We start from the raw sequence: 72,089 nt of genomic DNA, 5'->3' as shown, positions 1-72,089 counted from the left end.
TGAAACATACCAACCAAACCCCTAATAAATATCATATTCAATAAGAATGTATCAAACTAAAACAACCATGTTGGTAAGTGTGCGTAGATATTCGTATGGTGTTGGTGTTACATTAGTACACGCGTTAAATAGTTAAGTAGCCAATAATAAAAGAAAAACATATTAGGGTTAAAGCAGGTTTTTTTTATATATAATTCAGAATAAGTGTGACAATTTATTTTGTTATATAATTCGTAACTTCTATAAATATCAATCAACATAATAGTCAATTAAAGAAAATCATCATTTGGCACAACAATTTAACTATCATCCACGAATAATCAAGATTTAAATAATCAAGACTGTCTATGATTTATTTATTCCTTTAAGAGTGATGAATATTTATACCATCAATAAAGTTATCAGAGTTATGAAAAATCACTCAAAAAGACACGTCCCAACTCCTGTGAATGTTTCTCCAAAAAAGAACTAAATACAAGTAATATAATTTTGAATCAAGTCAAAAATGGGTCATAAATCAAAGGTTTACTTTGATAACATTGGACAACAAAAAGGCTCAGAGGATGCACATCCTTTTTTTTAAAGATCCTACTCCTAGAGGACTTATCGATCAAAGTTTTTTAATTCCATCCCACTCAATATGTTTTGTAGATTCATCCCTCTATATTTATTTAATACATTCGTATTTTAATTTAGCTATTGCACCTTGGGGCGATATTTCTTTAGCCATTTGTATTACTAAGAAACTTGACAAATTTGGACACACCATGCTTGGCATTCTCTAGAAAAATTGGTTCACTTTGTATTCAAACCAAAAAAAATGACATTCTTCATTTAATAAATATATAATTGGATAGTTTTTGAGGATTTAGGGAGAGGGATAAAATCATTCTATTTTGGAGTGAAGAAATATGATGAAAATTATTGTCATACAATGTGGCAAATTATAGTATAGATAAATACATATTTATATATTATAAAAGTGAAGCTGTCATTTCTTACTTATTTCATGACAGAGTTTGTCTTTTTATATAAATGTCTCGTCCTCTGATCTTGTTATATCTCTACTTCATTAGAGTGAATTAACTCAACAACTTTTAAATTTCAATTTCATAGTCTCCCGTGCAAGGTTAACATTGATTAAGTATGTATGTGTTCTTTAGTATTCATTCCTGGAGGTTGCTATATATCTAGCATTATATATATGTATATAAGCTACCTATATATTTATATAGGAACATAAAAGTTATAATCAGTGCATTCCCAAATAAAAAAATATATATTTGCATAAAGCCTCATATAGATTATTTCAAAAAGATAGTAATTTATTACATACTTTATTGTAAAGTGCAATACAATGTTTTCATTTTGCGTATCTGTTGCATTTGATTTTGAAGTACATACATATGAAAGCAAAACGTCTTGTCATGAGAAGCATTAATCATTTTCAATGGACTTTCATAATAAATGACTTTGAATTAAACTTCGAAAATCTTGATGATTATTAGAGTATTAGAATTGAATGCCAGGCATGTGGTCTATTAATGTAAGTAAATAAACATCTTTGAAATTGTTACATATCATTTTATATTCGGACTTTTCTTCCAATGCATCAAGGATACCGACATCAACATTAGGGTGGCCTGTTTTGCAACTTTTTTCAAACTTTGAATATGGCTAGTTCAGAAAAGCTGTCATATAGTAAGAAAATCATCTATGCAAAATGCTATTTTCCTGCGATGTCCCCTTTAAGTAATATCACCAGTTCAAAGTTTGAAAGGCGACAAAAGTTATTTATTTACTCAATAAAGCTTAAAAAACCGCATAAATCATTATTTTACATCAATAAATTATAAAAACAATTATTGTAACCTATAAAACAAAATTATGTACAAATTTATTTAAAGCTACCCTATAGAAAATAAAGAATTAAACATTTTTTTATATATACATTTTTTACTGAAAATGTAAAAAAAGATACGGACTATACGAGTATGATAAAACTTTTCTGGTCCATAGGACACCTTTAGAAAAAAATTAAAGACTTACAGTATAAAAAATGTTTATCAAAATTGGTTATTCCAAACTGACTAAAGTATTGTTTTTTTTTTTTTTTTTTTTTTTTTTTTTTTTTTTTTTGGAATTCATGTATATAGGTATAAAATTTTGCCTCTTTTCATAAGTTTATAGAGATGTGCGACCTAAAAATGACCTCATTAGACAATGCAATTTTGCATTAGTAATTTTAGTACTATATGACACCTTTTCCGCTTTAGCCGTAATTGAAATTCGAAAAAAGTTAAAAATCAAACCGCTCTAGTAAATAAATATATATAGTCAGTTAAGGTTATTGACTGAGGATTAAATACAATTACTCATATGTATTAAATGTATGTATTTTAAATTGATTGATGTAACTTTCTTCTGTTTGTTTGATTAAACGTATGACAAAAGTCAATCCAAAAATCTAATTTTAGGTTTGATAATCAACTATGGCAAAGTTTATAATTTGATTCGTCTATTACAAATTTTCTAATATCTTGAATTGTGAATACTTTTTTTTTGTTGAGAATTTGGATTAATCTTTAAATAAATAAAAATCAATTACCTATTAAGATTAAGTGTTTACAAGAGATGAAAACAACTTATTTTTTATTTGCAAGAGAATTTTACATTTTATATAATTTTAATTACGTCAGTCGAGAAAATTAAATTGGAGATCCCTAGCTTGAAAGGTAAGGACACTCAGGTTTAATAAGTATTTCTCCTTTACTTTTTTGGGCACGGCTTTATGGCAAAACAAAAGAAGATATAGTCTTTGTTTGTTGGTTTATTTGTTAGTTACCAAGATTATAGAAAAAGTGACCAATCGATTTGGATCAAACTTGATACAATGATTATATAGGGTCACAATAAGCGTCTATAAATTTTGAGAGGTTTAACGTAACACAGTAGGTAAAAATGTATAATCAAATATAACTTTGGAACAAATTGAGATATTAAGCGGAGGTCTTAGCTCTGTCCATTCAGGCTGATTTTTTGTTTTCAAAAGAACATCATGATGATTTAGTTTAGTAGATTTCATTTTAAAATAGCTTGATCCAATAAATATCTACTAGATCTCTAGAGTTATTAATGTCTGCTTTTGACATATATATTCCCAAGTGAATAGGTTGATTTTTGGCAAGTGACCTCCCAGGAATGCTCTTCTTTCCATATAATACTATTTTTGCGCAAAGTGTAAGGGTGTGGCGACCTCTTTATGTACCGGGTAGTGTCCTCTATACAGATTAAGAATAATCAATCATATGAGCATATAAAATGAACAGGTTAGTAATAAAGGCCATTATAGTATTATTTTAGAGTAGAAAAATATATCTTTCAATTGGTTAACCCGAACATTAGAATATCGATAATGGAAATGGACATAAACCACCACCAATTGTCAGTTCACTATCAGTTAAACTTCCCACAATTCATACCCAGCGACCTTCGTTATGGTTTGCCCAAGCTGAAGGCCAGTTTTGGGTCAAAGATATAATCTAAGAGGAAATAAAGTATGACTACGTATGCTTGTTACTGAACGATATTAAAGCTTCTCGAGAGGCACCTATGATAGAAAATCCTTCCAAGTCCCAATATGAAAGTCTTCTAGACATATATAGCCTTCAGATAGTGAGAATTTGAAGGTTTTTCTGAATATTGGGGAATTGGTCGACAATATTAAGCGGATTTTACAGATCCATACAAACTAGCACATGCTGCGTATTGCTTGTATATACAGTGGAAAATACAAAAATGAAGTCATCCTTAAGAGTGAGTTCTATAGTATTTTTTTTTTGCTATTTCAAGGTTGTAGAACAAGTGGCTGGAGATACAAGTATCTAAACAGTCGAAAAACTCCCAAGAAAGTCAAAAATAGCGTGAATTGGCTTTCAAATATTCACTCCCAACCTGCTTGAAATTTACAAAAAAAAAAAGGAAAAACTTTCTTGTGGATACAGGCCTGGAATTAAGTGTAATTTCTTTACATACATCAATAGAATAAAAACCATCCTTCTTTCTGACAGCTGCTAATGGTTCATCCATTCCAGCGTACGCTAGTGTTCAGCTAAAACTTCCTATCATCTACCGGTGGTTTTTATCAAAATAAGAGTACCTCAACAGCTGGGTAGGGCATATTTTATCTCTGCTTTTTACCTCCTTCTGACCTCCTCCATCGTAGACTCGTCGATGCCTCCAATTTCACATCACTTTATTCACTTTATTTGTAATATATCGAATACATCAAAACCCAATCATCTTGGTTCAGTATCTATTGATTCTGATAATTATGGCACACTTTCGTCAGAGTATATTGATATTACGAAACCAGAGTTTTCAACAAAGCAGCCAAAATACGGCATTGTTCACAACATTAATACAAAAATGACAACATCTTTACGTTAAGGATCGTTGGTTTTCCCCAGAAAAACTTAAAATTACAAGGGAATTATTTCTTCATATGGAAAAACTATGCATCTTTCGACGTCTAAATAGTACTTGGACATCTCCATTTCACATGGGGCAAAAAATTAATGGCCAGTGTACACTCTATGCCATTTTTTAAAAACTCAATTACGTCACATTTCCTAGTCGAGATCCTCTTCCGAGCATAGGGGAATTTACAGTTCACTTAGTGGGCTGTTCAATCTTTTGTGAAGTTGATCTAGTCTAAGTTTATGATCAAATTCTGGTAGTACACCCTATGTGTCCATATCTGTATTAATAAATCACAGTTTGTCTGAATGTATGAATATATTAAAACGTGTCACTCTATATAGATATTACTCTATGATGTATATTATAAACTAACATACACTGATAAAAAAAATAATGTAGAGGTGCTAATGAAATATTTTATAAAATAGAGTCGTAAAATAAATTAGTTTGGAAATGGCTCAAAGACGTCTTGAACCATGAAAAAAGTAGCCCATGGTCCATGGTCAGTCCATTAGTAAAAAAAATTATAACAATCAAACAAAATAATTAAATCCTTTTTATGGAGTCTCTTTTAAAACAGAAATCAACGGATCCCTTCAGGATTTACTCTCCATTAAATAACTTGTAAGGCTCTATATAATTATACTATATAATTCTTTATCCCCCTCCCTGATATTTTAAGACAATAAAAACTTCATTTTTTTTGATAAATATAAATATTATATGCTATCACCTTGGCTGTGGTAAACTCCAGTGTCAGGTTCATGAAACTTTTTTTTCTTCTATTTCTCGACGACCTTCTAAGTATTCCCTGTGATATCGTCGTTGTCACACTGTTTGTTCAATCACTTTGGGATTCCCATTTGATTACCTTATTCTCATCCCCAGATTCCCTTAATGGGTCGTCAATTTTCTTCAGGAAACGCCTGTTCCTGAATTTATTGTTATATAGTAAGTTTATTGATTATTTAATTAATGACGGGTAATATTGGACTATTAATCTCTTTTAGCATTTAATCATCTTGAAATATGTTTTTGTTACAGAGGATTTTTATTCAACAGGTAGCTCATATTAAAAAAGGTCTTAATTCAGTTATACTATGTGCATTGCTCCTACCTTATCCTCACGCTCTTACTTAAACCCCCTTTCTACCTATATTTAAGTATACACAGCTATTCTGCACTCGGAACAAACTGACTTGAGTACACCTCAACTTATACTCAGGGATAAATTAACCTAGAAAATTATTTCAAGGCTATGTAGTGTGTATAAATTAAATATTATATAAAAAAATAATTTGAGTCGTGTCTTAAAAAAATTACTTGATAAACACCGAATATTCTTCTTCCTTGATTCAAACAGTTTGTAATTGTGCACGTTTCCTTCAATTTTGGCAAAATATTTCAGGAATCTTTGCCTTAGAATGTGTTTTCTTTTGATGAAGTTTAATGGAATTGGACAGTTATTGCCAGAGGAATTTCGCAACTACTATTTCTAGAAATGTCTATTAATGAGTATGCAAGTATAATATTTTTTCCTAAAATAATGAATTGAGACTTGATAGACAGACTATTATAAAAATAGTCTGTTAGTTAATTTTTTATGACGTAATTCCTTTAAGAGTTGTAAGTAATACCTTGCAATTTATGGTAGAATAAAAAAATTCAATTTTTTTTAAGACACTTGAAAAAAAGAAAATAAAGTTGATTAAGTAGAACCGAATCTGCTTTTTGAATTCTTCTAATTATTTTATCAATAATATTAATTTAATTATACCAAGGTATGAATCAGTTATACTATCATTGAATATTGAGAAAACTTTTATCCCAATTATTTTGTTTAAGTCCATCATGTGATATGGGTAGTCTAGATATGCAAACATAAGTCTTTAGCTTAATTAAATCAGTGATCTTTTAGATCCTTGACTCAAGGCTTTAAAATATTACTGAGGGCTGTGTTTCTGCGTCTTAACAGCATGGATTCACCCATAAATTCAAAATAACTCCTACCTATGAACGATTATACTTAAAAGACTCATAGATAGGGACTGTGTCAACACAAAAACAATTTTAAAATCCTCAAGAAATTGAAATGTATGCAAACTTCTATAATTACTCGGTATCCCCAATGATGTTAACTATACTTTAAAAACTTTCTTTGATGTATCATATTTTATTTTGTCCTTATATGGTCATTCATAAATAATATTTAACATTATTTGTCTGTAACTATCACAAGTAATTTTTGCACAAAAATTAGATGAAATTTTCAGTGAATTAAAAGGATTAATCAGAAAGGGAAGATATTTATTTTGAAAAATAAAAATTATTATGTGTTTTATAAAATATATAACAAACCTCTTAACTTCTGTAGACTTATGTTGAAATATCTGAATGTCATTGAAATTCCCAAACTTATTGAGCCGGGAATCCTTTTCTAAACACCCAAACTGCTTGTAACCATATTACAATATTTATCTTGCAAAGATCTAGGATCTCAACACAAATAAATAAATAATTAAATGTTTTCCATACTAGATAATTATAAGTTGTTTTACTGAAAACAATAGTTAAAATCTAACAATTTAAAAATACAATTGTTTTAGTATAGTAGGACTATTATTGGTCTGGATTACAAACTATTGTTAGTAATATAAAAGGGGGACATCTTTAAAAAATTTGATTTCCCGAGTATTATCCAATTTTTTACTATTATTTTTATATCTTTCTGGAGAGATAAGTAAAAATCACAAGGCAACAGAGGCTTATTCAATACATCATCTTCAGTTCCGTTAGCCATATAAACTCTATCATAAACTCATCGTCAATAAAAAATTATGATCTAGTTGTTACTTTATTTTTTCACATAAGTGTTTCATGCTAAGAAAAAATAGTATCCACTTATTTTAATATATAATTGATTTCTTCGATATAATGTTGTTGTTTTTTATCATAAAACTATACCTAATATTAAAATAATTAAAGAAGACTAAAGAAAATTTAAAAATACGGATATATATTTTGGTTTTTTAGAACTAGAACAAAAATATTTTTATTGTGACAGAAGGAGTAAGTATATATTGAAGTGATCAAAATTAAATTATAGAAATGCAAGGAAAATAAATAAGCCAGAATAAAAGATCTAAAACCAAGTAGCAAAACGACCTGTTAGTTTGATTAAATACATGGTTGATGTGATATATAATTTATCATACATATTGCTTTTTATGATAGTACAAATAACGTCGTTGTATCTTTTCTATCATTTTCTCTCAGGATGCATGGAAATTTTTATTCTCTTTTCGGAATTTATGTTGTGAATTTATCAAGGTTGCATAGTTAGTGATATAAAAATATTCAAGAATAGTGAATCCCTCTAGTGGACAAAAAAAGGCTATTGTTTGATTAATAATATTATTTGGTAAAATATTGAACATGGAGTGTTCGTTTCCTACTTGGCTTATAGTTTTTACAAAAATATTGTGAAGTTAGATAGCTTTAAATATAATATAATACGGACAACTGACGTTATTGGACCTATATATTCTGCAAATTTTTGTAAGTATATTATAAGAAGTAGATAGGTTTTTCTATGGCCTAAACTTAAAACCAATAATGTTTTTTTTTTATAAATGTATTTCCCTTCTAAGGAAAAACTGCTTTAAAATAATAATAATAGCAAACGCATAAAATAACTAATAACATTTTTTGCTATAAAACCCTGACTCAGTGCATTTCCATTACAATATTTAAAAATATCGTGACTTCTCTTAGCATTAAATTATTTTTTTCTTTATAGTTTAAATGACAAAATGTTTGGGTTCCCTCACATCTATTAATTTAATGGGTTTGTGTACTTTTGTAATGCCTCAAGGTTGGAGTCATAACTAATCACATAATGATATAGTGTTGTCACGATACCAATATTTTTGTACTTGCTTTGTTACAAAAAAGAGATCAGTACTTTGGTACATTTTCGATGTAAAGCAAAAATGTCATCAAGGTTAATTCGCAGGCACTTACAAAATTGGAGGACTTTCTTTAATTTAAAAATATATTTTTATTTTTTTATACAATGAGCAATTTTGTTTGGAGTTGTATCTAGAAATTTTAAGGGCTACGCCATTGGGAGGTTGTTATTTTTATGACACAGTAGAGCTACCTAAATTATATAATAGTGACGTAATAGTCAAGCAACTTTACAATGTAATGTAATAAAGTTATATAATAAATACTTTATCACTTACGTTAGTATAAAAAAGCGGTAGGACAATGGTTCCTGCGCCACTGAGTTGTATTCCAATCCCCGTTTAGTACAGTACCGTTTTAAATGAGTTAGTCCCCCGGTACAACTACCTATAGTTTGGTATACTGAGAAACAGTAGAACATCACCTTGATTTAAAAAAATAGAAATTATCAACCATATACCTCTTACTCAACAAAATGTCTTCAGCTGTAATTGATTACAGTATTATGTATAAAGATAATAATTGTAAAAGGTACATACCATCATTGTAGCATTAAGCATCCATCTTGAGTATATGGTATTCAAATCAAAATGGCAAAACATACATAGTTTGGAGGTCAAAGGTATTTTATTTAGAAAATAAAGAAGTTATAAGTTTTTTGGAATGGATGAAAAGATATTAAGGGAATTAGGTTTGAAAAGGATATACGGTGCCTGAATAAAGTTCAATCATTTTATAAACAACCCAATATTTTGCCCAGGAATCCTTCCATCATCTTTACAGGGAACAGATACGTGTAACACACCCAAAAATCACCCTTAAGCATGCTGTGGGATGTAGTTGCATCTAATGGGGAAAAATCACCCATTTTTTGGGCCTCAGTTGGTGTAAAAATCCATAAGGACACATACCTTGCCTTTTAGAGAGTAAAGAACTTCCTTTGGCCCTAGAAGAGTTTCAGGGTACTTCTATCGGCTTCCAATAAGATGTAATCCCTCTACATACTTTCAAAACAGTCCAGGAATGATCTGCAGTATTTTTAGCCAAAAAATGATTAGCCCTCCTTCCTCATCTGATGTGTCTTCTCCCATCCTTGGAGTATGGACGAACCCCCAAAATAAGGATCCTCAGCGTTTGGAGGGACCAAAAAAGAGAAAACTTTAAATAACCTCGAAGGAATTCCAGGTTGAAGACATCGGGGGAAAAGCCCGAAAATTTGCACAAACTCTTCAGTCAGCATCAATAAGTATTCGAAGGTCTTGACTGGAGGACAGGAAATGGAACGAGGAGCAAAAGCATGAAAACAGTAGAAACCATGACACATCATTCGAAAAGAAAACACCTGCACACACTGGAGAAGATTTAACCCCTACGTAGTTAAAGAAGACAATGGTGAAAGAGTCAAAGAAAGCAAAATGTACCCCATTGATGTATTTATATAGCGAGAGATCGATTTGGGATAAGTTCAAAGTATTTGACTTTGGAGAAAATGCACCATTATGAACCCAATTCACAAAAAAAAAACCAAAAAAAAACCCACACAATTTAGAGAAAATGCATGAGATAATTATTTTGGCAAACGTAATATAGCTGAAAGTGTGAATTTCCATTTTTTACATGCTACATTAATATGTTGAAAATATTTCTATTTATTGATATGATTTACTTCTAAAGCCGGTACTTTAAAAATAGAAGACAAGAATAGAAAAAAGATATGACACTATTTTGTTTTTTTGTTGTTGTTTTGGTTACCATGTAATAGGTGATATTTATTTGACTGAACAAATTATGAATATATACTTGTAGATACAATTGGATATGTAGAATTATGATATGACACTAAATAACCATAAAAAAAAAAATGTTAATTTTTTTCTTTTTTCATGAAATAAAATGCTGAGCTCCTTCGTTGTCTTCAGATGACCTCTTTTTTCTAAAAGATTTTTTTAAGAAAAAGTTCAGCACAGGGCCTGGGGAATTTGCCCTGTGCACAAATATAAGTATATGTATATTCTGATTACATGTTAATACTTATCAAAAGGATATAATATTTGTAAGTGCATTCAAACTGGTTTTATATTCATTTTTGTTCAAATGTGTGGTTATTCCAAAAATAAGAAAGAAAAGTAAAATATTTTATGGAAATATTTGAAGAGATTAAATTACATTTCAACTATATATTTTTTATTTTTGTGTTGTTTGAAAATTGTATATGCCTATTTACAATGAAACTACGTAGGTAGGGAGAGGGGTTTTGAATTTCAACCTCATCCTAAAATAATTTTCCCTAAAAAATCAACAAAACTTTTCCTACAAAATTATTTAACTCTATATTTAAAATTAAAAAAAAAAAAAATTTAATGTATTGTAAATACTCAATGGTTGAACATATTAAAATTTCATTTGAAATAGCTAACTTAAAACACGGCCCGAAACTTCATAACAGCACTTGCATAGCTGGCATACTCCATGTCTCCGGGATATTACTCCATGCAATCTCAGTGGCAGCTATTAAGGGGTCCTGAGTGGTCTTTAAAGCAGCAACTGGTGTTCCTCTCTCTCATTCCCTATGCGGGGGATTGCAATCAAGTGAGGTAGAAATACATTTTTTTAGTGTTTATTTAATTTGTCAAACATTATAGTATTGTAATTACTCCATCTAATATAGGAATTGTCTTTGAAGTCAAAATACATTTAAGTCTACTTCCTTCTCTAGGAAAAACAGAGAGGCGAACCTACATACATAGAGTCCAAGAGAATAGTTCTTCCCGAGCGCGTTGTTCATTAAGCTACGTCGTTGAAGACTCACTTTCTTTAAATGATTTTGGAAATATGAACAGTCGTTCCATCTTGTCGGAAGGAGATTGAGGTATCCCAAAATTCTTCTTGGACCCATGGAAGTACTTTCCTCTTTCAGAAGTTCGGGAATGTGTACTTATTGATTTTTACACCATTTTGGATACGGATAAGTGATGATTTCTTCCTAGTTTATTCGAATTATCGAGAAAAAAAAACAGCGAAAAAAGATCAAAACCTTACAACTTAAATCTGTTTTTTGACGTCATTTCGCTTCCCTTTTTGGTTTTATATGCCGATAGTACATAATTTTTAATACTCACGAGTTTAACTGTGAGCAATCCCTGCAAAGCAGGCAATACAAAAAACATCTTAGTAAGGTTATGAAGTAATTGTGGTAACTTTTTGGAATGACTGCATTAAGGTTTTTAAATGGAAATTTTGTCTCTGGGGCAACATTCTTGTCTTTTATGTTATGCAAAGGTAGTGAGTGTACTTAGACATTGTATTGACCAAATCGTTTTCAGTTTTTCTTCCCGATTTTCATGCTCATCCCTTCTTTCTATTGCAACAAACGATCCCAGTATTTTAAATACTTCTACAATTTCAAATTTTTGAAAGTCTAGTCTATTCGAGCAGTTTGTCATAAGTTTTGACTTCTGAAAATTGACTTCTAATCCGGAAATATATTTGAACTTTTAAAGGATATTGTTGGTACAGTTAAGTGATTTCATAATTTGTTTTGCGTCTCCTGAGCATAAAGTAGTCAGGTCGTCTGCAAACGCTTCTAATTTCTTTTCTAAGTTTCCTACTTTAATCCCTTTGATGACAGAACAATTTTCAATTTCTACCATTAGAGGGTTCAATGCAATTATGAAAAGACATGGTGAAATGGGGTCGCGTGGGCGACACCTTTTATTTACTAAGAATCTATTATTACCCTTTTCATAGAATGTGTGGAGGTCACTTAGACAAATGTCTACGATCTCCGAAAAAAGATTACCAAAACCATTATTCCAGAGACATACTCTTATCCATAGATGTGATATTGAATCAAAGGCTTTTTTTAAATCTATGGCCATAAACGCTAAATCTAGGCCACCTTTTTCTGCAGTTTGTATTGAATCTTTTATTGCTCGTGGAATATTCTCCATATATCGACCACCTAGGATCCTTTCCTTGTATAGGTATCAAGATAAATAGTCCGTCAGTAATATTGTTTTCAAATTTCCCTAATTGTAATGCCTCTCTTTAAACTATTTCTAATATAGGAGGCAACAAAGTACAATATTTCTTAAAATATTCCATCGGAAACCCATCTGGTCCCGGGGATTTATTTTTCTTGTTATATGACATTATGTAGTTTTCTATGTCTTTCAGGGATATCAATTTGTCCAGAGAATCTTTAATGACTTTACGAATCTTTGGTTATTTTTTTAAAGAAAGGATCGACTAATTTATATTTCGATAGAACATTATGTTTTTTTGCACATTTCTTACTCCCTACAATCGATAGACTTGTTTATATTTTAAAAATGTTCTACCACAGCAGAAGACATTGCCTTGGAATTTACTATAAGATTTCCATTTGCATTGAACCCAGAATTTACTTGGTTTCTCGCCATTGAATTACTTTCCATTTTCTTAAGTCGCTCAAAAATTACGTTTTCTTTTGATAGAGACTTATTGCCACTCCTTATTAGACATCCTTGGTGTTTAAATATTTTCACCCTAAATTTTGCTTCCTCAATACTACCACCATATCCAGCCACACAATTTTCTATTAATTTCCTTTTCTTACTGAGCCTTACCCCAAGTTTTATAAATATATTCTCGTCTTGAAGAATCCAAAATTAGTTTCAATGCATATGAAAATGTCTTTATTTCTTTATTCCTCAATCTATCTAAAATATCAAGTATGATGTATTTGATTTTGGTGTTAGTCATTTCGTCCCCTTAAAAAAACTATATTCAACTTCTATATACTTTTTGAGTGCATTTGCGGTTTCGACAACTAATCTTCCAATAAGGGAAACAGTGAGGGAGACACAAAAAAATAGTCAAGCCTTGAGCTTTTAACTAAGTTATTTCTCCTTCTAATTTCGAGAGTATGTTTTGGCTTTTCTTTAAACTTTGTGACTGCATCTTTTAAAACTCGAGTACCCAGAATTTTTTTCACGACTTTTGTTGTGTTAGGATTATTTTCATTCATGCTATTATGTGTATCTCTTCTTTGGTCCATTACCATATTAAAATCTCCCATTAAAATCATATCCCCACAATTTCTGTCATCCTACTCGATTAGCTTAGCAAAAATAGAATCATAGAATCCTGGTTTGTCCTTATTAGGTCTATAGATGGATAATTTCTTTACACGAAATTTGTCCCAGTTCACAGTATCAACAAGATAGTTGCCTTCGATATCTTTAAGTACAAATTTCGGCTTTAGCGATTTCTTAACAATAAGAAGTATTCCCCTTTAAGGATAATTACCTTTGTTATAGCCCGTTGGTGCAAGGAAAATGTCATCACTCTTAATAAAGTTCCCACTGTAGTTATACTTGTCTATTCTCGTGTCGAAAAAGGATAAATATATCGAGATCCAACTCCAATAAACTATCCACAACTCTTCCAGCTTAGATTTATCAGGTAAAGAATTTGCATTTGAAGATATAATATTAAGGGTCATACAGCTAATTTAGGAAGAAAGAAAAAATACAACACCCAAACTATCAAATTTACGCTTAACACTTTTGAAAAATATAACGAAAACTGGACATTCATGAAGTAACGAGCAGAGGGAGGAGTAGGGACCCTAAAATAAAATTAAGTGGTATAAGAACATATCAAATAATAAACTTATATGAGTCAACATTATATATTCATATTCATATTATTCTCATATTGAACAAAAAACCGTAATATTTCTAAATTGAATGAATAAAAGTATGAATATACACCAGCCATGACGTATTATAGATGATTGATTTGTTCCTGGGTCTGGCATTTGGTCCTTTTATCTTCTTTATCTATTGAGTACTCAAACGGTCTCTTGGATCTTGGTGATCTTGGAGTTAAAGTAGTGATGACTATGAATCCTGCTCCATTTTTACAATCATTTAACCTTAGAATCTCGTCCTCTTTTAATCTGAGAATTCCAAAAAAAATTCTCGTATTGTCCCATATTTGGGGTGAACCATCTTAGTTTTAATCCTTGGGTATCTTTCCAATCCAAATAAAACTTATTCCAAGAAGGGTTGTGGTTTTTTTATTCGCATCATATAACGTAATTTTCCTTAAAGTATCTTCATTTGTTTTCTTCCTAAGGACTGCCCAAACTCTTGCCATCTGCCACGTCGAGTTTTCCTTTTCTTCTGGGATTTTGGGGATACCATATCCTGGGTCAAACATCAATTCACCCCTAGATATTATATTTTCTCAAGTAAGACATATATATTATTACGAAAAATATTTTAAACAACAGAGCTCGCTGACACACTTCTTTTCTTTTCACATTATCTATCAAGGGATATCGCTGAAATCTGTTTATATTAGAGATTTGAAAAAGGAAATCAACTGTAAGCTATAATGCTTGCTTATGTTGTATATCAATGCAAATTTATTTTTTGTTTTATTTGTATATTTACTTATTTGTGTATGTATGAATACGTGTAATGTGGATGAGTAAAGACCTTGAAAAAAAAAAAAAGGAGAAGAAAAACGTAACTCAATGCACAATTTACTCGGGAGTAATTATGAAAGGTATATAAAATAAGTTCTTGTTTGTGGGAGTGTTGTTTTTAGTAGGGAATCTCAACAGATTTTTTAAAATTCTAAAGCTGGAATCAATATTATTTAATTCTTCAAGATAGAACATCGAAGAATAAAGTAATAACTAATACATTTACTCATAAAAGCCGAAGAGCAGTAATGAAGGTGTGCTCGGGAGGGTTCTAAGACACATTGCCTACAAAATGGGTTTTAGCAAAAAAAAAACCATTTTGTCGAAAGGACACTTTGCTGAATGACCGCTTTGTCAAACAGACGCTTTGCCGAAGGACCACTTTGCCGAATTTTATAATAAATATTCAATATGATTCATGTTCTAATACTATATAATTATGATTCCCATTTATGTTACTCCAAATTTAAAGATAATATGTTCAATTATATGTCACAAATTGTAATCATTGAGTGTTCATTTATTAATAATTTATTGACTCATTTAATTATGAGCATGCTTCAAAAGTGAATATTCATTATTAATAATTATATAAACACAACACAGTAGCATGGAGTTCGAATCTTTTACCGTTGTAGTAATTTAAATAGATTAAATAATAAACCAACACAACAGTCATTCGTTCATAGATACTTTATATAGCTATGGATTCGATCGAATGGAAGAAGTACTAAGAAGTAATAACAGTAATATATTTGTTATCTATTATAATTTCACAAGATGGATAAAGCTTATTGATGGACGAACGAGTATAACAATTAACATCAGTCAGATCAAGGAAGAGTAGAGATTTCAGATTTTTACTTCGTTATGATCCAGGATGTTTCGGAAGAAGAGGAAGTTGGCTGTGGAGAAGCAAACCTCTAATAGGATTAGGGGAGGCCCTCAAAGGTTGGGTCGTAGGAGAGCACGAGGAAATAAGATATGTAAGTGAGGAAAACTATAAAGCTCAGTACAGTTGGAGCAATCTGGAATCTGAATAGAAGGATAAGAACGACGGTTCTTTGTTTCTTTCTGATACAAAGAGTACGAAACAGACTGCATTATGTATTCACTCAACTTGGAACTTAACTTGAATCCTCAGAGTTGTCTATCTAAGACTGTGAATGTATACCTCCATTGAATCTCTAGCCAAATTATGAGAACCATAACAAATGTCCTATAAGTTGTAAATTCTTTCAACAAATTGTTGTGTGTATTTTTTTAGTATGACACAATGACATTTGAATCGGTAACTTCATTTTTAATAATTGTCCATTGTGTGTGTTAATTTCCATCAATTAACTAATTAATTGAATAAGTCGACATATATTCATATTTAATTACTATAGAAACGTCTTTAAAAAAAATATTCGACAGTATCTAATTTGGTCCATTGCAGTACATACGTACTGCAATAGAATGTATGTCAATATAATTATTATATTTGGAACACAAAGTGGTCTAGAATACCTTGCAAGAGGAAAAAAGATGGGATTTTATTGGTCATTCAAACGTAGTCTATAAATATTTCATTAATTGCTTTTATCATATTTTCATTCATGAGACTACGTTTGTTCGTTTTATTGCCGGTTAAATCTAAATATATTTATCTTAAGTTTTTTAACATCTTAAAGAGTCTTCACCCAATATTGAGTACACCAACATTAATGGATCATTTCAAAAAGGCAATAATAAATGCATTCCGTGAAACTTTCCCCGACTTCTTACATCACTGGTTGTCTTTTTTATATGGCCAAAAATTTGTATCGGCACATTGTAGATGTGGACTTAAAAGTGAGATATCTAACCGATTCAAATTTTAATTAAAGAGATAAGTAATTCACATGAATGGAATATCTCCCAGTCATTGATGTTATTTGATAGGCTTATAGAACCCACCGATGACGATAATATACCACCAGAATTTGTTTCTTACTTTAAAACGAATTACATTGGAAGAGTACAAGGTTGTAAAAAAATCCGACGGTGAGTACCACAATAATTTCCTATTGAAATTTGGATCATATACGAAAGGACTCAAGCTATGACGATTGGAACGAATAATAATGTAAAAATATTTCAGAAAGCTTTAAAAAGCTCAGGTAGTCGCATTCATCCCAACATATGGAAAGTAATAGACGCTCTTGAGAAGGAAGAGAGCTTAGCAAGAAGGAAAAAGTTATTTACACGGGAGTTAAATAATCCCGATATCCAAAAAATATTCAAGTATAAGTAGAAAGATCTACAACATTACTCTTAATTATAATCCAGACGAAAAGATGGAATATCTTAAACATAGCTTGGAATTTTCATACGTTTTAAGATTTATTCATCGTTATGCATTATTTATATTAAATATAATATGCAGTAAAGTACTTTTGTGCTTTCATTAAATGTAGAAAAGGTTATAAAAATAAATCATGTAAATATATCCTTTCTTGGAATGAACTAGTTTCAGCAGGTATTGGTTTTTTGAAAATTTAAAGAAATGTTGCTGGATTTCGGACTCAGAATTACTAGGTACTTAAATGTATAACAATTTTGATAATTTCAATATCCCTTCCCCTAGGGATACTCCAGGGGGTCTCCAACAGTTTGAGAGACCCCCTGGACTAAGGAGCAGCAAATATAATTAACCAAGCAAAGAGTAGTGTTTTTATTTCGTCAGGTGTATCCCATAATAGATGTGAATACTTTATAAAGAGATATTTGAAGTGCACGTATTGAGTCATTGATTAATCTTAATTCAGACTCGATTCCCTCTCTTCTTTAAATATATTTTCTCTTTTTTAATTTATTTATTGAGCTGAACAGTTTCATGATTTTTGATACAACGGTTCTTCTAATAAAGGTTCGAACCAACTTTTGAAGCATCCTCATAATTAATTGAATCAATTAATAGGCACTTAATTATTACAATTTGTGACAAATAATTAAACATATGATCTTTAAACTTTGGAATTACATGAATGGGAATCGTAATTACTTAGTATTGGAGCATGAGTCATCATCAAATATATTTATTATAAAATTCGGCAAAGTGGTCCTTCGGCGAAGTATTTGTTAGACCAAGTGTTTTTTTCAGCAAAGTTTCCGCGCACGGCTTGGGAGTTAAAAAAGTAATTCCTTGTTGAACTCGAAGTAGTCTTAAGTATAGACATCAGACTAATTTCTGCCTTAATATATGTCATTGCTATATGCACAGTGGTACTTCTACCTATTCTCTTCCTCCTGCGGCTGCTTGCAGCTGATCTAATAAAATTTAATGACAGCTGAGCTGATCTCCTCCTAAATATTCTTCAAATTTTAAGAGCGATCATGTTCATTTTTGATTTCTTTTTTGTTTAAATACCTGTATTTTACTCATTACTTATTCTCTTGAACTCAATGTATGGCTGTGTTTAATGAATAAATTGTACATTACGTCTATGGACTGCAAAGATAATTCCTAGGTCAGATAGAGTAATTGTAATACTATAATGTGTTTACTTTTACTCAATTGATGCAACTTCTATTAAAAAATATAAGAATATTGTTTAAAAATTAACATTCCTCTTGAACAAACAAGCTGTCAACCGATAGAATTAGTTCTACATATTTCACGTGTACAGATAGAAAGCATAGGTATTTTCAATTCTAATTATAAATAAACTTTTTTGTCTACTTGAGTCTCACACTTTAGTTTTATTATCACTTAAAAGAACTAAAAAGAAAATTGATTTTGAACTTAACTTTCTGACTTGGAGTAACCATGAAATATGTACTTTTGGCTTTGAAAAAGCAACTAACAAAAGGATTATGAAAACATGCAAATCATTGTTGCAAAAAAAGAGAACGAATACAATCATTTTTTTTATAAAACGTAGCAGTTAAGAATAATTAATATTTAGGGCCTTAGTAATTTTGCTTCAAATGTGTTCTACGTTTAGAGCAAGAATGCCCTTGAACTTGTTTATAAAAACGTTTTTAAATATATGTAGCAATAGAATGACATTGAGATTCGTTATTTTCATGCCCTTGATTGTAAAAATAACAACAAAAACAAGACTTTATATAGATTTGTAATTACTCATATAAATTTTGGCATAAATGATGTATTTCTATGGTTGTATTTAGAGAACTCAAGGGGTAAGAGTGGGCACTCAGTAGATAAAAAACACATTATTTCTGTTTTTTGGAAAATTGCGAGTAGTAAATTACTATGTGAATATTGTCATTGGTGAAAATCGCTCTGAAGAAAATTGACAGTCATTTAATATGAAAATCATAACACCTCGTCTCAAAACATGTTTTATGTAATAGTATGGCCACCAAGCAGCTTCAAAACCATCACTGTTGTTTTAAAAAGCATGTAGGCCTCCTTTGAATACTTCAAAATGGTCTATAAATAAGTTCAGGCTACAGCAAAGGCACAAAGCAGGTTAAAAATCCTCACCCCCGCTTCACAAAGCATAGAAGGTTCATTCAAATGCTCCATGATTAACTCTGAGCCAATGGGTTGCAAAAAAAAAAAACAGTTTGGGGTTTAGGTATTCTTATTTTGTTAGTTAATGACGAGAAATTTTTCCCATTACAATTTCCAAACTGCCCATTTTCTGAATGTCAATTTGCCGTGCACTCTTTTTAATATGTATATGTATGTATACAGCCCATTCATGAATTACGCTTAGATATTTAGTATTAGATGATTAACTTAAATAGAGTTATTTCTATGACACTTACATTGAGGAACTTACAAATAAATATTTCCTATGTCAAAAATACAACTTATTACATGTTTTTATTGAATATTCCGGAAAATAGTGCTCTTTCCATGTAAAGTGATGCAAAATAAAACATGTATGTTAAAAATCTGGTAACTTCCATGAACTTCTCGTAATCAAAGAAATATTTTAAAAAGGCTTTGATAAAAGAAACTGAAAACTAACGTGGATATCCTGAATGTTAGGCAGGAGAACAGCTTCTTGACGTTGTATTTGACCTGCTGTAAGCAGCCATGAGGGGATGGAAATTAACAAAAAAACCTACTCCATTTACGACAAAGAAATTTAGGCTGTAACTACACTGATTACAGTAAAGACTTACACTTATAACTCCCAAGGAACAAACGCTGAGTAATTCATTAGCACAGGGACTAGTGATTACCGTCCCTTAGATGTTTTGCCTTCAAATATGAAATACTAAAAATTTACATGGTATATAAACCTCTGGTGATGCATAAGCAATTGTTAACAAAACATGAAAGTTGAAGAACCCACTGTTTTTGTAATTTTTACCTGAAAAGCTTCCTTTTTTATTTACAATAGCTTTCATCATTATTGTTTTATTGCTGAGATTAAAATAATTACTAGTGCATTAAAGGCGAAGAGTAACTCTGAGGCTTTGTTGCGAAGTTATAAGTGTAAATCCTTGTTGTAGTCGGAGTAAAATACAGGGGTTTAGTATTATTTGAAACATGCCTCTCAGTTTCAAAAGATTAAGTAACCCTAACAATTTGAATTTTTTTTGAGAGGAGAGTAGCTTAGATGTCATTGCATTATATTAGGTCAGCTGCACGCAGGAAGAGGAAGGAAATAAACACAGATATCAATTTGTATATAGTAAGGAAATATAGGGTGCTATAATTACTCTCTTGTTGATCTTCAATTCAACTTCAAGTCCAACAAGGATTTATACTAGGGATGGCATGGTACAGAGTTGTACCGTGGTTTGGTTCAGTACTATCCTTACAGCTTAGTCCGTTATTACTCTCAATGTGGTACATATATATTTAATCATATTTTTGTTTTTTTTTGTTTTATATATTATACCTAACATACATTTATAATTAAACCTGAGCAATTGCGTTCGTTATAATTTTTTTTCGAAATCAAATATATTTTTTGCTTACAAAAATATCTATTACGCCTTAAATATTGATACAATACCTACAAATCTGACTAAAAAGAAATAAAACACTACAAAATACATGGAAATATGAATAATGACCGACAAAATGATAAAATGGATCCAAGTAAACGAAAACCCAGAAGCATGCTGGAGGGTGAATTTATTTAAACTTCCTTATGTTTCCATATTAGATTTACAATAATTCTCAACTACAGGTACTTCTGTATCAAGCAAAATAATTTTTTGACAGCTGGTGATATTCTGATAATCAGTCTTGTTTAATACCAAGGTTAATAGAAGTACAAGGTTAGACAATCATGTAATCAGGCTGGCTAGAAATTTCACTCTGATGTATTGTACCGACTGCTGGGCAAGACATGCAGATTTAGACAAAATACGCAACCACTCATAGTCTATGACGTCATTATAACTAGTATTAATTATTTTGTGTGTCGTACCGACTGGGTAAGAAAAACAGCTTTTTTGACAAAGCATTCATACACTATGACGTCAATATAAAAAGCGTGGTGGAAGTCAAACATCAGTCGTAAACGCGTTATTGTATAACCTTGTATTTCTATTAGCCTTATTTATTTCTGGAAAATATGGACGATTTCATCTTTTTGCCAAAAAATTTATAAATTCAGGAATAACAGTATACGTATATTTTACATCGACCTTTGGTTTTTTTTAGAGAAGTTAAGCATATTTAGTAATAATTTATTTGTACATAATATAATTTATGAAGAATAAAATATTGAAAAACTACATTAAATCTATTAAAAAACAATTAACTAATAAACCGTACCGAGCCGTGAAGGTTGTACTACGGTTCATAAAAACTTTTAAATTTATACCGATAGTCCTGATTAAGTATAAGTAAATCTCATAGTATTGCAATTATTCATTTAACCTAGACATCTTGTTTGTGAAATCCATATACTTACATAAAGTATTATATATTTCTTTATCTAGGAATCACCTGGGATGGAATGCACATTGAGTTCAAGGGAATAATATCCCCCGAGCGCGTTGCTCGATATGCGCTATGGCGATTCTATCATATATTATACACCTTTGTGCACCAGAAACTTACTTTATGTTAATAATTTTGATTATTTGTATGTCCGCTCTTTCCTCTAAATAAAATATATAAAGTTCTGTATATATTCATTGTCTTTTTCTAACTACAGTCATTCAATGTAGTCGTTTTTTATTTTGTTATTTTTAATTATGACATTAATGATTGCGTATGTAAAATATTGATTTAGTTAGAATATAACATATACATACATACATATATAAGGTATTAGAGGTATGATGAAGTAGATAAATTGTCTTGTTCATATATCTATGTTTCTTTAAATACTGTCTAATTATGATTAATTATCAATATGTAATATAAATTAACTTATTTTTGAGCTACAAAGGATATAAATAATACCGAGCAACAGCATTTTGACCTGCAGGCTGAAACCCTCATTTATTATTATTTGAGCCGTAGAACATGAATATTACCATTAAACTCTCGGTTTGGCCTTTAAAGCCTTTTGATTAAAATCAAGTTTTTTGGGTATAACGACGATTCAGTGCCATATTTCGACATGAAAATAAAAGTAAATACAAACTTATACAAACATTTTCAGCATTTCAAAAATGAAATTATCCATTAGTTTATTTTGATTACAATTAATAAAAATGTATAGAACCACCAAAAAATTGAGTAAATGAGGATCTTACTTAGAAGTTAATATCTTTTTTGGTTATTCTTCCTGTGCTGTAAATCAAAAGTTAAGTTATAGAAAAGACCTTATGCTTCAATTTTTAAAAAAATGACGTGAAAAAAAGTTGATTTTTATTGATTTTTGATAAATAGGCTAAGTGAATACAGATTAGAGTATAAACAATCTAATAACTTATTTTAATCTCCTTACATCTAAATTATTATTAATTATTTTTGTTAAAATCATACACCAACATTCATTTTTTTTTCTTTGGAATATTACTGTAATCTACATATATTCATGCAACCTGAACAGCTTATTATATTTAAATATCTTCATTAATATTAAAAATAAATTGACCAAAAATCTATCAAAATACACCTGTTTTAAAAGATTTTTTTTTTTAAATTGAAATATAAAGTCTGTATAAACTTTATCGTAGATATAAAGAGCTTGAAGAAAAAAGATATTAGCTTCTATGTAGGATAATTTATTTTACTCGATTTTTTAGTGGTTATGAACATTTTTTATGAACTGTAATCAATAAAGTAAGGAATAATTCATTTTTCAAAAACTGAATGTTTGTATCAATTTATTATTTACTTTTATTTTCATCTAAGTTATTTTATGTCAAAAATATGACACGGAATCGTAGCTTTTCATTTTTTTATTGGGCTTTTATTATAACTCAATACGACAGTATAAAGATTAAAATAAAAATAAAATACATCAAGAGGGATTATGATAAAAATAATCATGAATATACGTTTTGTTTTAAAATTAGTCCCATTGATCAAAGCCCAACCCTTCAATACTAACATCTTAAGTTTTTTACATACTATATAAAAATATACTAACGCCTACCACTTCAAAATATGAATACATAAAATATGAAAATAATTAAATTAAAACAGACAAACAAACAACATTGTTCTAGTCCTCTTCATCAGGTAGGTATCTTTTAAAAATTTTATAAATTGTAGTTATACTCTAAACACTTGATTTTTTTTAAAAGTCTATAAAGGCCAAACCGATATATGTTGACAGTTTTGATGGTCATATTTGTATTCTACGGCTTAAATAACAATAATCAATGTGGGTTTCAGTATGTGGGTTCTCCAAAACCTCCATTTTTTTGCATATAATCTTTGTAATGAAATCATTTTATATATACTGGTAATTTAATATTTAGAATTAATTATAAAGCAAATAATAAAAAATCATCAAACAACATTGTTTTGCATGAGTAAAATAAGAGATAACTACAATTTATTTGAAATCTATTTTTTTGTCAGGATATATTGAATTGATTTCTTTTAATATGACTCAACAGGGATAATGCACACACATTTTTTCAAAGACAAAAATTTTATTGATTTGATTGAAACCGAAGGGAAGAGGTGTTCATTAATTAAATATCGTCTCTGACTCTATAATTCTCAAAAATAGTTTTGTCATAGGACGAGAAAATTAGAGTACACAAGGAGCCGTGGCCCTGCGTAAATCAATCTAAAAAATATAATCAATGCTAAACAATAAGCAGTTGCGAAGCTATAGTCAAAAGAATACAAATTGACTGGTATATTTAGCTTCTATAGAGCTTAGAGAACGGGATGAATGTCAAATAGAACAAGATTGGAAAAAAAAAGTTAAAATTTGAACAGGTCTAATATACATATTGTAAACAAACATTCTATAAATGTTGCAATGGAGTCAAGTAGAGCCATTATAGAAAATTTAATATACACCTGGAGGACATCTTCAGATATAATGAAGCCCTTAAATATAAGCAAGGCCACAGTCTGTTGTGTCAGAAATCGTTTGGCTGATGGGTACAACCATAAGAACAAACCTAAGAGTGAAACCCCCACTAAAGTTAAGCCTGAAAACATCATGGAGGCTTTTAAAGTCAACTCAACGATGAAAGTGTCAGAGTACTCCAAGAAGTCTACTGTGGATAAGACTACCGAAAAAGCTGGATGAAGTCACATAGAATAATTGAGAGGTCACTCCTGCGCCAACGTAAAAAAACAACTCTTGGATGATCTGAATATTGATGTCCTAAAGACCTCCATTAAACAGCATTGGTGGATCATAAAAATGACTACGCTGTCAATATGCTTAAGGAGCTCCGGAGGCGGTTGGAGGCTGTTATTGAGGCTGATGGTAGACAGATTCATAATTCATATTGTACAACATCATCCTAATCAATTATTAGTATTTTAATAACTACTACAAGGCAGGGCTCAGTACTTTTTCTGCATCTGGTATTGGCAATTTATCATAAGTTGTGTTGAAACAGTTTCAATAGCATTTCAATCCGACTGTTGAAGCATTCTCAAAATGAATTAATGATTAATTAATTAACACTGTAACAATTGTAATTCGTATAAAAAAAAAAGATATAACATTATATCTTTTAAAATAGGACCAAACATTAATCATTACCAAATCGTTAACAGGGGCGTCCACAGGATTATATATACGTACATATATATATTTTTTGGGAGGCTAGATTATCGCAAGTTTTCGAAAAAAAAGTAAAAAATTGATTTTTTTGGAAAAAGTTCTACAAATCCTTAGTTTTACAAAGAAAAGAAAATTTAAAAAAAAAATTTAATTATTTAATTTTTTTTTTCTTCAACAAATACATGTCTATTTACTAAAAAATAAATAAATAAAAAATCGTATATTACTTTTTTTTGACAAAAAAATTGAAAAAAAAAAGTTATACATATTCACAGAGAATTAAATTTTCTTACAAGCTTAGTTTAGTTCCAGTCTCGATGTTATTTGCTTAAGACTATTATAATATTTTGTGATATAGAATGAATCAAGGATTCAATCAAAATTATACAAATGAGGAACCATTACAAAATTCTTTGTAACGTATAAGAAAAAAATAATAGATCAAAAAATAGACCAAAGCACCAAACCAAAACGAAAAAACCGGGCAATTAAAAGCGTGAGTCTTCCATATGTCTGGAATTCTGTGGACAATACAATTTTGCATAGGCAATTTTTATACCATATCACAACTTTTTCACTCCAGCCGTAATCGAAATTCGAAAAAAGTTAAAAATTAATCAACTCCAATGTACATCTATAAACTATCTACTCGTATATAGGAATTGATTGTACAACAGTTTAATTAATGTTTTATAATATGAAAATTTATGTTGGAATTCTACTCATAATATAAAAATAACATAGCTATCATTTGTCACTGGTCCATCTTTACAAACCTTATATGTATTTATAACCATCATTCATCATTTTTATTTTGCTCATAGGCACTACTTATTTTTAGAACGACATAATTTATCTTTCCTATTTGATGGACTTTTCGAAATGAAATTTATATTATATCCTTTGCAAAAATAAAAATCCTTCAAATAAAATATGAATATAATACGTATACATACAGTAATAAATTAAACGTCCTTTAAAATTTGAAACACCCCCGATATCAAACTATAGTAAATCCAGATGTAGGAAATTCAAATATAATAAGAAAATGCTTATCACGGCATTTCCTCGCTAACACAAAAATAACTTGTGTAAATTGTTGTCTGCTGTTGATTCCCTCAGCTGACTGGGTACGCCATGGCTATTTCATAATTTATTCTTTTTCATAGTTAAATGGATTAAAAAGTTATAAATCATTTTTAGTATGGAGCACTTTTAAAAAGTAGAAAAAAAAACGGTTATTGTGTGCTCTTTCTTTTTTTTTTTTCTTTTTTAAATATTTATTCGGTCATTGTGATGCTAATTTCTTTTGCTTAAATATGCAATTATTCCCTATCTTTGGTGTAAATTGTTTTAAAAATGCATAATAAATGAATGTAAATATAATTACAATATTTTCTCAGCACTAATGCTATTTTCATTCAAAGATGGCTGATAGTAGCAAGGGTCTTAATTCAAGTATATAATATGTATCGCTCTTGCCTTTTTTTCCCCTTACAGACTACTCAACTCTAACTGTAATATACTTATACTCTGTTTCCCATACTACAGGAATACTATTTCTTGTTGATCCCTCGTCGTATATCCAAGGGTTGTTTGGAAAGTCTGAGCAAAAATAAAAGCTACTTAATTTGTGTTGGGTAAACCTTTTTTATATTTCAACATTGTCTCCTGTAAAGCGTATACTCTTCGTCCATTACTGCTCCGATTCACATTGCTTTTCAATCAATAGAGATAAATACCATAAGTACACCAAAAAATACTTTTTCCGAAATGTAAGCTAAAAATCTTGTATGATCGGTCAAAAATAGGATCTAACCAGACACTCGTTTACCACAAAATGAGGAATTTCAAAATTACTTGATTATAAAATTAAGTATCCAAAACTGTGGGTTCTTTATATATTTCGTATATAAGAAATATCCGGATGTAGGCAACTTTTCATCTGAAAAATAGCAGTTTCTTGTATCCCCATTTGGCTGTACTTGATTTCCTGGCTGAAAAGGGTAGAGCATAGGATAGATAATTAATTTGTCATGTTAGTAGCACTTTCTGATAAACTTTGCGGAAGAAAAATAAAATTTGGTGTAGAATATATAGTTATATTTTACATTAACAACTACCCTGGATAACAGATTGCTTTGATCGACAAGTGTTCATGCTTACGTTGGTTCATGAGACATGTGTACTGACAACTCAGTACATATTATGTTTTAACCATTGAATTTGTTTAATTTTAATTCAAGTATGTTAAATTTAGGTAGACATGTACCATTACTTGTATGTTTCTGATGATGGCGGATGTGGCGTTTGGGGCTTCTTGTCAAAAATTCAAATATTTTTTTATAAATGCCAAATTTGACATATTAATTTTGTAAAAAGTGGCTTTTGACAAAATTGATGTTGTAATTATTTAGATATTATTAGGAAAAACAACTTAGGCAAAACACTTTTTTGAAAAATTTTAGGGTTATAACTTATTGACTCACAAATTTTAATACATGCTTTGTTGAGTCATTTTACACAAAGGTATTTTTAAGGGAGTAAAATATTTAAATACAGCAGTTTCTGAATTTCAAATATCAGAACTTTGTCAACAAAAAAAAATGACGCAAAAAGTTACCCTTTAACTTTTTTGACAATATGCTATAGTTACTGCGGGGGAGGGGATTTAACCCCCCATCCACAACCGTAGTCACTGACCTTGGATGGACCGGAGACAACTGCAACACTATTTGCTTTTGGTTCAATTATTGATAACTCATTTGACATAGACGCGCTAAAATGTTGTACAATATAACTGCATCTCTCTGTTACTTATTAAATATAAACTAAACCATTTGATAAAAGTTTTTTTCACAAGTTAAAACCGAATAAACCCTTCCAAATGTTTCAACCGTTCCTAATAATATTTGACAGGTTGTATATAAATGTAATTCGTGAAAACACTACTCCCTTGTTTAGTTATTATGGATGTTTAATAAAAATTGATATTGGCAAACAGCTCGTATCTACCAATTTTAAATGTTGTGCCATAATTTTTAGAAATATTCTAAAGACAATATTTTAAAGATTTTATATATTTTGATCTGTAAAATTAGATAGGGAATCCTTCCTTTAGAAATAAAAGGTTTTACGAGGATTCTATCGATCAATACTCTTGACAGTACTTAATTCACAAATTACAACGGTTATTAATTAAATTTGCATTGATTTTTCTATACACCATTGCAGAGTTGGAAGAAATTTAAGTAACTGTTTCTGCTCCAAATGGAAAATCCTTAACTTTAAACAAGAACCATAAATTTTTTGTTACTCAACAGAAGAGTAAAGCTTATTGTTAAATGTTCTATATATAAGATTTTTAAGTATTCTATAGATATAATTGTCAAACTTTGAACTTATTTGAGAAATATTTGGAGGTGGTCCTACACTTTTCAAAAAAAAAATGTGTTTCATATTTGATATCAGCTATTTTACAGCTTTTTGTGTAAAATAACAAATTTAGATAAGCCAAATTTATTCTACTTTTAAATTGTAAATCTTTATAACAATTCAGCATTCACGTTTCCAAAAAAAAACAAAAAAAAACGATAAGCATAGTCACATAAAATGTAATCTTCCCCCATTCTTCAACGTATCACAGCAAAAAAATATAAAAAAATGGACTGAAACATACCAAAACTCGCAAGTACACATATTGTTTACTTATATCAACAAAAAGATTGCAAAGGACGATTAATTTGACCTTAAATTGAAGAAAAAATATCTTTATAACTAAATGCTAATAATAACTCAGAAGTATTATGAAATAAGCAAGTTTTACAAAATAATTTTTTATGAGTTTGGTCCGTCGTTTCCCTCAGCCTCAACTATACATGTGCATTCACAGTAGGATATACCATATTTTCAAACTGTAGGATAGATAAAAAAGAAACAAAATAAAGTAAAGCCCTGGATTAACGGGAAGTATCTTTGAACGGAGTTGATATGACCATTTATTTATTTCCTGTTTTTTATTTTTCTTCAAATACATTTATTATCCCAATACTAAAGCCATAGCCATATGGCAAAACAGAGACTACATGACCAATTTCTGTAGTACCTAAAAGTTGACATCTTGGGATGGAAAAATCTTCTTTTTTCCTAGGCAGGTAAATTTTTACAAAAATTTATCCCAATATCTATGCTTTGCTTTTTTTTTTTTAAAGTGAATGGATGAAGGAAAATATATGAATGGATAAACAGAAATATATTAACGAATGAACGAAAAAAATGTGGAATGATCTGGAAGCCTAACTTGAGTTATCAAGTACTACACCGATATTGTGCAATATAATTTTAAAATAAAAGTTGGTCTTTGCCAATTAGGCTTCTATTTTCTCAACTCATATTATAGGGTCATAAATATATTTACATTGAACATAGCCCCATCAATCAATCGATCCCCATATCTACATAAATACATTTATCGAATAAGGCATAGAAAATGTTTGCATTTAAACTCGTAACTTCAGTGCACTTATGTTTTTGATAAAATGATTCCAAAAGAAGAATAGGTAAATGATAGAGTCAAAATCTTTTTTTTTTCTTTTTCCAATTTTTTAGTCCTGATTTGTGGGTTTTTTAAAGGCATGCTTAGATTTTTTTTTTGTCGTTTGAGGACATCAACCTTGAGCCTGGTATACATCTATGATTTGATCAATACAAATTCTAAGAGAAAAATTTAAGTTGGATTTTGTTTTGCACATTAAACTTTGACCTATTGATTGGTCTTGGGAAAGGCATGATATTTTTGTTTACTACTCATATTACATTTTTTGAGACAATAAATAAAAAGTACATCACTTACAAGTTGATTTCCTCCATAGCTACCAGGTATATAGTTGAAATCTGGACACTGAAAGAATGAAGGAATAGTAAAAACACATGAGAGGAATTGATAATTCCTCCCATCAGCTGACAAGCTGTCTGTATCGACAGCCCCTAAAAAACAAAAAATAAAAACACACAATCAATCGAAAAATGGACTCACAACGAGACAAAAATAATTGTCTACTCTACTTGGCGCGGAACACACACCGGCAAAGATCCACAACAAAAGCAAGCAAGCAGGCAGACTATTTACAACTTCAAGAAGACCCTTAATGACAGCCCACACCCTGATAACTACCAGTCAAAGAATGGTTGATGAGCTTAGGATTTGTCGCATCCAATAGACTGGCGATACCACTCATCTGGTTCCAATCAGGCAATCAACGCTACTTACTACTTCGACATCATGAGGACTATGTTAATTCCCAGGATCAGGGGCTTGGATCTTGACAGGATCTAGTGGCATATCGAGGCCATAATTAAAGTTGATGGAGGCTAGATTGAAGATTAGAAATGTAAGCACATATGAAAGTATAAGTAAAATATTTATTTAATCTAGCTCTTACAGTTTCCGAAATAAGCTTTTTAAAATTCCACACCCAAAGTGTCCAGTTTTCAATTATCCACACGGTAATTTATTCATTGAAAGAGTTGAAAGAACGGATTAGCACAAATATTTGATTTTTAAAATGAATAAAGTGTTAGATAGAGTGAATGCTTTAATGAACAAACAAAAATTTGATAAATTTTTATGTTTGTTATTAATGATTTGGCTTTGAGACCTGTCTGAGTATCCAGCATACTGTTTGGAAAGTTTTGGTGTTGTAAGGTCTGGATTCACAAAAGTATTGATATCAACCTCTTCAAAGTCATTTTTATAAAATAAAGATAGGACGAATCTACATATTTAGTGTCCGGTTCGGTTTGGATCTTAGACATAAATATTCAAGTAAATTAACAAGGTTCTCATTACCATGATTAAAAAGGTGATGGGCGACAGCAAGAGCTTTGAGTGGAAGCCTGGAAGGCAATAGGGAAAAAAAAACTCAAAAGTGGTGTAGAGACAAATTGGGAAATTTCTGGACCAAGTCAATGTGGGTTCCATCCATGCCAGACTGCAATCCTCCTGACTGTGGGATCTGAGGTGTCATTGAGAGAAATGAATTTCAATCTCCCATGTGGATGTGGTTGCCTGAAAGGATTCTATGAAGAAAGAATGGGCTGATATGTGGAATACGTGAAGAAGACTTGCAAGGCCATTGGGCATAGGATCAAAACCATAGTGGCGACCAAGTGTGGCCACTTTGAGATTTAATTGTAAGTAATTAAAGAATTAACAACTTAATTCTTCATTTTTTGGTTTTTCCCCCTCCTCATTTTATTTTTATAAATATCTGATCTAATTTGTTTGTTTACACCGAAATTTGTTCTGACATTTTTAAACTTAGAAACATTGAATAAAAAAAAATTGCTTCAGCTATTGTTTGGCTACATGATGGCACCTCGTTATGAAATATAACGGGGATAAAATGGTTATTAAGTACTGTTGCACGTTTTGGATCCCCACTTTGTACTAAAAAGTACTTTTACATTCATTCAACTTATTCATTAAACATTTTATAAGCGCATAAGCCATATTTATATCAGAAAGCACTCCCCTTAAAAAAAGAAGTCAACAGATCATTGGGGACTGAATTGATGCGGGAAGTTATAATATAAATATTATCTTACATGTACAAGGTACAAAATATAATATATTAAAGTAAAAATGTACATGTATATTTTTTTTTTTCAAAAATACTTCGTTTTGGGTTGGAATAAGAATGAAATAATAGGTATTTGATTATTTTGCGTGGTCCATAATTATAATTCCATCAAAAGTATTATAGTGTTGTTAAATAACATGACTCGAGTGGTCTTAATTTTGAATTTAAACTGCAGTTGTATAAATGTTCATACTACCACATTAAATACGTATTTTACTTGTAATAAATAAAATGAAATAAAAGAGGTTCGGAAGGAATCAAACTTACTATATAAAATAATCTCCCTTATTTAAAACAATAATTGTCCAAGATAAGAAGTAAGAATAGAAGACTAGGTTGTACAAAGACGCGGACTAACCCTGTTCCCCAACATTGTAATAAAGAACTAGTAGAACTTTGCATTTAAAAATATGCTCAATGTAAGGACTGTGGAAAGCTATATAAAATCTCGCATTTCATGATTTTACAGACTTCCCTTCAGTACATATATTGAAAAAAATCATATTGCTTAACATAGCAGGAATAAATGATAAATTCGTGACTCCTGTGCTTTCATTCGGGCTTACTTCAAATATTTAGAGCGCTCGTATGAAAACCTAGGCCATAGAGTTAGTTTTCTCGAGTTGTAGAAGTAGGATAGCAGAGAAGCTGACAGAAGGCGACCCTATCCGAAATTAAAAATTTAGATCTATTCTGATTTTGACTGCTAGAAGATAATTTTTCACCATAAAAAAAAAGTATGACTTCTTCTAGTCTAACGTTGAAGTAGACGGGGATCAAATATGCTACAGTCGATCATGTTTGACTGATAATTTTTCGTTTCTTCCCCGCTTATTACGTATCCATTGTCAATTTAAAAAGTTTTATGCATCCAATGTTTAATTGTTGTTCTTTTTGTCTCCATCCTACATTTTTTACTCATATAAAGCTATGTTGTTTTTTTTACTTCTTATTTGAATAATTTTTATTCCTTTGTCTTATACCAGATCCTTTTACTTATTTTATTGATTATTGAAACGTCATAACCCAATAAAGAATATTTTAATTATCTTTAGATTCACCAATTTTGGGCAATAAAAAAATAATTGAGGAACGTCATCAAGGCCAGAGATATATGACTTTTATGACTCACATGTAGGACTAAACTGGAATGGACCCTGACTAAACTGGAAGGGACTTCAGTTTTCAGTCCTTAATAACAACATAAAACTAGTTATTAACCCACTCAGAGAGGAAAAAATCTATTCATATGAAAATCTCAATAAAAACTTTTTATTGTTCATGACTTTTTTTATGGACTTTGGTTTCATAAAGAATCATGGAATACCTTATTAATGGGAGTTGATTTATGTATAAGTATGTACAATATACAAACATAGATTGATAAGGAGATTAATGATCCCTTAGAATATGATTCTGAAAAAGTCAAGGATGAAAATCGTTTTTTAAATCGCATATAAAATGGACAACAAATATAAACATCATAAAATAGAAATTGATTATAGAATTGACGTGGATAGAGCTGTGAATGAAGGGTTAAGACCAAGCAATAAATATAACTCCACATAAAAAGTTACAAATGTGATATGGGGATCTTCAAGTAGGAACAGGATATACAATACATAACCTATAAATTTTCATTGGTTTATCAAGGATAACTAATGATAAATATTACAATATTATTAAAGGAGGATGAAATGAGTTACTGCTATGAAAGGAGAACATTTTACATTTCAATTAGCTTCAGTACCGGGAAAATATTGTAATTTTGTTTAAATGAATATCTAACATATATTTTTAAGTGATGGAATCCAAGACTCACGAACAGATCAGCCAGAAATTTTGCAAGTACTTTACCAATCATGTTCATATGACATATTTAGGACACCCAAGGTCATTACGAGTTTGGTTTTGAACTAAAGGTTAACCTCCTCTCCTTTATCTCTTTGAATATATATCTCTGTTTTTCCCCTCTTCTCTTCTCCATTAGTCTCTTTTACATCCCTTTTTCTCTTTTCATCTACCTTCATTTTTTGTTTTTATTCCGCTCTAGAAACACCTGCAATGCTGGCATCCTTTATATACTAATATATATATATCTAGGTGTGTTCGTTTTAGACGATACATTTTTAAATTTGTGGTAAAAATGATGCAGCACTGTGATTGAATTCATTGACATTTTGATAATTTTTATGAAACAGAGTGAATAAGCATTTCATCCTGATTATCATTATGGCAAACATCAATCCAACGACTCAGATGGAGTGCAGGGGAATTTGATTTATTGAATTTACATCTTTAAAAAAAATGTATATAGGTGGTAAAGGGTAAAAGGAAAATGAAAAAAATGAACACTATTCTCAAAACAGAAGGACCTTATATTGAAAATTTTTATTTATACTTAATGCTTGTATCTAAATTAATTATCAAATCACGCGTATATTGAACTTTCTTCCACTTCTATATTGTACATGCAACTTAATTTGAGCTGTAGAAAATATAATCTGCCTCGATGAAAACAGAAAAGAACCGAAAATTAGCAAAGTAATTATGACAATTTGTTTGACAAAATGTTTTGGATGAGAACAGTTTACTTTTATGACATTTTAGTAGATTGGCTGCAAATAGCTAGAAGATGAAGGAAATCAACACAATCTCCACTCTGGATCTTACAAATAGATGGGCCGAAATTACTGTGATGTCATTCCGAGTCCAACAAGGATTTAGAAAGCAGATGAATGTCTCTGAGTTTTATTCTATTGCAATTATATTGCGCCACTCAAGAGACCAAAAGTCAACTAGGTGGAAGCCTCGTTTTGTTTTGGCCACAAGTAAAGCAATTCTTACGATTTATGAGAAATCCAATGAAAAAAATCGGCCATTATTGGGTAAATAGCAGCTACTTAGGTAGACTAAACTACATTTATACTCACTACCATGGCATTTAAAATGACCTATAACACTAGAATTGATTCTGACAGAGCATTAAAATGAAAAAAATATATGGATCTACTAGTTCAGCTAAAAATATGGGTTGCATTCGACTAATATTGTTAGAGAAGACAATAAATTTAGGGGCCAGTTCCAAGTTACAATTGGCTGTATTTTTTTCTGTACACCCTACAAGGATTGTGGGAGGATATACAAATCAGTTCTTTATGTTTTGTGGAGTGTCACGTGGTATCGAAAACTATTATTTTAATTAAGGCATTAACTTAGTTGTTGGGCTTGGTGGGTATGCCTTCAAATCACATAAAACCACATAATTTGTAAAGGATTCCTCTACAAAGTTGTTCAAGCCCAGAAATGCTTATGCATTAATAAGTTCTAAATATCTTTTAGCAAGTTGACTTACTTCTGGCAATTAACTACGATTTGGGGAAATTAGGAATGTAATTATTGCGACTGTAGCTAGGTGTCCCGTTTTTTCCTAGCGTATTCCTATTAGAAATTCCTTGCGTTTGAACTTCACCACTGATTTGGTTCGATACTTTCCTTCTTGGTAGATTAAATATGATCTTAAGCGAAAGACAATAGTAATAAATAGATTCCGGAAACGTAAAGAATGAGGTGAGCAACGTCATTTGATATTATTTTTATGAGCAATCTTTAAACTTTTTTTAGCTCTGTGATTGTTTTGCATATTTTTTATTATAATTCTTTTTTGTTGTTTTATGTTTCAAAGGAAAACAAATGGGATGGTGGGTTATAATTGAGGGTGATAATTTTGAACTAGAATGTTTATTTATTATTAAAAAAATAATGACAACGCTTCAGAAATTTAAAAAAAACTCTTTTCAGATTCCAACTCAAATGAACCACTCTTGCTTTCTAGCTGAACCGTTTTTTGGGAGTTGACAAACTGGAAATTGTATTCATTTTTTTTAGTCTGTTATCATTATTATCTCATTCCTATGAAGTAGAAATTCCCATTTCTACTTCATACACCTGTATAAGAAATCAAATTGAAAAATTATGTGTCTTATGAGAGTAATAAGATAAGAGCCCTTCTCACACTTAAACCGGCCCTGAGGGTTGGATTTACTTGTCTTATTTATGCATATAGTTGAAAATAGTATGATTTGCCAATATTATAAAATTTAAACAAATGAAAGTTTATGTGGTCACACTGACTATTTGAAGAATATTTAGGAGAAGAGCAGCATTATTGTAAGGCAATTGGTTCAATCTCAATATCTAAAATCTAAAAGTTTTCGATGATAAAAATTCGCTGAATCTTACACAGTCATGGAGTTGAACATCACATCGAAACTAAGGCTCCTTCCTGCATTGCAAAATCCCGCAAGCTGGATTGTGTTTAACTCAATTTTGTTAAAAACAAAATTGATGGACTTCTAGAGAAGGGAATAATTCGCCCATCTTCTTCAAATTTCTCATCAGCTATTCATGTACTACCTAAAGCAAAAGGAGGCTGGCGAATGTGTGGTGATTATCGTCAATTAAATAACATGACGGATCTAGAGCGATATCCTCCTTCAAATTTAGGGATTTCGTGGTCAACTTAAGAGGGATGACATTTTTGAGTAAAATGGACTTGCACAGACCTTACAATCCAAATACCCATGAGTGAAGACTCCATCAGTAAAACAGCTATCATTACGCCATTTGGCTTGTATGAGTACTTGAGAAAGCCGTATGAGTTTAAAAACACTGCCCGGACATTCCAACGACTCATTGATTCTGTTTTGAGGGGAATTAAAAATATCTTCGAGGAATGCACATTGGATTCCATAAATGCAGTTTTGTTGCAGCTTAAAACTTCCGGCTGGGTACTTACTCTTGAAAAAAATTAAATTAATATGGAGTGATGAATGTGAAAGAGCATTTCAAGGTATAAAACATAGTTTATCCTCAAGTACTCAACTTTCATTCCAGGACAACTCGTTACCTTTAGCCCTCACAACAGATACGTCTGATACTGGAATGGTAGCCATTCTGGAACAGAAAGTGAATGGGGCTGGCAACCACTAGCATTTTGGTCTAATTCCTTATCTGAAACGCAAAAGAAATATTCAAATAGGTTCAAATTTTGATAGGGAATTACTTTCTATTAAAGAAAGCATTAAACATTTTCTGTGGGCATTAGATGGACAAAATTTTGGAGTATTCACAGATCATAAACCTGTTTCTGTGATAGACATCCGCGTTCCCTCCTAGACTCCAAGACAATTCCGTACATTTGCATATGTAGCAGAGTTTAATTGTAGGATTGATCATGTTTCAAGAAAATTAAACTACACCGCCGCTATTCTTTCGAGAAATGTCAACAACATCAAATTAAGTCCCAACTTTCTTCCAGATGTCATTGAAGATCAAAGACTCCATGTCCCTAAATTCTTAAATTTTAAAGTTAAACCTTGTCTTAAGTTTGTTTCAGAAACTTTACTTGCAGGATTTGGCAACGAATACTTCTTTCGTGTCGTGGTGTCCTCTCCAGAAATTCGCCGATGAATTATTCATTCAAGCCACAAAGACAATCATCCGGGATTCAAAGAGACTTTAAGAAGGGTATCACTTTTCTATGCTTACACTAAATTACGTTTTGATATCGAAAAATTTACTGAAGAATGCAATTCACAAGTGCTATTTGGACGTGTGGTTGCAGGGCACTTGGAATCGCAAATAGGACGATCACATCATATAATCCTTAATCAAACAGGCTTATTGAACTGCTCCACAGATCCCTAAAAACTGGGCTAGTTGCACGGATACTAGAAGAAAAAGAAAATTGCGCAAAAATAATGCTACTTAGATGAGGCTTTGTCATATATCAAAACCCGTATACAATAGTACCTTCCCTACAAAAAAATATGTGAGGTTATCTTATCTAAGAACGTAGATAAAAAAATTAATGATTATTTTCTATCGTTTTAATTTATTCATTGACTCTTTTGTTAAGAAGGAAAATCATCTCAATCATGATCAAGTATTGCATCTACACTATCGTAGTGATCTCCTACTTTTCAGCATCTGTTAAAGGTAACGCTTACTGTATTAATTAATTTATTTAGTAAATTATTATTAATGGATTATGGAACGACGTAGCTCAAATAAAATCGTGCTTTTGAGAAATTATCTTGAAGTCAATGTGGGTAGGTTCACAGCTCAATCGTAGTTTGTGCTAAAAAAAATTAATTCTCTTTTAGATATTGAAACCCTACGGATATTGCTGCTCCCAACCCCGTATGATTGTTGGTGCATTCTTCTACTTTGGTAGCTCATTTATTAATTTGTTTATATTATGGTTTAATTAATGTATTACGATTTAGGCTATTAGTAGGATTTTTTCGAGAATTATGCCTACCATAGTACCTATAATTGAACATGATATGAATATAATTTTTTTATTGTCAACGATAAGGCCTTGAGGTATTATGGTTAGTATTATAAGATTTGGTTGAATAGTGTTACTTTCAGACATTTAATTTGTGACGCTTTTTTTAACGATTTATTATTTATATTCTTATTCTTAATGCCATGTTAATGGATTCATAGTTCTTCATAGAAACTACTTATTATTATTTAAAGGCAACATTTATTGGTATTCAATCACTTTTAATGATATCCACCTTTCTTGTAAAATTCGGTCGCACGGCCCCCTCCTGCGGATCCCGTTTAGAAATTTTACGGGTAATGGACTTCTTAAGGGACTCAAGAGACGAATTATACTTGTTACAGGTCTCATGCTCGATTCTCTATTAGAGATAGAAATCGCATGGGTTATTGCAGGTTACTATTGGATTTCATCGAGTTGATAATTTTTTGTCATTGATCACGATGGTGGCCTTTTTGTCCTCCGTAAGGAGACAATTGGCAGTCTTGAGCCAATAGAAAAATCCCAGCTCAACACTCATGGCTTTCTTGATGGCCGTCTTGGTCACGATCCTGTCCTTGCAAGCTTGGCAATGGGGTGGTCAGATTTGCATCAATTGACTTTTTGAGCCACTCCACGAACTTGGGGGATAGTTTTTTTCAGCAAACACCTTGTGATGTTTCCTTCGGGTCTTCCTTTCGGCATCAAATTTATCACACGCCCGGTAAACTGTACTTTTCGAGTACTTGAGAAGCTTGATAATATCATGCACAGTGAATCCCGCGGTTAACGGTTATTTTGGCCTGCTCCATTTGTAACTGTTGACTGATTTAAAAAAAAAAAAAAAAAGTTTTTTGTACTAACAACACACATTGCTATTCGGAACTGGAATTTTTATCACACAACCTCTAGAAGCCAAGATATACTGAAATTGTTCCTCATGTATCCTGAACACCCTATACAATATAGATATGTACTAAATTATTTCCTTAGTTTGATCAGAACCCTCTTCAGAACAGATTAATCAAACATTTGTACATTGTTACATCCTTAAATTTTCCTCATAAAGGAATATAATTATATGTTACTATTTGGAACATCAGATATGATTCTTTATTGCTTCCATAAAATATGTACATATAATGCACCATAGCATGACTTTGAAGAAATATTTTAAAGCTCTTTTTGTAAAGATAGGAATGTCCGTTGCAGTTTTCACAATACATTTCAATAAAAAGAGGTAAAGGCTTAACAAAGATACAAAAGCATATACCTAAATATTTAATCATTTAATGAAAGTTACCATGAATATAATTGATCACAACTTTTAAAGTCAATATTTTGACCTATTTAGGGGTTTCTTTAGAATTCTTTTATTGGCCTACATTGTAATTGACCTTGGATTTACTTACTACTTCCTCGTAAAAGGTGAATAGGAAAATGGTATTAGAGCATGATCCTCACACTCATGGCTATTGTCATGTTTTTTTAAATTTATAGGTTTTTATTCAAATTTCTGTAGATCCACTTAAGAATTTTAAGCATATTATTTTGCTTTTTTTTATTATTTTTGCGATCTTATATGATTTTCATCTGATGCAGGCCTCTGACACTTCTCATTGACAGGGTCTTTTAAGGGCTCAACTTTTGAAAGTCGGATTCTGCAGGCCAGAGACTTTACTTGCTACAAAATACAATGATCTAGGGGATTCAAATCTAGTTTTACACAAAAACTGGAACTGAACTAATGATTCACTGTTTCAACATCTCTGGTCTCCGATGTTGTACATTTTGGGATCCTTGAGGGACACAATTAGCCACTTCGATGTACCTTGACACAGTTGACCTTGACAAATTGACATAGATGGCCATCTCTGACATGGAAATGTACGGATGCTCTTTAAAGGCTTGACTACAATTTCAGTATTCTATTTTCTTGGTCGGCCACTCCTGTGATCTCCAAGTGGTACTTGGCACGGTAGACAGTTACCTTTGAGCTATATTTGGAAGCAATATATGTTTTTGCGGACATTCCAGTGACAAACAAGCCTGTAATCTTTTGCCTTTGTTGTTGCTGCGACATGATATTAAACCCTTATATAATGTTTTGGTTATAAAGTAAAGAAAAAGATTAGACTCTACATAAATAATTTTGTAAGGAAAAATGAATCAAATTATTGTAGTAATTGCTGAGGTAGTAAATTTTATAACTTGTTTAAAAACTTTTCCACGGCCCAGTATAACTGACTCTCAAGGATATTCATCATTATTGACTTCATCCTTGATGTCATGAAGTAACATAGAAATATGCATATACTTTACATTTTAATTGCACAAAAACCCTTTTTGTGCAAAAGTTTTTTATTGTCCTCCTCAGGTTATGATGAATTATGTTTGAATGCCATATGTGAGTAGAAGCAAAAATGCCTTTAAATGAAAGGTGATTCCTTCAATAAATGTAATTCTTAGAAGACAAAACCATATAAAACTTGGGATAATTACTTTTAAAGCCTTCGGAATTAGTGTGCCTATGTACAAAAATATACAGTTCTTGATTTCTTTATTTTTGCAGTTTAAATCATTGTTCATGGAAAAAAAAAAAAAGGCAATTATGATTCAGCTCCTCTTCCACCTCATCAAAAAGTATAAATGGTTTTACATATGTATACTTACTCGATAAAGTTATTAAGATTGACCTACAAAATAAGATGAGTAGTTATTATTCATGTGGACAATTGAATACTTCTTCCGTTTTTATTATTATTATTGATGTTGTTTAACGAACCATAAGGGATAACGATAAAAGAAAACTATCATCAGTTAAACGTAATTTGAAAAATAATTAGTATAATGAAGAACGGATATGATTAAGGTATATACGTACGAAGTGACGCTATAATATGTAATCACACGTAGTTGAAAATGATTATATTGAATGAACCTTTAAACTTTTAAATGAAATTTAGTTTTGATGCTGAGACGTCTGCAGGATTATATTTTGAGAGGGGTTATTTTTTTAAATTAAAAAAAAAAAAAATGAAAAATTAATATTTTTAGAAAAAAAATTAGCAAATCCACAACTCTTCACAGAAAATGTAATTTTCGGAAAGAAATTTCTTACACGTAATTTTAATTAATAAAATTTTGAAAAAAATTTATAGCTATTCTCAAAAAATTTCCAATAATAAATTATAAAGGAATAATTAAAATTTTCTTTTATTGGGAGGAGGAATATAGCCCATACCCTACGGAGCATCATGAGCAAATTGATTTACTCAAAGCCCCCTTGGCGATTTTGCACAAAAGATCGTAGATGTGAGTCCCTAAAAAATAGAAAAACATGCAGCATTGATGTCGTCTTACCCTAGCTCAAATAACATTATACAAATGGATGATGTATTTTACAGGAAGACTGTACTCTATCCCACAACTCCAAAGACAGTCCAAAACTGTGTTCCGACAACTTGTTCAAAGAGATTTGACCTCCCTTCTTACCATATCTTAATCATTTCCATTACTTTTTGGGAGAGGGTGTAATTCAGAGTAAGGCCAGCATAAGATAGAATACTTATCACAGGGACATCTTTTAGTACGAAGTAATTTAAGGTGTTTCCAAATTGAACGCCAAAGCTACTCCTCTTTAACTGACTAAGTTATGTCAACGGATTACTAAATTCTACAGCCCATTTTACCTTCAAACTTATTTTTCTATACTAGTTTTACCGTGAGAGTGACGTGCGTCGCAGAACAAGAAACATAACCCTTAACAGTTTCTGAACAAATCTCAAGTATTCAATTTTTTTTTTTCCCCTCAAAATTTAGTACTTTGGGACTAAATAGGGATTTGTAATAATAAATGTGTGAAATATTTTAATTAAAAATCCATTGATCAATTATAAGATTAGTCATTCTAATTACCAACCATTAAATGATGCTATCATTTCATTTTGATTCACAAAACCAATCTGGTCATTATGTACAAATGAGATAATGGGTATTATAATGGTATTTGAACTTTATAAAGTGTCACATATTACTTATATTTTACAACTTTGAATTAAAATAGTCTAAAATCAAAACATTAATAATTCGATCATCCTTGAAATATTCATTTATTGCATTATCATTATTCTAAGTATTTTAAATCCTTCATTTAAAATAATTGAAATTTCATTTTTTGATTGCAACATGTACGTACATAATCCCAACTTCAACACAACATATACAAAAAAAGGTCATTGAATCAGATTAAAAATACCATTTTCAAAAAAGGTCATTAACCCACAACAATCCTTTTATACTAAATTTTTTCTAAAAAAAATAACAAACTACATAAAAAATGCCCTGCATTATGGGACTTTGCTAACATTAAAATAGACTCTGCTAGATACAAAATTCTAAATTATTCTCTGAAAAAAATGAAATTTGATATTTAAAATTATTTAAAAAAAAAAAAAAATCCATACATATATCTTAGTCTTAAGCCCCACTCATTGTAAAATCGACCGTGTGTATACCACCTAAGAAAATATCAAGTTCGCCAAGTATCACTTTTATGATACAGCTGAATGTGTAATAACAAAATTTTAACCTATTTACGACGTTCCTCAACGTACCAGTAAAGGGAGCTCATATACCCCAGTTTGAACACCACGGGTTTATTTAATTAAATAGGAATATTAATAAATGTGAATTCCGGGACAAGTTTTTATTTAGAGCGATGATATCTTCATGGTAAGGTTGTAAACTATTTAGGCCAACCTCGTATATCTCTTTATTCCTTGTACTAAAAAATTCGCAAATTGAAACATAGAAAATTAAGAAAAATAAATTATTGAAGGGAAGTTCTTTAATTCAGGATATATTTATTCCTAATTATGTAGACATAATCCCTTGTCACTGAATAAGATAAGTGTATTGAAAACAATCCTCCATTAAGTATTTTCAAATGTAATATTACGTGGCTACGTTAAGTAAATAATAAATCATTGTAAATCTCTTTATAAAAGTAAGAATGAAAATTGATTTAATTGATTATAATGATACAGGAAATGATTATTTTAATACATACAATCAGCTGAGAAAAAGAATATATCTTATAATGTAAATACTACGTGTAAAGTAAAAATGTATACATTCTGACATTATTAAGAACAACAAGCCGCTTCGAAATAAATCAAAATTGATAATTGTCAAAAAATACAAAAAAGAATATTATAATTTAATATGGCAACCCCTATTGGCGGCACGGGCAATGCATAATCTCTTCTGTAAGTCCATATACCCAGTCGTTATTATAAGCCTTGGAGATCTTTGCACATCGTTCATTGACTGTGTTTTCAGGGCATCAATACTTTTGTACATACAGGCTTTATTATCAATTTGCAGCCGAAGGTATACTCCAGAAGTTTGAGATACAAACAGTAGGGCGGGACATATTAACTTTTTACCGCTTCCAGCTAAGTTGAACGGAGGTTATGTTTTAACACCTATTTATTTTTCTGGTATAGGTATATTGGTACAGTAAGAGGCAATTAAATTTTTGAGAGGTTAAGGTCAAGAAAACGCAAAACTTCAAAGATGCATAATCGATCATAACTTCGAAAAAAGTAAGATATATTACTTAATTTGATTTTAGGTGAAGGCTTCGCTCTCTACCAAGTACCCATTCAAGTTCCTTATTATTTTTATTCCCCAAAAGATACACATTATTATCGGAGAACTCCAGAGTTACTTTTGAGGTGAGCCCTGGAGCACCATCCTGCTTCAAAACCTTCCACCTCTTTTTTTATGGTTTCCTGGACATTTTCATCCTGGAAAAATGGAAGCTGTTTATATGAGACAGATACTATTCAGTAGGAGGCCTTCACAACCTCCTTCACAAAATTGTAATTGAATGAGGGATTTCTCTCAGAGTCGCATGTCTATCCACCTATTCTTCGGGTACCATCTTTCTTTTTATATTATAAACAGTCACCCTGTAAATACGTAAAGTATCATAGTCTGGGAGTTGTGACTGAAATAGTGGTTAATATTGTCTAGTTTAAGAAATATTTTGAAAAAAACAACAACAACCACAAATTAATTGTATGTATTTTGTATATGTGTACAACTACTTTAGTATTTATGCTTATGTTCTAGTGGCGTGATATTTATGAACGATTCATTTAAAATGAACCCCTGTGATACAAGAGTAAAACTAAAGAATTCTTGTAATAAACAATTTATTCAATTTCAAAAAACTATTACAAAACGATTGTCTTTACGCATATCTTAATAATGAGATACATTAACCGAGCTCAACATAACACCAAGGAGTTCCTTACGAACTAATCATAGACGTGTTCGCAATATTAACAGGCAAGGATGTCAAGAATTGATTCTGAGGTTGTCTAGAGAAGGTCATTGAGAATAGAGAAGATTTTATTCGCTAAGTTAATAGTTCAAAAGTAAATAAACTTAGCAAACGTTTTCTTGTGTTTGCCTTTATTTTTGAAAAAGATATGAGAGTTCTTACAACTTATGATCTTCGGGTGTCAATATTGTTTCCACTATGTACATGTTTTTATATCTAATAGTTACATGTAACTTCATCACTTTGTTTAATAGTTATAGCAGGGTTACTAATATACTATTAAATTATTATTGATATTCATGAAAATCGAGTGTATTTTGGACATTTTAAAATAAATTAATACCGAAAATGAACATGGTAACCCTGACAATTTGAAAAATGTTTTGAAGGAGAGTAGCTCAGCTGTCATTACGTTTAATTAGATCAACAACAGTCAGCAGTGACACAAGAGGAGGGAGATAAGGAAAAAAACTAATGCCATTGGCAAGAATTAGCCCACACGAAAGTTTAATCACGTTTTGAATATAATTGAAATTAGTGGAAAAAGGAAATTCACAAATTAGGAGTTAAATAATAAGGACAACAGCTTAGCATAAGAAAAGGCATTCTTAAGTTTACCAACTCAAAAAAACAGTCTTGGTAAAAAAATACACACGATTTGCATCACTAATTAAAAAAGAAAGATTGAACGACTCATGATGAGTCGTTCTTTTATGAACAACAGATAAAGAACCAAGTCATTCAAAAGAGTTTATTTTCACATCCCTACTATGTGGTTACATATATTTGTGCGTTCAAATAATTGATACCTCCTTTTCCTTATGTTTGTTTTATATAACGTAAGGTATTTGCATAATGCGGTTATTTGCGAAATACAAATGCATTTATCTGGGTACATTCTACATATTTCAATTTACCCCTTATTGAGAATGTATCAAAATTTGTGCTTACATAAAGGGGTTACTCATTTGATCACGTTTTTCCTTCTTTCGTGGTAGACATTTTATTGCAGACTCTTTATATTTTTTTTAGAATAAGGGTGTATCCTAATTTACGAGTAATATGTTTTGTTAAAGTTGATTAATATATACACAAAAAGTATTGAAAACCTTTGAGAAATATCGAATAACTAATAATTTAATCAAACAATCATTCACACTTGTAAAATAAGATATATCGTTCATTAAATTTTGTATCTTTTTATTTAAAAAAATGGCCATCTAAAACCTCTCAATGGAGAATAATTTAACGGAAACAAAAATATGAAAAAATCACCGGGTATTAGAATACTGAATTTTGGTATAGGGGCAGTAAGGAACCATCTGTAGGACTATATATATATATTTTTTTTTTTTTTTTTTTTGGGGAGGGGGCTTGGTTTTCTGATTTTTTGAAAAAGTCAAAAATGTTCCTTAACTTTTCCCGTAATCTTAATGAATAATAAATAAATAAAAAAATCACTAGGTATTACAATACAGAAGTTCAACGTACAGACAATGGTGTACACCACCTATCTGATAGGATTTTTAAAACTGTTAAAACAAAACTTTAGATGTGTAATTTCATTATGAAACCAAAATTTAATTTTTTTATTTCGCCTTTTGGAAAAAGGAGGGTATCTCAGCATACTCTGTAGTATGTACTCGATAAAAGTAAATCAAAAGTCATTAGTCATGAATGAAACAAAACTGATTTTAAATATATATAAATAGTGTTTTAATGATCACAGGGGAAAAGAGTATAATTCAAATCAAACACCCAAAAACTAAAGAAACGTAAAGATTATTCAATAGTTAGAATTGGGATTAAACCAATATTCAAAAGGAATCAGTTTGTCCAAATTCATGTGGTATCTATGTATAGCTAAGAATATAACCTAATCCCAGGACAACTGACACGATAATAAGTCTTATAGTTATTCCTGGTATTAATATTTATATTAATACCAGGAATATCTACAACTTCAATTTAGCAGTCGATATAAGTTATAATAATCAAAAGCTAAATAATCTGTATTGTCAAATTAAATGAATAGCATAGATTTAATAAGTGACCATATTTTCGATGTGTTTTGCTTGTTTACCTTCTTTATCCTTCCAAATAAGTTGCTGTTTATGAAGTAATTATATTGTCAATGAACTTGAATAATATTTCTTACTTCCCAATGGTATCCTCAAAACATGAGTACTTCCAACATTTTTTTTTTTCGCTGTTGATTTGTATATTCATGATCCCTACTATTCAATGGTGAAATTTCAATGACGTTAAAAGTTGTAATATAATAATTGGGAAACGCTATTTTGGAGTCTCATAGCTCATATTTAAAATATAATAGACACATTTCCAATAGGTCGTTATGAGGCTTTAAGGATATAAAAAGACATATGATCTGAATTGAATACAACTTGATGCCAAAGAAAAACAGAATTTTATATAATTAATAGGTACTAGAACTGCCTACAAAATGGCTTAATTTAGTTTTGGATCAATTAAAGACAATAAAAATATGATAGTTTTTCAAAAAAATATTATTTTTGTCAATGTTGAATGATGAAATAGCATTTTTTTTCTTCATATTATGGTCTCATATATAGACTATAAATATCTAACTAGGTTAAATATTTATTGTCAAACCTGGTCTAACGGGTTTGACTTGTTTTTCAAAGTTAGAATTGCTACAGCATAGGAAACTTGGTTTGAGAGATCACCTCCAATAAACAATCGTTCTTTTCAGTTTATCTTGCCAGACCACTTGATACAAATTTGACTTTATACATATATCTTTGATAGACAGTAAAGACTTAAGTTATGATATTTGTTGAGCACATTTTGACATCCAAATACCCGGCAATACTCAGATACTCCTTAATCTTATTGAAAAATGGTTGTTCTCCTTATTTAATTTTATTGTTCTAGACCCTCAAGATGACAGAAGTCAAGAATGGTAAGGTCACACGAACACGCTTTATTAATATGTTTCTTTTTTCTCTCTCATTTAATTATTCAATTCATAAGCTAGGTTAGATCTACAGTATGTTCAAAAATTGATGGTGGTATTAAAAATATCAGTATAAAATGGCTCAGAAAACACCCCAAGATGTTTGTTAAAATTCAATATCCGAAATGGTGGTTAGAGAGCACTCATTGGGACAAGGGGCAAGGCTATTGGCATGATAGAGGGTGGATCAAGCCAGAGAGACATTGCTGAAAGGTTACAGATTACTCACAGGAGCATTGAGAATTTGTGTAAGAAAAAGAAGGATGGATAATCCCTTGCAAATCAGATGGGTCGAACAAAGTAGAAAAAAATTAGTAAAGTTCCCAAACTGGTGATTTCAAAATGTTTGACCAAAAAGAGGCAATCCACAAGGAAACTTGCACCAAGATTGACTTCATAGGGCTATCCATTAGCCAAGTCATCTGTTCACAACTATCTGAGGCACTCTTTGAATGTTTTGCCATACAAACCTCGTCTGCAATCCAAACTTTGAGAAAACCAAAGGAAGGCCCGTCTTCAATTGTGTCGTGAGCGGAAACACTGGACTGTAGATGACTGGAAATGTATCCTCTTCAGTGATGAAAGTCCATTTGAGCTATTTCGGGCCCCAAACAGATCGGGGTTTGGCAAAAGATAAGGGAGATGTGGAACCCACTCCAACTGTGAAATTTCCTCTGAAAATAATGTTTTCAATTAAAAAAAAAAAAATATTATATTTTTTCTCCACTACATAATTCGATTGAATGTTGTTTATTTAGACTAGACGGTTATGAAAAAATCATGATGGGAACTGCAAAAATTAATAACTTCAACCTTTAAAAATAAAAGTTTAAAAAAGGTTTCACAAATTTGCTTGACCACTATAGTGATACAGCAATACAAGAACCCAACAATAAGACCAGAAGAACTCAAATTAAATTTATTAAGTAGGGTAAAGCTACTCTGCAAAGTTAATCATGTCCAGCTCTTGTGGAACACATCCTTTCAGAAACGATCCATGATGACGTTGTTTGATCTCTGTGCCATCACATTTATTTTAAGCTGTAAATTATTAAAAAATTCCCTCAGCGCACGATTGACAATAGGTATTTGAGTCATATTTTTACAGTTAATTATAAATACCCACTTATCTTAATTGAATTTTAAATTTGTGTCCTTTCAAAATTTAAAAAAAAATCTAAATTATTAAAAATGAGTTCCACTCTTGGGTATTTATAATAACATCAACTCTTGCTTCCTTCAATCCAAAAGGATATTACATTTAAGGAATTCAAGCATTTCATTATCTGACCATGAAATACAGTTTTAATTTTCAGTGAGTTGATACTATTTCAATTTATTGAGTGTAACATCAATTCTTTTTCAAAAAATGTTTCTAATTGTGTAGGGTTAATAATTTAAAAAAGTAAGATTGATTCTACTCAAAAGTCATCTAGCGAGTAAAAACAAATGTACAAAAAAAAGTCATAGGGGGTACTGTACCTTTTCGATATTATTTATTAAGGTACATAAAAATGTCTGCATTAAAGGGAATTCCTTGTACTCTAGGGTAATTAATTTTGGACTCTTCTTCAAATTAATTTTTTGTACAACTAATTATTAAATTAGTTCTACAAAAATGATGCATATTACTTTTCTGTTAGAAGAATTTAAGAATGCATCATGAATGCATAATTTTAAAGATCATTGGTATGAATATATAAATGTAGTGTATGATTGTCTTATTATATATTTGGGACTCCAAAATGAAATTAATTCTTTTGTTGGATAACTTCAGAGAAAAAAAAGTATCCGTCATAGGCCCTGAACCTTTTTAGCCCATTTTCTTCACATATTTAATACATATATCTTTTTTTTTAAATATATGTAATAATAGTACTTGGCTCAGGTGTGAGTTAGAGAAAGGTTTTACATATATATATATATATCATTGTAAATTGATTGAAAAAATCATAATAGATTAAATATTTAGGAATTTAAATGTAATTAAAATAATTTACCTGCACTAATTTCATTTTAAATGTGGAAGTTTCTCCTATTTAGGGCAGTAATTCATTTTTGTCTCCCAGAACCATATAACAGGGAGCTGATATAAACAAGGTTTGTTTTTGTATTACCATATGAATGCTCCAACCTTCTTCTCGTCCTCTTACAAAGATCCCATCTCTACTTATAGATAGATTCAAGAAAGCTGGTCGAAAATTATCCCCCACTCTTCCTGTGCCAAATATTTCAAGGGGTTAAGTATCCTACAATAAATGTACGGATTTTGTAGTAAAAAACATTGCTCATTGCTGAAATTCATTCAATCTGATGACTCTATTAAAACTAATTTGGATACTTAAAGGGTTCAAGGATTTTCCTTTTGTATTAACGTGAATCCTTTTTTATCTTTTTTATTCAAATAACTATACACTTACGTTAGAATAGTAGTACAAAAAATCCAGAAAAATAGAGATAATGCAAATGGGTCGTGCCTCTGATATTTATCAAGAGTAGTAGATTGGTTGTGTTTAACGCATTATTTACAATTTGATATTATATTCATTTCTTATCGAATTTGAATAATCGTTAAACACAACCAATCTACTCTTGATAAATAAAATCTATAGCGATCCATTCCCACCCATATCTATAGTCACCTCTTTGAATACTCAAAGGACAAAACCACCCTTTTAGGAAAAGACTCCGAAAGGAACGTTTGAAAGATCTGTTTGTTCTATATTTATGTGATTTTCAAGCTTATCATAAAATAATGATAATTTATTTTTTTATCTCCCAAATTATATATATGGAATTTATAATACTGCAAACTATTAGGGTAGACAGTGAAAACTGTTTGTCTTGTATAAATTAAAAATCCTTTTATGCGTGCTGTTTTTTAATTTGATGACTTTACAAATTAAATTTTATTAAGACTGGACATAAAAATCAGCTTAAAGAATTTATGAACATGTGGTTGTAAAAATGAAATTACCTTTAGGTACATATTATTCATGAATAATACAAATGATTTTGCAACAACATGTACAATTTCATGGTTATTGACGATAATAAATCCCATGAAGTCTGCAGTAGGTATTCAATGATAATAATAATTACTAATGTATCCTACGTGGAAGTTGAATTGAATTCGTGTTCACTGTTCATGTGGGAATATGGAATTTACAATACTATATACTAGTAGGGTACTACATAACTATTTGTTGTTACTCAATTTACCAGAGTTTGTTTGACTCAAAAATGTCAAATTTTATATTTTAAATATGTATGTGATTGTTTGAATATATTTAGACTAATTGGTCTTCTTTCCATTAATTACCTTTGCAACAAAGTTATATATTTGCCTCTGTTCATTTCTTTGTTAGTCACCAGGATTATAGCAAAAGTTGCAAATTAATTTTGATAAAGGTTGGTACGAGGAATATATATTGTCAAAAAGCCTACGACAGTTCGCTAAGAACCACAGAACGCTCTTCACGGTTGGTTACACAGCTCAAAGTATCAATTTTGAATCATAAATTAAGAAAATTAATTTAAAAAAATATTATTTGATGTAATATATTATATATAGATAATATAATGAGATAACCTGTGGAATTTTGAATTTTTTGAGGAAAAAAAATTAATTTTTTCAATAAATAGCTATTGATTTTTAATAGTTCTTTTATTTTATTTAAGTCATACAAAAATAATATATTTTATAAGGTAAAATTACAATATTTTGAATGAAAGATCATTTTCATAAAAGTAATTATGGTCAAAGCTCTACTGAATGAAAAGAGTCTCATGATGTCTAGGCCATAATGAGTTTGATCATAAGAAAAACAGAAGCCAGCATTGTACTCAATAGATAGCGTTGATCTTCTTTCATCATAGAAAAACTTGTGTTACATTTGTCCCCTGTACAGATACAGGTATTTATTTTCCCCTTGTACTCTCCATCCGGCATTTCATTTACTGTAAAGTATACCCATAATGACAAAAAGATGTATTTCATTTGGGGTTCCATCACGTACGATGTCTGCTACGAAGGTAAAATGCCGGATGGAGAGATAGGACACCCAATCGTAAGACATGACGTAGAAAACCACGAAACAATCCCCACTGTATGTATTGTAAGATGCATTTAATATATTAAGTTGCTATAGGATTAACATCTAGTTAAGTCTAGGGAAAAAAAGTTCTTAGTATAGAAAGAGAGAGAAAAAAGAATAATAATTAGAAAGTAGTAGAATAGTTTCCAAAATGATTCAAAATTATAATAACGTAATCATTATAATCCTTCAATTATTGACCATGTATGGGGGGGGGGTCTTTTTATTCAGTCCCTAACCATTAAATAAAAAGAATGCTCAGTAATGGAGTGTTAAGACGGTTGCAAAAAGTTGGTATTTTTTAAAAATCAAAGGATTCAAAAAAATAAAAACCGGCATATCAGTTTGAAAAAAAATATATGTCATATTTGTCAAAATTTGAAAAAAGTATTCAATATCTCGACAAAGAACAAGAAAAATCCTAGTACTGACCTTGTCACGAATCCTATATTTGAGTATCTATTTTTAGAATTAGTGTCAAGCTTAATTAAAACTTGATGTATTTTTAGTGTACGTTGTAGTCCTATTAGACTTATGTACACTCAAATAGCTTTGCATTCAATAAAGCATTTTAATTGGATTGAATCTTGCCTCATAATCCAATCAGGAAGAATCGATAATCCTAATTAACTGGAGTCCCTACGTATAGGTTTTCCCAAGGTTGTTTTTGATTTTTTAAGCCATGCTGAAGAACAAAGATGGGCAAAATACTTAATGAGATTGTATAGTATTATTTAGTACATATTGATTTACTTGTATTGATAATTGACTACTAATATGAATTTCCAAGCTTTAAAACGTTAGGGATTTGATTCTAATAAGCATTGTTGTTTTCTTCAGGTAATGAGTCTCAGTCACGGAACATTACCATAATGAGGGCCCTTCAAGTTAGAACTATATTTAGTTCATGAAAACACATTATTTATAAAACTGATTGCTAGAAGAAAAAAAAAGAAGAAGAAGAATAAGTAACCTTCAATCAGGTTGTTAGCACGATAGATATAATGCGTAGACAAATTAGGGGATTTCTTCTTTGCAAACATCACAATGATTAAAGTGATAAACGGGATCAACTCTGTAGATGAGACGTGACGTCGATAATGAAGGATAAAATGACGCTATTCATTCCTTTTATCAAATTAACTTTGAATAATATATTTTAATTACAATGGGCGGTATCTCCAAAATCACTTGCATTTTTTTTGTCAACTGTCGATATGGTTCGTCTTGTCTTCGTATTGTCTCGTCTAGTCTCGTCATTGCCAGTCATTAGTCCTCGTCATGATTTCGTCAGCTTTTGTCTTCCTCATAGTTTAGATTGCGTCATAATATTGTCTTCGACAGATATCGTCATTGTTTCGTCATAGTTATCGTTTATTTTGTCTTTGTCAGAGGTTTGTGTTCGTCAAAGTTTTGCCTTAGTCACAGCTGTATTTTAGTCACTGTTTCGTGTCGTATTTGCCAGGATTTTTGTCAGAATTTCGTCTTTGTCAGAGTTTTCGAAGCATTGAAAACAATTTTCCTAGTCGGATTTATATTTTCTTAAGTTTTAATAGATTTTTTTTTTTTTTCTTATTCTCTCTCTTTCTTTTTATCTTTTTTGCTGGGCCATCTCAAATGGACAAATAACGTTTGAAAAATAGGGGATTAAAGTACAAAAAAATATGTCAATATGGCCCGCAGCTAGTTCAAACCCACAACCAAATCATTGTAATTGTCAAAGGAAACCCTCATTTGGGACTCTATTTACTTCTTCTGCCCATAAGTTGTGAAATATACCAGCGGGGGACTTAGTGGGCTCATAACCCAATGCTAATACACTGTTTTTATTTAACTTCTAAAGTATAATTTTTTTATTTTATAATATGATCCATTTGACTTCCAACTGGGTTTGCAAAGGCGTCCAAAAGGGGTATAGTCCTCCCAAAATTAAGGATTTTATGTATTTCCTTAGAAATTTGGTTTTGTTATTCTGATAAATTATGTAGGAGAGGAAAAAAGTTAATATTTGCAATTTTTCCAAAAAATTTAATTCTCTCTGAATAGCTTTGGATTTTTGAAATTTTTCAAAAAATTTAATATTTGAAATTTAACTTTCAAAATTTGCTTCCTAAAAATAAAATTTTTTGTGAATATTTACGGATTTTTGAAATTTATTCACAAAAAGTAATCTTTTTGTGAATTCTATGGATTTTTGAATTTTTTTAAAAGAAAATTAATTTTTCTGAATAGCTATGGATTTTGAAAAAAATTCAAAAAATTCTGCGTCATACTTATAACTCGAATTATAGTGGAAAATAGGTTGTTTTTATTCAGACGCCCATAGCTTCAAGATGAATAGATTCAAAAAGATTAAAAGTGTATCATTGAATAGCTAAAAGTATGAACTTTAATTTAAAAAAAGAACCTCCCCAAAAACGCTCTATAGCGTTGTCAATTTGAGATAAGACCAAAACAATATTTGAAAGATAAACCTCATTTTTGAATTGATCTAATAATAAAAGGCCAAATTTATTGGAATTCCCCAGCTAAAAGAGGGAGAAGAAAAAGAGAGAGAGAAACAAGGAGAGAGGAAAAAGAAATGGATATATTGTACAATTTGTTTTAACATATGCCTCAACCTGCATAAATAAATATTTCAAGCGTCATGAACACAAGATGACTCGTTGTATATCCTCAGTGAGTGAGGAATTCCAAAATACGTACATTCAAGAAAGTCCTCGGAGAAAATCTTTAATCTTATTCTTTCTCTTTCTTTCTATCTTTTCTAGCTAGGCAATCTCAAATTGACAATGATATAGAGAGTTTTGGGAGGCTCTTTTTTAAAAATTAAGGTTCATACTTTTAGCTATCCAATGAAAAACTTTTAAACTTTTTGAATATATTCGTCTTGAAGCAATGAGCCTCTTTTTAAAAAACACATATTTTCTACTTTTAACAAGGATAACTCGAGTTATAAGTTTGTTGCAGGCATTTTAATAATGTTTTTAGAATTTTGTAACATTCAGCTTTAGAATATATTAACATAACTTATCCCTATCTTCCCATCGGTACAATGAAATGATTCATCAAAGTTTAAGTATCCTTTTCAAGTAAGGATGACTGCGCCTTCTATAATCTAAAGATTGTGGTAAATTATTCAATGCTTTTAGACAACGCTTTTTCGGAATGTTGACCATTACAAATTCTGAGCTCATTTATTTGTTTCAACCTGAGGCGTCTGGTGGACAATATCGTTAATAAAATTATATTCGGCGTGTCATCAAAAAATAAAGAAAGTACTCCTAAACCTAAGTCGATAGGGAATACATTATTAAATGTTAAGAGCTAACAAGAAGTATAACTGTAAGAGATGGTCTTGCTATTTTAATTTTGGCAGTGGCGAGTTATGGTAAGTTCAAATTGACGATTCCTAGGACGATTAAGGGTACTACGTACTGGGCAGCTTAGATATCATTCATTAAACGAACTAAAAAAATTGGAACTTTGCAGAAAATACTCAAACTTTTTAGAAGGAGCAAAAAAAAAAAAAAATAACGAACTAGATGTTAGTTTAAAAGCATATTTGCTATTAAAGTTATATATTTGTATTTTATTTATTTGCAATGCAAATGTTATTAGGTTATATGGATATATGAGCATTTTATATTTTTGAGTTTTAATCTGGTGAGGAAATGTTAAACTATAATGGTTAATTATATTTTTGTAAATGCACCTTCACCAGAAAATTTTAGATAATTCTAATTTTTATAAATTATTTCCTATCTAAATAAAGGTTAAAAAACATAAATATAATCATAATATTTTCCCTCAATCAACCATTTTACGCACGCCATTTTAAATGAAGCAAGTTCCCTTCTTTATAGCTGTAATTCATTCTCCCTCCCTCTCTCCCTTCCCCCACAAAATCATATCGCAGGTAGCCGATATTTAACAAGGATCTTAATTCAGTAGTTATTTTGTGTCAGTTCAGCCTTCTTCTTGCCCTGTTTTTTTTTTTACTCCAGTCCTCGATTGAAATCACATTGCCAAGGACCAATGCTTTTTGAACGAGATAAGTAACGCTAATTTTGTTTATTTTTCCCCTAGAGTTTGTCAATATCCTTACAAAAATGGTAACTCTAAAAACACCCCTGTATTTAGTTGTCAGATGTAGATTCTCTCGTCTCACTTGATAAGTCAGTTATTTTTATACTTTTTTTCTTTTTGATAAATGTATAAAGTAATTAGTCATTCTTAGTTCTTACTTTCAGCTATCAAATGGAATACTTTTAAGCTTTTTGAATCTACAGGGTGTCCACGATAAATTGGAACTACTTTAAACTTCATCCAGATCCATAATGTGGATATTTGGGTTTAAATCATACTAATATAAAAGGTTGCGTGAACAATACACTATAACTTCCACCACAATGGTTTTGACAATAAACAATAGTCATCATGGAACAAGCAAGGAGAGACGCCATCCTCAAATTGGCTCGCGCAGGAGAGGAGCCCTCTGCTATCTACAAGCTTCTTAACTACCCCAAGACCACGGTGTACCGGGTCTTCAATGCCTGGGAGGTTGAGGGGAAGGTCTGCTGCAAGGCCCACAACATGAGAAGTGACCGAATCCGCACTCCCCACTTCCTTGAAGGCCTCCGGAAGTCTATCAAGGCTTCGCCGGGGACTTCCTTGTGCAGGTTGGCCAAGAACCGTGAATTGAGCAATCAGCTGGTCTCCAAGACTGTGAATGAGGACCTCGGGTACAAGTCATACCGAATGGCCATACAACACATCCTCACGGCGTCTATGAAGACCACGAGCTCACCAACGTTAAGCGTCTCCTCAATGACCTGAAGAGCCATGGAGGAAGAATCATCTTCTTCTCCGACAAGAAGAACTGAACTGTCGACAGGAACTACAACGTCCAGAAGGACAGGTGGATTGCCAAGGAGAGAGAAGAGGTCCCTGCAGTCTTCACCACAAAGTTCCCGGCATCCGTGGTGCCCGTGGGTGTCATCTGCAGCACCGGTGAGGCGATGCCTCCTTTCTTCTTCAATCCCAAGGAAAGAGTTAACGCAATAAGGTACTGCGAAGTCATGGAGGAGTTCGTCATCCCCTGGATGAAGGATACAGCCGCTGGGAGGGAGTTCATATTCCAACAAGACTCAGCGCCCCCACACATCGCAATGAGGACCACTAACCTCTTCAACTCCCACGACATCACTTTCTGGGATCGCAACACCTGGCCCTCCAACTCACCCGACCTCAATCCGTGTGATTACTACTGGTAGGGGAAGTTGGAGAGGGAGGTGTGCAAGGTCAGCCACAAGAGCATCGCGGCCCTGAAGGGATCCATTACGAGGGAGTGGAATGCTGTTGATTCCACGGAAGTCATCAGGGGATGCAAATCCTTTAGGGCAGGATGGAGAAGATGGTGGCTGCTGAGGGAGGACATCTTGAATAAATTGATTGTTTAATATCATGTCTAACTTTTTCATATTCACAAATACACTCCAAATTCCAGTTTTAATTAGCAGGTTGAATTTTAAGATAGTTCCAATTTATCATTATTTTAAGACGAATAAGGGTGTATTCGTCTTAAAACAATGAATCTTTGAAGAAAAATCACCTATTTTCCACTTGAAACAAAGATAACTGGAGTTAAAACTATGATGCAGAAATTTAAAAAATGGTTATAGAATTTTTTAATATTCAGCTTTAAAATATATTAAGATAATTTATCATGATGTTCAACACCAAGGGCAAAAAACAACTTTGAACCTTAAAAAATAGCCAAAAATAACAAAATGTGTTTGTCCTTTTTCTGAAGGCCACGAAGCTATGAGAGAAAAAATCAGGCCATATTTGGAATTAGAGGATTAAATTAATTAAATAGAGCATACACTGTTTTTGTACCACTTTTCCTGTTGAACAGTGTTATTAATTATAAATTCAGGTTAAATTTACAAAATTGAACAAATTGATGGATCCAAATAATTATTAATAACAAGAGCTAATGATTAATACACAAAGTTCATCAGAATCTATGTCCTAATTATTTGTAGATGATAAATATGCAGAATGGAACATATTTTAATAAAAAAAGGATATAAGAATTAAATATATCTAAATTATAATTAGAACAACTTGTAGAATCATACTTTTACTCAATGTATATGGCGTATGTTTATCCAAAAAAACAAAAAAAACAACAGAAAAGCTCATTCGTGTATTCAAATTTTAATTAATAATTAATGTTATGAAAATTTAAGCTGTTATTTTTGACTTAACACGTTGCGTGCGAGGGTCAAAAATTTGAACCCTATCCCTTTTTTGAAGGAGTTTACAAGTACCCCAATGGCAATACTCCAATTATTGCAGGTAGTTAGTTCTCTATTCATAGAATTTTGAAAATATAATTTTTTTTTCAGCCTTTAATATTCTTTATTCAATTAAACATTAATCAAGAATATTAAAAACAAAAACTTCAAAAACGAGGAAATCACATCAAATATATCACAATAAAACATCTCAGGTAGAAAGTACAAAGCGAAATTAAGTTAAAATTTTTGCAATTTTTATGCAATTTTTAATTACTCGAGTACAAAGTTAATATAGGAATTATTCCATGTAAATCATTTACTTTTATAGTCACATAAGCTGATATAAAATATACTGCGCCTTGGTGATAATGGCGTCAATTTAACATTTTTATTCGATCCTTAGGAATATAGTTTTAACAAAATTAATAATATAAATAGGGGTGTGCCTGATCTCTTTTAACCAATAATGTAGCCGTCCTTAGAGATAATGATGGCTTCCAGCTGGTGGTGGAAGACCTGGTACCCCCTGAAGATGTAATTGAGGTGATTGGGATCAGGGCTGCTGAGAGGGGGCAAAAAGTGTTAGAAAAGAGTTCAAAAGAAATCAAAAGAGTTTTGAAACAGAGCAGATGGGTTTCTTTCATTTCATCTAAACTGACATCTCCAATCTCACAGGGCTTTTTTAACCCACTTATTTTAGGTATTTGGACAGTCTGGTGGGAAACTCTGGGATATCATACATGGGATGTCATGGACCTAAGGGGATCACTTGGGTTATTTTGCTTAGATCCAGTTTGGCGTTTTTACAAAGCCTTTCTCTCTTTGCAATGTTTCGGACATGCATACGGGTAGAAATTGTCCTAGAGGGGCCCAACTACTTTTGCTAATGGAAATTTGTCCATCAGGTTTAAGTGTAATTTTCTCGACTTCTACGTAAGCTCTAGAGCTCATAATAATTTTGTTTTGTAACTATTTATTTACACTTTAATATATCTAGATACAAATTAATTTCAATCACAAAAAATTGATAAATTTTTGAATTATTAAGTGTTCAGATTTCTTTTGACCACCCGGCATGGAAAGTTATAAAACCTCATGAGCCATTGCTTAAACTAAAGTATTGCTAAAGTAATATTAATTAGATATAAACAAAATTGTATTCATGATTTATTATCGAAAAATTAATAATTACTGTTACAAATCAGAAATTTTAAAATTACATTTGAAAGTTAGTAAATTTTTAATGCTTTTTACTGTAATCCTTGCTTGCGATTTGGTATGGGTGATACTCAATATGCTGAAGATTATTTCTATATCGGAATTTATAATGGCAGTGGTGCTATAAATTGAATCTTCAACACTTGCTAAATCTTGCAATTCATTATATGCTATATTTTCAGATATTTATTTCGCCATTTTGGATCTATCTTGATTTAGGCTTTACCAGCTTAACCATGGTGATGTTAACACGTAAACGTAATGAATTATTGTAAGCTCTTCAAGTATATATTCATAATTAATAATCTCCTTTCTCTAATTTAAGAAATAATATTTCATGATTACTATGAAGTGCTTGAAGCAGTAGTTTGTACGTGTAGTTACTGGAGCTGGAGGAAAGGGAGTTTGATAAAAAGCAGCCAAAGCTACGTTTTCTTAGTATAACATTCTAAAAAGTTTTATTTTTCATTTCTGATATTAATTTATTTGTCATAGGAATTTTTTTACGGCAAGTTCTGCGAAGTTATGGAGCTCATGAGCCACGCAGATAATATGTATCAACTGGTATCGTTTAAGTCTTTGTCAGTTTTTCTAAAATAAAAAGCCACTCCGATGATGAACACCTTCAGTCTCATAGCATCAAAGTTGGTTCCAAGTGTGAGTTCAATACTCTGGACAACAAAAATCAATAATATTGCTGACATTAGCTCTTTAATGTCGATCACGTTGATGAGATATGGGCAATTTTCGGAAAAGTGCTGTGCCCGTAGAGACATCACAAGTTATAATTTAAGTTCAAAATTTAGAAACGAGTTGTGGGATATAAGTAGTGCCTCAAGTTCTTCATTCTTTTCTGCAAGTTTGCCGGGGTATCTAAATCCACTTTGGTAACCACATGAAGAGACAACCTCTAAAATCCATCGTCCCCCTTGTCTGCTACACATTGAACATGTCTAATATCGGTTGTGAACTATGAAAGTTACGTGCCTGATTTCACGCGGTAAATTCCTATTGGACGTAGACTTGAGTGCATATCTCAATAGGTTGTGATCTGTAAGCACATTAGATTTTCACCCCGCAACAAAGTAGCGAAAGTGCTTGAATACAAGATATTTTGCAAGCAATTCTCGACCAAATGTGCTATATCTTGCTTTAGGGGATTTAAGTTTCTTTGAAAAGAATGCAAGTAGTTGCCATTCATTTTGAGTTGTTTGTTGCAGCAGCACTACACCAACTGTAATGTCTGATGCGTCGATGGGAGTGATAGGGCATGGATGTACTAACTAAGTTGCATTTGCAATTGCAATTTTTGCACTATCAAAAGCTGAATAAGATTCAGTGGACCACGCTAGAGATGTGTCCTTTCTTTTCTTGCCTCCCATTCTCTGATCCAGAGGAGCAAAATCGTAGCACAGGTTTTGAGAGAACCATTATAGTATGTTATTATTTCAATAAACGTACGCAGTTTTTGTAGTGACGAAGAACGAGGAAAATCAACCATCGCTTAAACCATGTACATAACATGCTATTGATTACATTGCAATCAATAGCATGTGCGAGAAAGATCAATGACAGTTTCATAAGCTCACATTTGTCTGGGTTAGTTGTGAAGCCAAATTCTTGTAGACTTTGAAAAAGTTTTTTTAAGATCCTTTTCATATTGTTCCTCTGAAGTACATTTTTACATTTACATTTTAGATTATTAAATCTCTGAAATGTTTGAGCGCCGTTGCGAAGTCCAAATGGCATTCTGATAAACTCTAACTAAGTAAATGTTGTAGTAATTGCTGTATTGGGGAATATCTTCTTCTAGTACATGGAGCTGGTGATATGGACGAACCAAGTCAATTTTTGAAAATATAGATAATTCTGGTAAATTTGCAGTAAAATCCTGAATATGTGAAATTGGATATCGGTTTGAAATTGATATTAGATGAATTCAAGACTCGATAATTTCTGCAGGGCCTCCAATCACCATTCGTTTTAGGTACCATATGAAGAGGGGACGAGTAAGGACTAGAAGACAGCCGTATAATTCCAAATTCTAACATATAATTAAGTTATTCTTCATCAGCTTTAAATTTATCCAAAGGAAGTTCCCTTGCTTTGGTATGAGCCGGTGGATCTTTAGTTTCAATATAGTGGTGAAAGTAATGTTTAATATATGTATTAAAGGTTACAGGTCAGAACAAAGAAGGAAATTTCTTGAAAATATTTTGGAGCGATCAGTAGAAAGAGGATAAGCAGTGATGTTGACAGACGAAAGAGGGGTAGGTATCTGGATAGTAGAGAGCTTGGTCAAAGAAAAGATTTTCTTCATAGAGAAAAAAAGAGTGCTCATATTTTTGTTTCTGTTTTTATATTTAAAAAAAAAATAGGAATAAAATAAATAGGGACTGGAACATTACCAAATTTTACAGCAATACCAACCAAGATCAAAGTTTGACCGAAGCAGTTGAAATTATATAGATTACAGACTGGTCTAGGATTTTCACACCAAAACCCAATATTATTGGTTACCGTAATTGAAATTATCTTAGGATGAATTATTTATTTACCTACTTATCCCTATATATAGGTGTAGTAAAAAGTAAACCATTATTTTTACTCTAGATGGTATTAATAATGTGTATTACGCGTAGTATAAGTACGATTGGCTTATGCTAGATGGCATTACAAAATATAGTATTTCTAACTATTTTTTTTTATCACAATTTTGTGAATAATGGCATTAGCAAAAATAAAACAAGACATATTTGTAATGTTAATACTACATTCGTCTCTAACATCCGTTTTGATCGTTATAACTTATCTAACTAATATAGAAAAACCTTAGATTGTAAATTTACCACCATGTAAGCACTTTTTTGATTGCCACAGAGATAAACATTAATTTAATAAATTAAAAAAATCCATTAATATTTATTAATTTTTGACAACACCAGGCTTATATTAGTAAGCATAATAATATGTAAATTGAATAAAAGAGTGCGAAATTCAAAACCCTCCATTAATAAGCCATCATGTATTGTACTTCACAAAAAGAGCAGAATCATTTCAAACACATTTTTAAAATGGGAAATTCTATTTGACAGACCTTCAGGGTGGATCATTATTCATTGTGGTAGTAAATACGTCCATGCATTACCTGCGTCATTAATACATTTAAGTGGTTTAGCCTCGATAAATTATACATTCCTTGAGTCACCTCAACTTCGTTGACTTCTTCTTCTCTTAATTACCAAATTGATGACGTAAATTGAAGATATTTTATGTTATTATAAATATATATATAATATGACTACTGTATACAACGTCAATCTTAGAGCGTGTCCTTGATCGTATTGTAAAGAATTTATTGTGGATAGACCAATAGAGAGCAAAAAGATTTTTATATGGCAATAATAATTCAATAAAATATAACAAGTTTTGAACAGTTTATGAAATCATTTACAGGGTCGGGCAGCAAACGTGGACTCAAAAGGTCACTTTAGAAATTCTTTAATATTTCTTTTATTTTCAATAATTAAAAAGAAAATTGTTTTTACTAGTAAACAAGATTTTAGCATTCTTGGTGACTCAATATTGATACCTTCAGGATTAATCACAGTATTTACACGTCGTTGTAAGCCCTTGGAGGACTTGATGACTAACTCCTCAGGTAAGTTGACCCACGCAGCTACCATGGCGCCCTTCAGTCATTCCACATCTGGGTATGGAGTTTGTTAGTTTCCTTCTCCACAGTGACCCAAATAGTAGAGTCCAGAGGGTTCAAATCTGGCGAGGAAGGGCCCAAATCTGTTTGACTCTCGAGCCTCCTGGCCTACATAACCTCTTTCAGAAGATGATGTGGGATCCTCTGGTATTAGGAAAATCACAAGTCGCCCTTCGGATTGTTCTAGAAACAATGGAAAAGTTGTTGGCGAGGCGATTCATTGATTGGGTGGGGTCTTCTTGTTCTTATTCTCGAAGCTGGTCCCTTTTTAAATTCTCTCTTCCACTTCCTGCTTTCCTGGAGGGGTAATTTCCATCAATATTCATCTTGCTTGAAAACCAGCTCCTGGAACATTTCACAGTCTCCATAATCTATGACACCTCTACTGCTGAATCTAGGTGATTTGGATTTTTGCTCACTCTGATGACGAGATGACAAATGTTTGATAAAGTTTGTTTATGCACAAAGAACGGCTGAACCAGAATCTCAAAAAATTATAAATAAACCTTACTTTATTAATGAGAAAATTGATATTAATTAACAGTCTACGTTTTGCTAACGAACCCTGTATACATAAATACACGCAAGAATAGAATAAATTATATTTTGGAAAATTCATTTTAGGATTTTAATTGTTTCAATGGACCCCCAATCAAGATTGGTTAATTACTCATTAAAAACGATCTTAGCTTATTTTTATAATGTATGCAGCCATTCTACCGAATCATTTATTCGATTTTAATTGTAAAACATTTTAAATCTCATTCATGCGATTTTATGCATTGTATGTCTACCTTCCATACAATGAACTACTTTTTTTTTTCATCAGCAAGAAACATTCATTGCAAATTATACCTAGTAAGATAAAGATTAAAGCAAGGTCGGACATACGTACAATAAGCAAAGAGCTAGCAACTTAAACGGAATATATTGTAAAATGGATCCTCAAACAATTGTTATAGGTATGTGTATGTAGAGGGATTCGTCATCACCAGTATATTATTTTCCTAACACATAACACAGCTACTCATACAATCAACTCCGCTGTAACACGCTGAGAAATATATTTGAATGATATATTTTTATTAAGGTAGTAGTTATATGGGTGTAAAAAAAAGGGGTGGGTGGGGAAGGAAATGGTTCTTGAAAACGAACCTCCTTACGCCAAAAGAAATGGTTGTATTAAAGTCCATGACAATATCCCTTGGTAAATTAGGATACAAGTGGATTAATTATTAATTGAAACCCAAAGAGCATGTTTTGGTCAATGTATCTGGCCTCAGAATTGATGGTAAACTCTAGGTGGTGGAAGAAGCTACTACAGACCCTCTGGATGTACTTGGTGATTATGGAGACCCACGCCTTGTTGACAGAGGTCTTCAGGATGCAGTTGCTGTTATGGTGTCTCATAGAGGATTCGAAGTACACGTGCACCTAGGGAGTGAAGTTCTGGGCTATGCAGTAGCCAAAAGTACTTTGACAAGAAGTGCATGTTGGTCTGGAGCTACACTTGAGTTTTCTTTGTAGTGTGGGCATGTGCTCCATCTTTCATAACACCCAAGGAAAATTGCCAAGGATTGATTTGACCCATGGGAGAACTTTGGTATCTAGAATTTTGATTTACTCGTCACTTCCAACATACACGGGATTCATAGCCTTCAGGTTGGAAGCAACCATGCCTGACATCCTCACTGAATCTGGATGATTGGTGATAGAGAAACTCTGCTACACCCCCAAATGTCACAACTCGATCATTCTGCCTGTTAAAGATAGGCTCAACAGTAAAGTATTTTCTCTGCAGTTCTGTCAAAAGAGGGTGCGGACTACCCCCACAGAGTCTTTCCTCCTGGCGGCTCTTGGAGAGTGTCTGAGGCCTTCTTGACCTTCGACAGCATGGAAACATTGTATATCATCTCTTTGGAGCTCCTGTCTGCTCCAACGTGAACTTCTAAAATAATTCCGCGCAGAGGAGCGCTACAATCTTTAATAAGTCCTTACTAAAACCCATGTTTAAAATAATAGAAGTAATTCCTTATTAATAAAAATAACTTTTCTGTGTGAAAATACCATTTTATGCTGCTTTCGGATGCCAAAAGAAGCATTTTTCAGGCACAGATGTATCGTTTCGTTGGATTTTTTTCCAAAAAATTTTAACCAAAATAAGGCTTGGTTACGTGTTCTGAGGCGGAAAAACTACAAACTGAAAGACTGTTTTATGTTCTGCTCACTTAAATTTCAAATATAAAGATATTTTTTTTATTTAATAAATTGAAAACGGAGACATTTAAGACCTGGTCCAATCCCCAGCAAATTTTCCTTTTCTAAAGAAGCAAAACCCAGAAAAAACTAAATAGTTAATAGAATGAAGTCATATTATAAATCGTTTTTTAGCTCAGATAAAGCCTCAATATCCACTTACAACTTTTTTCGTGTCAGAAAAGTTGGAGATACTTCATTTGAAAATGACACAGAACCGGAACGTTGAAGTCTCCTTGAACACTCCATTGCCAATTCAACAGGTACAGATTTGACATGTATTACTGACACTGAAATTTATTTTGAATAGTCGAACCAGCTTCCGAAATTACGGCTACACACTATTGAATTCAATCCAATGTAAAAGAGGCTCCACACAAACGGACGAACTCCAGCCTAAATCAAGGGAGTGTGTCATATCGACTGTTCATATTTTAGATAGAGTATACTCAAATTATGTTTTTGGTCATGCCTATACATTATACATACATGTTACATATATGAGTGATCGTATATTTAATGATCACTTAATGGCAGCTACGAATTGCGTGTGGCACCGTAGAATACGAGATGCTACTTCAACAAAGATTTGCTCTACCAAGTTTAAGGACATTGAGAAGACGGTTGGAAGTTTTGGACTTAAATCCTGGTACTTTAGAGGACGTAATTACTTCATTGAAGGCATTTTTAAATTTAATGTATTACGTATTTATTTTACATTCTTTTTATACTTGAAGGTGAAAGTTCAAAGTTTTCGTCCCAATAAACACAATTATTTTTCAGCCTTCGATACAATGGCCATAAAGTCTTGCATTGTATTCGATGGGTTATCAATAAAAGGATCCCTGATAACATTGCAGCTTACATTTCTCTCGATTTATAAACTTGATTTCTTGTTGTATTGACGCTTTACTCAAGACTGTATTTAGATTTTGTTCTCCTCTATAAGTGCAAAAAATCCTACACCAAATGTAAAGGAGTTCCAAAATTGTCTGAAAATAGTGACTTTGTCAAAGTTCATCTCTGGGAAAGATACCGAGAGCTATCAACTTGATGATTTCTTGTTCCTCACTGATAGAAAAGTGGAAGTTAACTCCAAACAAAGAATTCATATTTGTTTGCCGGAACTCAAATACCTCGAAAAATTGTCTCTATCTCACTCGGCAGGTTATTGAATTCGCAAGACTATAAAGTCGTCATGCTTCCAATGTTTAAAGTAGTATACTAAGGACTATACTCTTTTTTAAATTTACTTTCTAAAGAAAAGTCTTTTTCGAAAAACTATTTCATTTATTGAAGTAATCTTCAATTTCATTGTTTCAAAAAGCTACAATCCAAAAAAATGTAGATTAATAATCCTATTAATAAAATATCTTCATTAATCACGACAAATCTTTCGATTTAATATATTCGTCCTTGTCACCCTGAACCATTGGGTATAATAGTAGAAAGAATTGTAAGCTACACTTTTATTATAGGAAGAAAAATGTATAATTTGAAGCTGCATCAAATGTCTTAGTAGCAAGTAATGCGAGAAAAAGCTAAAAAAGGAGGCATATGTATTGTTTCTTAATTTGTAACGCCTCTGTTTATTTGTATATTATTTTCTATGAATTGAATTTATATCCTGTTCTTAAGGTTGTATTTGTTTTTTTAGTTTCCGCCGAATAAATACATATTATTTCCAAATGGTTATTAACATAATACATCAAAATTTAGAATTTTAACCAACGACAGATAATATTGTACTAAAAACCTGATAAATGAACTTTTTTTTTTTGTCATATACATAAATAATTATGAAAGCCTTTGAAAGAAATAACTATGAAAATAACAGGTAATAAAATCAATTGTAAGTAGCACCGATTGACATTTAGAAGTTTAGTCATTTGACTGCAACGGTTCCTTTAATCTATGAATACTTACAATATAAACAATCCGTGCGAGAGGAGATACGGTATATGGTATTCTTAGGTTTTTACTTCATTGACATTTATATCATAATACTGAAAAATGCCTCTCTCGATTCCTGAAGATTATATTCTTAAAATATTTTAAAGGAAATTTTTGAAAATATTTTAAATGTTAATGTCAATGAATAAGGAAAAGGTCTTTTTTATAAAGAGTTTTATCGCATCGTTAGTGTTTAGTATAATCAGCCATTTGTTTATTAACAACTATTGAGTTGGAGATCCTAAATCCTCTGGAGAGTGATGATCAAATATGATGACAAGAGATTTACTTTTTTTTCCAGTAGATTGCAGACAAGCGAAATTTTGAAAAAGATTGAAGAACATTATTAATACTCATAATGAAATAAATCATCATTTAAATAGCCACTGTTAAATATTTGAATCCCTTTTGAATCTATAGTTTTCATTTTAATAGAAGTGTTTTTTATATTTTTTTTAAATATCATCATTTACTTCAAAAATTAATTGTTTTGCCTTGTACTTGAAAATTTGACGGAAATATAAAACGACCTAAATGACGTTCTTAATCACGTTCAACCTCAAAAATATTCAGAAAGTTTAGATATTCTGCTGTTAGCTTTAAAATATTATAGTTAGTGAAAATATTATTATTATTATTTTTTGTTTTTAAGATGTAATCTTATTAATATAGAATTGTTGGTTTTCATTTCTGAAAATATTGAGTAACACACTACTAGTATGCACTACAGATACTTTTTTTAGACTTCGATGCTTTGTACACTACGGCATTCTAAAATGAAACAATTATTCACTATATAGATGGATTTCTATGCAAGACACTTATGAATAAACCTTAGATCAATGATAATAGTCATTGAAAATATTACGCTTTTACTAAATGCCTAGATGTTTATAAGTATGTTATTGAAATAAGTATAAATTGAAGTAAATTAATCAATTATTAAATAAATAATAATTCTAAAAAATTAGTACAAAATAAAAATATAAGCTTAAATCAATTAAACACTTAAAAAATACAGATTTATGTAGGTAGATTAGACCATTATTTACAAATTATAAACATGAAAATATTTTAAATGTTAGTATCAATAAATAAGAAACAGTCTTTTTTATAAAGAGTTTTATCGCATTGTTAGCGTTTAGTATAATCAGCAGTTTGTTTATTAATTATTATTGATTTGGAGATTCTAAATCCTCTGAAGAGTGATATTAAAATATGATGACAAGAGATTTACTTTTTTTTCCAATGACAGAAGAGACTCCCAGGTAAGAATGAAATTAAAAGCGAGGATGAAGTGTCTAGAATTACAGAAATAATTAAGCCTTATAAATGTACTCAGTATCATAGAAATGTTTTTGTTTTTTTATGTACATCAATGACACGTAAGGAATCAAATTAATATTAGGAGACAAAAGAGATTTGACTTTGGAAGATTTTTTAATGGAAGAGCTGCAAATGAAGGATGATAAGACTCTTCATTCCTTCCTGTAAATTTATTTCCAGTATTTTTCATTTTGTATAAAATAAGTATCTTGGCTATAATAGTTGAACAAATACTATTTGTTGAAAATTCGAAATATAGAAGTAATTCCCTAGAAATGGTATTAAAATGGCAATTTATTAAAAATTTCGTTCCATAATAAAAAAAATATATTTGCATTAATTCAATCCAGAAGTTATCAGTTGTATTTCGTACATATAAATCTTTTTCAGGATTTTTTAAGATAATTTTTCTTGCAATGTTCAAAAGTTCTACTTTTTTTTAATCTCCTTCTCCAAATATTTACTGAGCAATTCACACCCTTCGCATGAAAAACATATTTTCTTTCTTTTTCCATGTAATTGAAAGGCATCAGCTGCATACTCATTTGAGACTCCTTCTTCCGGATAAAAATGGGGGAATAAGTTACTTTTACAATCCAAATAGCATGCTGTTTCTGATAATAGAAAAGAGGTGGATTACAAATTAATATAGCTATCAACTTAATGTTGAGTCATATCTTGTAATAAATTAGCTCATAATGTTGAAGGAGTATCTTCTAAATAATTAGATGGTGAAGATAAAAATGATGAAGAATTATAAAATAAATTGACAGATTTAGGACAAGAAGAAAAATTAAGCAATTAATCTATGTTGACGAGAATGCATATTTATTCATTCTTTGCTGGATAAGTTCGTTTCGGTTTTTATCGAATTAAAAAAAAGTTGTCTCTTTTCCTGACAAGAAAGTAAAGGAACTGCAATTTCATTAGATATTCCATTTTTCCTACGATAATTTTATTTTTATAATCTTCAGGAATCGAGAGAGGCAATCTAATAGAAAAAAATCCATGTTTTATTTAGTTGACAGAAATATTTTGTGAACTATAAGACGTGTATTTTACGTTTATTTACGTTTTATTTTACTTTTACATGTATGCACAACTCCAGGAGAAGTAGATTTGAAGGTGAATTTGAAATATTGAAGTGTACCAGGTACATATATCGAAACTATTTCCCAATTCCGAATTCCCAACTATTTCAAGAACTATGTACTTGAAAGCTATGGAACAGAACCGTGAGGGGATTGTTGAAATTGCCAAAAAGGTAACATATTGGTATGACCAACCTCAAATAAATATCCTGGATAAGATTAAAATATGAAACATGATTGTGCTTCGAATGGGGATCCATCTCCTTCGGTTCACTCCGTTTTCGGTAAAAGTCAATGCAGAACTGTGAAAGTTCCAGCACAACTTTTTTTTTTGGCACTCGAGACGGCCGTATGTGGCAGAATCTTGTCTGTATGCTCCAATAGTAATGTGGGATTAAGGCCTCAAAAATATTGAATCGATATAGCAATCATTAAATTTTGTTGGTTATTCAGGCTGAGAAGTAATTTAGACTTCTTAGCCTTACGAATAAAAACGAATTTTAATAAACATACTAACGCTACGTTTGAAGAGAGAATAAGGATGGGCCCTCAAGAGTCTTTTCAATCTACGATGGGACTCAATAGTATCTGGAAGCTTACCTATGACAAGATCGTGGTGCCCAGTCATCAAGTATGTTCCTCCAATGTTGAAATATAACGAGCCGATCAATTTCAATCGTAGGGTTAGATCTGGGCTGAGTTTTTTTAAACAAGAGGACTTACATCAATTGGTCAATTGCAAAAACGACCACCCAAAAGATATTACCACAGAATATCCTTCGACTTAGGAAAACCAAAAACAAAGTTAAAAAATTTTCTACTATGTTTTTTGGTCCACCGATCCCATTTTACTTTGCTCTTGAATGTTTATCGCCTTCACGGACTCAGAAAAGGATCCATGATAGCTACTTAGCTTTATCTTACTCCCCTACGCGTCTAGTCAGAAACCACTTTCTTCACTTGGGTCGTGAACCAGTGAAGGAGGTTATGATGAACTCTAGGTTACTTTTTAATAATCTCTTCTCGAGAAAAGTGGAGCCGCTATTGCATCGCAACCTCATAGATTTACATAAATCAGTTGAATATGAAGAAATGAGGATGTGCTGTTTTTGGAGTTCAGCAATCAAAACCTCGAGGCATCTATTTCTTGATTGCTCAAGAGTCTCATATATTGTAGCTTTGGCCTCTGGGTTGCTAAAACAAGCCTATGGCGTTCCAATCTCATTGGATGAATGGTTGGTAATCTCTTCTCCCAGGCATAAAAAATCACTTTAAAAGAGAAGCTGTCATAATGGAAGTTTTATTAGTCCTTTATGGAGCCAGGTCTTACAACTCCAACATACCCATGGGCCGGAAAAAGTTATAAGGAAGTCAATCTTTATTTTAGACGCTTTTAAGGAGGACTGCTCTCGCTGAGTTCCTTTAAAACAATCTGACTGGCCAAGGAATTCTCCAGACCAGAGAGATTCGATACGGGTCTTATTTGTTACTATTGAATTAAATAAATGAAAATAATTCCGATGTCGTGACGTCAACATATAGTTATAGATACTATGTCACATCTAATACTGAATGATATATTGGATGAATGAATAAGATGGTTCAAAGAGTCTACTGGAGGGTTATCCGGCGTTGCTTGGCCTAGGAGGGAGCTGGGCATCACAATTAAGAAGTCATGTATGTCGAACCTAATATTTTTCTAAAGAGTTTGCTACAACAAAAATAATTTGGTTTAATTGATATCTATTATATCATGATCTCAGTAAAGCATTTGACAAAGTTGGATCCTATATGGAAAATGTATGGAAAAAAACATACAAACAATAAAAACAGACTTTATAATCTAATCAAAGAAATCAAGTCTTCCATACATCAATTTATCAATTCAAAAAATAAGTAAAACGAAATTACAGGATGTTTCAATCTTTTTTACAAGGAAAACAATACAAAAATCAACTGTAACATTTTTGTCTTCCCCTGAATGAGAGAAACCTTTTGACTTTGAAAATCTTTATAGAGTCCCTTTATCCTACTTGTAATTTTTTTTTCCTCAGAGTTCACTGACGTACATTTTGCACATTGTCTGGACATTCTTCTTATTCCCCGCCCTAACGTGCATTTTGCAAATATTCCGATTTTCCACATTGCCTATATATATCTATATTCTACATATATATCTGTAGAGAGAATAGTCAAAATCACAAGACAGAAGACCTTATTCAAGGCATTAGATTGAACTTTATAGATGTGTATCCCCTATCTAAAGAAAATATATTGAAAAATGCTAAAAAATGACTTAGATGTAGGCGTTCAAAGTTACAAGGGGCACAGATTGTTTTTTTAAATAAACAAAATTTATTTCCCTTTGGATTTGTATGTCACTTTTTTATCAATCAAGGGGCCTTCGTTTAGAATTCGTGTTATTTTATTCTCTGCCATAGATAAGATTTTCAATTCAATTTATATAATACTTAATAACTATTCTCTAAATAATAATTAACAGTTTCCAAGAATAAAAAAACAGAAGACTAGCTAGTAAACATATTTTTACTTCAAATTTTTAAATTTGACATAAGGAGAAGGAGGGGGGAATGTTTCTCTATTTTTTTGAAGGGTTTTTGTCACAATTTGTGAAGTTTGTCAGTAATAAACATCACACAATATACCAAATATGTCTCATTGGCATATTAGCGTAAACGTCTTCCAATATTCCTCCAAAATAGAATCAGAAAAAGAACCAAAGG

General features: G+C 31.2%; 3 long non-coding RNA genes across 4 annotated transcripts; 2 read left to right on the top strand and 1 right to left on the bottom strand.

The window, feature by feature from the left end:
• Positions 1 to 35,702: 35,702 nt before the first annotated feature.
• LOC121119772 (uncharacterized) lies at positions 35,703 to 37,503 on the bottom strand. The gene is made up of 4 exons (XR_005864845.2): positions 37,102 to 37,503; positions 36,760 to 37,051; positions 36,604 to 36,707; positions 35,703 to 36,493 (listed from the first exon to the last, which is right to left on the bottom strand). It is a non-coding gene; the product is annotated as an uncharacterized lncRNA (long non-coding RNA).
• A 116-nt stretch (positions 37,504 to 37,619) lies between these two features.
• Positions 37,620 to 38,894, top strand: LOC121119765 (uncharacterized). Its single transcript, XR_011780302.1, has 2 exons — positions 37,620 to 37,928; positions 37,985 to 38,894. It is a non-coding gene; the product is annotated as an uncharacterized lncRNA (long non-coding RNA).
• Positions 38,895 to 55,452: 16,558 nt separating this feature from the next.
• Positions 55,453 to 56,993, top strand: LOC139905497 (uncharacterized). Of its 2 annotated transcripts, none has more exons than XR_011780300.1 (2): positions 55,453 to 55,656; positions 55,719 to 56,993. It is a non-coding gene; the product is annotated as an uncharacterized lncRNA (long non-coding RNA). The 2 variants fall into 2 exon arrangements; XR_011780299.1 differs by having other exon boundaries at positions 55,709 to 56,993.
• Positions 56,994 to 72,089: the final 15,096 nt, after the last annotated feature.

This window comes from Lepeophtheirus salmonis, chromosome 1 (assembly GCF_016086655.4).
Source record: "Lepeophtheirus salmonis chromosome 1, UVic_Lsal_1.4, whole genome shotgun sequence".
NCBI classification, from domain to species: Eukaryota; Metazoa; Arthropoda; class Copepoda; order Siphonostomatoida; family Caligidae; genus Lepeophtheirus; species Lepeophtheirus salmonis.
Note: the sequence above shows the minus strand (reverse complement) of the source record. Positions and strands in the feature narration are given on the sequence as shown.